Source organism: Papaver somniferum, chromosome 7 (assembly GCF_003573695.1).
Source record: "Papaver somniferum cultivar HN1 chromosome 7, ASM357369v1, whole genome shotgun sequence".
NCBI lineage: Eukaryota > Viridiplantae > Streptophyta > Magnoliopsida > Ranunculales > Papaveraceae > Papaver > Papaver somniferum.
In genome coordinates, this window is record NC_039364.1 from 4,884,010 (window position 1) to 4,946,005 (window position 61,996).

Here is a 61,996-nt window from a genome sequence, read left to right on the forward strand (position 1 = left end):
GAGAAAAGATTCCACCACCGACGATGTGAACCACGCCATTACAAGAACCATACAACATAGTAACATAGTTTGAAGTATTGAATGGGTAATCTATTATATCAATGATGCGTCAACTTTATATTCTGTTGATGCTAATGAACTATAACTTATGCAGTTAACAAACCAATCATTCATATCACCTTATGTTGTGTAAGTGACAAACATGAGCTTGGAGTTCTTCTTTTCCATAGTAATTTGCAATTTAACAAAATAGTGATTAGAAATAATCAAAAACCAAGCCTTTCAAACACACTTGCATACAAGTAACGATTTCACTGGTAACCTTGAAATGATTTCAAGAGATGCATCCTCTGTAACAGATCAGAAATAATCGAAAACCTAGCCTTGCAAACACACTTACATACAAGTAACGATTTCACCGGTAACCTTGAAAGGATTTCAAGATATGCATCCTCTGTAACACTTGACATTGTTATTGTCTAGTATTTTCTCTGTTTTGAGTTTATTGAGATAACGACGCAAGCATGAATAATATAGGGTTTTACTTGGATGAATAATATAGGCTTCCCTTTGAAATCCGATGGAACATCTGGAAGAAGAGGAATTCTAGACTCTACAACAACAAGAAGAGAAGCCTAGATCAACTTATTGTCTCTGGTAAATGCACTTTGTATAATTGGTTTGTGCACAAAAAATTATTTGAGGGATATGCTCTCATTACTTTGATTTGTAACTGGAATGTTCTGGTTTACAGCTAATTCCTTTGTTTTCTTCAAGCTTTTTTCATCTCTCTGATGAACCAAGCTTCTTTTAATCAAATTTTCCCTTTTCTTGTCAAAAAAAAGGCAAAAAAAAATGCCCACTACGTATCTTATTCCGGTAAATCTCGGAGATGTACACGGGCCTGGCTGAGATGCCTGGGAAGGCCTGGCGGTCAGTCAACGGGCTTTAAGTGATCTGAGGATTATATAATTAAGTTAAAGGAAAAATCAGAGAAATCCTCTGTTAGTGTTATTAGGGTTTGCAAGTTCGGGTACTATGGAGAAGAACGTGTTGTAATGGATTCATATTATGATACTCTAGGTTGGAGTAAGCTTCATATTCCTGCATCTTGTTATGATTCTGGTGTTACAACCAGTGTCAATGTTGACAAGTTCTTAACAGTTGCTAAAGAAGAATCTTATAAACACGAAACAGAAGAAGATGCCATCTCTGTCAGTAGTATAGACTATTCTTACCCAGAAGAAGGTGATACAAGTACGGATGTTGATTCAGATGATGAGTACGACGGATATGAAGAAGATGAATATAAATATGAAGAAAAAGAAGATGAAGTAGTCAATTCAATAGATAACAAGGATGAATGGGTGGCTTCATGGAAAGAATTATATCAGCCACAAGGTTGGACTTGGATTTATGTGTATGCTTATTACAATAAGGATAAAGGCTGCGGAGGTTATGGAGTTATTATACGCAATGCGGTCCCAAAGCCAATCGTTGCTTCGTCCAAGTTCTCAGAAGACGGAAAATATTTTTATTATCAGGTATTGCTTGGAATAAATGCTGGTGTGGCACTTGCTGAGAATTCTGATATCCGTGTACGTTGTGATTCGATTAAATTTCCATAACTGTGTAATCATATAGTCTCTGCCGTGTGTAAAAACCCTTAAATTATCAAAGGGAAATGAGGAGACTAATCATAGTACACAATACAATTATCTAGAGAACTCTATCTCTTTCTGGGAGGAATTCTTCCTTTTATAGGCAAATCGCGACATGTAAGTATCGTACACATGTACCTTAATAGTTTTCTTAGTAAGTCTTCTATTATTAGTCGTACACATGTACTATTATAGTTGGGGATATTTAGGATCCCACTGATTATCTCCTTCGGGGCACCCTATCTTTGGGACAACCTATTTGCATAGCAACATTGTCCATAGTGACCCCGACTCTGTTGATGGTGACCCAAACTCTGCTGATGGTGACCCCGGCTCTACTAATGGTGGCTTCGGTCAATACCTAAATCCCCATTTGTGTCCTCGGCTCATAGTCAGATTCCCCTGTTTACATTACCCCCTTACTGTTTTGTCAAGGCTTACAGACTTGGCAAGCAGTCATGTTTCGCTTTAGAGATCCCTGGTTGTTCTTCCCTTTTCTTAGAAGCCCCCTGTCTTAATTATGATTTCGGATCTATATTTCCCTTTTCTTAGAACCCTTTGTTAGTTTCAATCTTTCTCGGAGCTCCTTCCTGGAATCTTCTTCCCGTCCTTCGGTTTTTACCCACCGGTTTCCTGATGAAGTGACATGACTTCCTTGAACCCTTCTATTTCCCACCGACAAGTTGACACGCGTACCCCAAAATGAACCGACTCTCCGTCTCCGCGCTGCTCCTTCATATAAAATTCGTCCTTCCTTCTTCTTTTTCTTATTGTTTCTTCTTTTGGCATTTTCTTTCTCTTCTCTCCTCTCTTTCCTCTTTTCTTCTTCATCTTTCTTCCTTTTACTTCCGTCGGTAATAAATATGACCTCGGGTTCTTAGAATGGAGAGGCCGACTTTTAGAACAGGTAAGTCTTTATCGGCAAAAGATTATGCCGATATGAGGAAAATCCGTTTGTTCGGGCCAGAAGCCAAAACTGCCGATAATTCCGGATCCCTCTTCCAGGATATATTTATTGTTAAGCTAGAGACATAGGGTTTCATTCTATTGATAATAGTACAAATCTAATGGTCCCCGAAGTTACTCCTGCACTTCCACTCCCTCTTGAGAACTTTCCTCGGCTATGTATTGAGCGTGGGGACTATTGGGATTGTTCCACAAAGTTCGCTTCCACGACTCTTGTCAGTTACGAGTGGGCCACAGAGAAACATTACATCATGTCGAAATCTCAGCATGCTGCTCGTATCTGAGAACTCAACATAGAACAAGCCTTGGAGATTTCCGCTCACCGTAATATATTTCGGTCCAATAAAGGTCTCCCCTATGCCTGTTTTCGGTGGGTCGCTGGTGTGCATACTTTAGTTTTCGCGTGGGGGAGGCTTCACTTACATTGGAAGACGTTTTTGCCCTGACGGGGTTCCCTATTCATAGTTCTCACAATTTTGAAGAAGCTAACCCCGAAACCATGAGTGACTCAGATTCGAAACTGTATGATGAGTTAGTGAAAGTTCGAAAGATGATTGCACGCAAGGTGAATGACGGTGCATTTTATGGTTCTTCTTGGGAAGATATGCGTGCCTCCCTCTCGGGTTGGATGAGCTATTGGGCATCTGTTGTTACCGAGACAACCAGCAAGAAAGATCTTCCTTTCGTTATAAGGTCTTATATCCCCACGACACATGGTCGCATCTAGGGCTACACAAAATCGACTCAACCCACTAACCCAACCCACATCCACCTGAAATTACCTGTATCCGATCCAATCCGCCTAGGAGGGGGTCGATTATGGGTCACGACATCAAAACCCATTGTATGGTGGATCAACTGTGGGTTACATCTTTCCTCACCCGACCCAACCCCCGGCCTAAATATTTCTAAGTTAATTCTTACCCTTAGATTACCTATCCTAGATGAACCACATCCATTATTCTAACCCTTAGATTATCTTTTGAGATTTGAACAGTTGAACTCATTTCTTGTTATTGTTAGCTTTATCACTTGCATGTAGTTTGAAATTTTGCACCAACTTCTTACTTCTCTGAATTTTTATTTTTGGAAACGCCTTTATATAACTTCTTTTGATGTTAATTAATTGTCTACACTTGACTTGGCGTCAGCTTTTTGATAAAAGCTATTACATCCGATCTGTAAGAGTCTTAGTTATTTGTATACAGGTAAGTTTAACACCAAGACTGTAAGTCTGTAACTGTAATATAATGTTCATTGTACGATGTCTCGGATACTAATTTCCTTCTTGTTGGTGGAATACTTTGGTTTATTGATGTTTTATACGATGTTCCGTGTTATGATTGCCTTGATTATCGTGCATAGCTGCAAAGAAAGGTACAAATATGTGCTCAAGTACCCAGTGCTATTTTTTATTGTTTTTTGGTGATTATTGTGTGGGCTGTGAAGCATATGGAGATGTTATCCTGTGCGAGGTTGATTTTAGAGAAGTCGACGTTGACTCGTTTCATAAATGTATTAGAATTGGCCATTGGGCATTTTAAGTTAGTTTTGGCCGAGGACCAGGAATTGATTACAGCTGCGGAAAAAGGCATGTCAAAGATTCTTCGGAGAAAGACGTTAACAGATTTAAAACTTGATAAATATCGCCTTGTGCTTAAGGCGAAACGATTACAGTTTTTCTTCCTTGTTCAAGATTCTGAAACTGCTTTGCACCATGCGAAGGATGCTTTGTCTCAAGTTTGTAATGAGTTGGCTAGTAGAGTCTAACTTGTAAACGAATGGGCACACTTTGTAATTTGTTTGTTTGTTTTCTCGTTGTTTTAAGGCATCAAGATTATCTGATGTGGATTTGGAATGGCTTATTTTGTTTTCCTTTTGTCGTGTTTAGTTTCGTTGGTCCGATGTTTGTTAGAGTTTCCCTTTACCGGGGGAGGTAATATTGGCCTCGATCCATATCGAAGTTTAAGTCATAGCCGACATTTCATATGTCTGTCGTAAGGATGTTGGTATGAAGCGGAAGTAGTGGTCGCGTTTAACTGTTTAGTTGATTGGATTATGCAGGATATAGGAATCCATATGGTGGTTGCATTACACTCTTTGGATGATTCTTGTCACCCTTCTGAAAGAGGTAAAGGATAAAGAGAAAATAAAATAAAATTTTAGAGTGAAGCCTATTATTTAATTGGCATTGTTGCTTATATGAGTTGACATCACTATGGACTCATTCTTTTACAAGCACCATGCATAGTCCCCCCCTTTTTCCTAACAAGGGGTCTTATTGAAGGCTGTCTAATTAACGTTTGTAGACGTGTCCTCCGTCTGGGCGAGTTGTCTTCCGAAACTGTCATCTTTGTGGACTTGCGTTCGTTTGGCGAGACTGTCGTCGGTTGTGTTGGAATACGTGGTCATCCAATCAGGTATCGGAATTGAGTAGATATGCGTGACTACTTCACTTAGTTCGCTTAGACCATTGTAAAAGGCCGCCTCTGCTAGGTGGGCTTCCTCGGTTGTGAAAGGATCAGTCGAGGAAGGGACCCTTTTCTGTTTTCCTTTCAAAATGAACTTGATACACTGGTGATAAGTAGAGGGCACGATTTCGTGCTTATGTAGCCACGGTCTTCCTAAGAGTAGATGATAGGCTGGGTGTACATCCATGACGTAAAGGGGTTCATTGGCCTGAATAGGTCATACTTGAATCTTCAACATGATGGTCCCTATTGTTTGTTGTTTTATCCCACCGAATCCTTGAATTCCAGTGGAAAACTTGTTGACGTCTTATTCCTTAACTCCAATACTCTCGGCGATGTGTAAGGGGATCAAATTCAGTGATGCTCCCGTGTCAATAAAAGCTCTTTTGAATCTATGCTTTCAGATTCCCACTGTTGGATACAAAGGCCTTGTATGGTCACAGTCCACTGTTCTGTGTTTCTCGGAAAAGGTGATGATATCAGTAGGTAGCGGGTATTTTCGATCCAAATATTGACTTACTTCATCATTTGCTGCTATCTTGGTCAATATTACTGCGGAAATTTGACGTTGTTCCTCCGTGAAATTCAGTGTGTCGAAAAATGCTGCGAAAAGTGGCTTCTTTGCTACAGTGGCCCCGATGTACTCATAGTTATCTGCTTCAGACACAACACATACCTCATCTAATTCCATCTCGGGTCCTTCATACGTGATCATGCAGGCTTGTCGGGGTAGCGGGTATTTCTAAATATGTGTCTCCGGGCCAAAGTCAACTTCTCCACTCCTCTGTCTGTTATGAATTTTCCATTTGAAAGTCCTACAATTCTTCGTTGCATGGTCTACCTTCTGATGGAAATGGCAGTATCTCGGATGACGCTTGTCTTGTTCTGTTGGTTCTTTCACATGAGATGGGAGAGTCTTGTCTCCATCTTTACGCCATTCTTCTAGGAGTTCTATGGCGACTTCTAGCGGACAAGGGAAGTCTGGGGGTTCTACCACCTCATTTTCCTCATTGTTCCTTTTGTAACCTTTCCCGTCTCTGAAGTTAGCTTGTATTTTCCCCTGTCCATTAGTGCCTTCGTGTTTGGAGTATGCTACCGAATGTCCCCATTGCTTGGCTTCAGCTGCTTTGAACTCTGCTGCATCGTCTGCCCGAGAGCATGCGTCTTCGAAGTCTACAAAAGTCTCTAGTCTAACAGCTTCTAGGATAAAATTGAGTTCAGCTGGTAGTCGACTGATGCCTATCTTGAAAAAATCCCTCTCGAGAATTTTCACACTGTTGCGTGGACACTCTCCCCGGAAACTTTTCGCAAAGTCTAAATACTTTCCCCCGGGCATGAACATATGGTTACAAATATCTGAGATAGTGAGTTGCTTCTATCGGGAGTAGAACTTTTCCATTAATTGGTTTCGCATCTCATTCCAGGACGAAATATTATTTTCCTCTAACCCTACAAACGATGTGAAAGCTGCTCCAGAGAGTGACTTTCCGAACTCCCTTAGACAAATAGAGTCATTTGTGGCGTACTCGTTTAAACTTATGAGCAAGCGGAACACATGCTCTGTCGCATTCCCAGATCCATCAAACAGCTAGAACTTAGGTTGCTTATAGGTTACCGGCATTGACTTGTCTAGAAGGCCTTGGGTGAAAATAAATTGCATAGTAAAGTTAGTTGTGGGTGGCGTTAAACCATAGTGCTCTTCTAAGTATTTAGAAATGTGTTCTTCCGTTACAGTGACATGATCTATTTCTTTGTTGGGCTGTCCTTCTGAGTTCCGAGACCCCTCTTTTGGCATCTGGATGGACCATGAGGTCTTGTTTCGTTGGGGGTTTTTGTCTAATAGATGAGAGTCGCCTCCTGAATGAGTGTCTCTGGGCCCGACTCTGCAGCAGAAGAGGGTGTTGAGGAGCCCCGAAGGGATCTAGGTCTTCTTCTCCACCTTCGGGTTGTAACTCAGACAATCTTTCCATAAGGACCAACCTTCTTTTATCCGAGTTAGCTAGCTCTTGACGCATTTGTTGTATTTCAAGCTGGTGTGAGTCAGGAGGGAGTTGTTCGCGTGTCGGTGTATCTACTCTATCTACCTCGGTCTGTGCTTGTTGGATTTCCTCAACATGCCTGGGTGTGGCCCCAGGTGCGTTCGATGGATTTACTCTTATTAGTAGGCTCGGGTTTTGTCCCCCTGATTCTTCCATCAGTGGTATTCTGAATTCAGGATTCATTGGTTGGTTTAATCTTTCATTAACTGTCACTGCTGCCATCGGTCCTCCTACCTCTTTAGTGGGGAGTTCCGATCTTGGGTTATTTTGACTACTTGTAGCCGAGGACTCCATAAAGGTTGTATTGGTTCCGAGGACTAGTCTCCAGTGAAGTCGTCAAATGTAAACACCCGTAAATTATCACAAGGTAATGACGAGACTAATCCCAGTACACAATACAATCATCTAGAGAACTCTGTATCTTTCTGGGAGGAATACCTCTTTTTATAGGCAAACCCTGACATGTAAGTACCGTACACGTGTATCTTAATGCTTTTCTTAGTAAGTCTTCTATTATTAGCCGTACACATGTACTACAATTGGGGGTATTTAGGCACCCACTGGTTATCTCCTTCGGGGCGCCCTATCTTTGGGGCAACATATTTGCATAGCACCATCGTCAATAGTGACCCCGGCTCTGCTGATGATGACCCCGGCTCTGCTAATGGTGGCTTCGGTCAATACCTGAAACCCCCATTCATGTCTTCGGCTCATGGTCAGATTCCCTGTTTACACCGTGTATGCACAAACACGCATGATCCCAACAATATTTGCAAGGGGTGCAAGACTTATATTGCGGAGTCCGAGGGTTGTGATATGAGGTTGTTGCCTCTTGCCCTAGAACTTACAGGCAAAAAACTAGTAGATTTGTTATATAGATCGAATGCAGCTGCGCATTATTTAGCAAAATGGGAAAAAGGAATAAGAGACTTGAAGTTGAGGAAAAGGAAGAAAGGAGTGCTCCTGATGAGGATGATGATGAGCTAGGTGATGAGATTGAACCAGATGATTTTCCATAAAAGCTACAAGATATTCTTTGGAGAGATGCTTTTGGCATGTCATTCATTTATTACATATAGGTAAATGTCTTGAGAATGTGCATATTACCTGCGTGCTAAGGACAACATAATTGGAAATTCAAGTACATAATAATTTAAAAGGATTAATCTTAAATTATTACCACAGGTAAGTGAAACTAAGCTACGGAAGTATCTTTAGATTGTACAAGGATCCTTAGTTTTCAAACACTTTCATGTTCGGGTAACATACTATTAATCTTCCACAAGAAATCGGCACTAGAAACTCACTGTTCTTGAAAGATATAACGTAGTCCAAGGCTCTTCAACTGCGTATTCCTGAATCACCTGAGCTTCAAATCGAACCCAATAATCAACACATACACTAAGGGATTCTTCCCAAACCACTATGGTGATCCCGCTGTGCATATTCTCCAAAAGTTCATTTGGTTGATGAAATTCTTCGAATTTCTGATCCCTGATATCCAGCAGGATTATTTTATCCCGTGTATTTTTTAACCAGTGTTAAGCTCCGTACCCCACATTTAGTAGTAGCCAATTAGGATTATGATACCAGAGATTTTGGTCATGTTTGGTATTCTGGATATTGTTGGGTGCAATAATCAAAAACAAAGAAAAATCAAATAAGCAAAAGTTATTGATACTTAGCTCTTTTATAATGGAAGTGATTGCTTTGACGAAACGAACAAGCTCCCCGTATCTCCGCAACAGCAACAAGGCAAAACTTTGGAAAATAGAGTGAGTCACGTGTTCAACACGCTGTCCTTAAGACATTAGCGCCCGGCTACACTCAAAAGTGATGCTATAGCCCTCACAGGACGGATATCTCCAGGATAAAACACCCTAATACACCTACTACTAGCATACGTAGTAGATGCTCAACTTGAGCTTGGCAACTCCGAAAAAACCGTTAAGGAAAATCGCGAATGCTTAAAAACCGCTATAAAATATTTTCCCTTAGGGTCCCTCTAAAATATAGAGCAACCCCTTTCCCATAGATTTTACAAAAGTAGTGAATTTCTTTATATAATTGACAAATACAACTTAAGAAGAAAAACTCCCCGATGTGGGACTAAAAGCTTTATATAGTTTCTTAAAACTACTAAAAATTGGAAACTCCACGATGTGGGACTAAAAAGTTTCATTCACAAAATAAAACAATAAATTATAATTTTTTATTAAAACTTTAAAAAATTATTTTTTTATTAATCGTTTTCCAACAATCCCCCACATGAATGAAAACTCAATAAAACATGAAAACACAGATAGATCTTGGTAAATAAACATCCCAACCTCACGATCCAAACAGACTGATCGTGCAAGTGTTGAAATCATACTAGTCATTTCTACGTCCTCTCCCTCACACAAAAGTGTGTTGACCCCAAGGTCATACTATGGATTGCATAAATCATAATAGTATTGAGAGCTTTCATCTTTAATTCTCACATGGTGAGACTATAGGTATCTTTCACCAAAGTGAAAAAGCATGAACTAGTGAACCCTTAGTGACCTTTAGGTCCTAAGTTCCAGTAATACCAAAACCATCAAAATGAAAATCACATAAAAAACGCAGGAAATACCATTTTAGGCAGAGGTGTCCATGAGGTCTTGAACCTTTGGTTAGTGAGATATTACCAGAATTACTTGCTAGAGACAGTGAACTATGTCTTGAACTGCTAGCATTTGATGTAATTCGTGATAACAACCACGGGTGATATCTCCAAGATTGCTGCCAAGCTCGTGCCGTTTTGTCCGTTTTGGCCCTGGACGTATCCTGTTTCTCAGAATGCTCTAGAGAATCAACTCATATTCTCACAGGAAGCGACCCACTTCCTCATTCAGATAGGTGAGTTTCCATAAAGAGTGTTACTGCTACACCCCACTTCAATCTTAAATTGAAACTATAGAACTCATTAAGACTTATTAAAAAGTCATCCTCCACATGCAGTCACACTATCACGTCTACACCATAGGGAAGGGACAGAGAATGAAAATCTCTGATAGTGTTTACCTTTACCCACCACAAATTAGTTGTCTCATTCGAAACCTTGATCATGGGATCTCCAGTCAGCAAGGTTGAGTATCCTTCATGGCAAGTTTAATATATGAGCTTAAGCCCCAACCCCCTCGATGCATTTTTAACTATCTCTTTGTACAAACCTTTCGTCAAAGATTGCGCGATATTCTCCTTGGACTTTATCCAATCAATGGAAATAACGCCGATTGAGATTAGTTATTTCTTAGCTTTAACTATTATAGCTTGGCTAACACAATGTATAGATATAGCTGGCACAGGCCTATGCCAAAGAGGAATGTCTTCTAAAAAGCATCTTAGGCACTCGGCCCCCTCTCATGCTTTATCTAACGCAATACTCTCAGATTCCATAATGAATTGAGCGATATGTTTGTTTGGAAATCTTCCAACAACAAACCCACATGTTAGAGTGAAACCATATCCACTCGTAGACTTAGACTCCTCTGAGTCAACTATCCAGTTTGCATCATAAAGTCCCAAGGACAACAAGATACCTTTCATAAATCAAAAGAGTATTTTAGGTACCATAATACTCTACTCAGTGCATCTGAATTCTCTTGCTCTGGACTACAATTATATCCACTTAACTTACTCACAATATAGGCAATGTCTGGACTCTTACAGTTCATTAAATTCATCAGACATCCTATAACTTTTGAGTATTCAAGTTAAGATACTCCACTACCCTTATTTTTCTTGAGACTACAAGAATAATCGTACGAAGTACAAGCAGGTTTACAATCAGACTGATTGTATCTCTTAAGCACAACTCAACATAATGAGAACGACTAAGACTTATAAATGTTTGATTATCTTCTAATCCTCATCCCTAAGATTACATCAAAAGGGCCCAAGTCTTTCAAGTCAATGTTCTCATTCAGTGCATGTTTTTAGTGGAATTGATCACATCTATGTTTGTATCAAGCATATCATCAACATACAAGCATACAATTACACAGACATCCTTAACAAGTTACTTGTAGACATACTTGTCAGATTCATTAATTTAAATCCACTATCCATTATCACATGATTAAATTTTCCATGTCACTGTTTACGTGCTTATTTGAAAACCATACAAAGATTTTTCAAATTACAAACTTTGTATTCACAACCTTTCACTACAAAGTCTTCAGGTTGATCTATGTAAATTTCTTTACCTAATTCACGGTTTTAGAAAAAGCTGTCTTAACATCCATCTGATGTATCTCTACGTTCTTTATGGCAGCAATAACAATTAGTATCTCAACGGAAGTAATTTCCGTCACAATTGAATTAGAATCAAGGAAATCTACACCTTCTTTTAGTTTATAGCCTTTAGCTACCAACTTAGCTTAATATTTTTCCACAGTTTCATCTACCTATCGTTTCCTCTTAAAGACTCATTACATCCCATGGTCTTACAACCTGGAGGTAAACTACAAGCTCCCAAGTCTGGTTCCAACGGACTGAGTCCATTTCACTAAATGAAGCTTCTTACCAGAATGGGGTTTCAGTAGATATTAAGGCTTCTTTACAAGTCTGTGGCTCAGACTAAGCTAGGCATGTTATGAAGTCGGTTTCATAAGAAGTCTCAAGTCTAATTATTTTACTTCTCTTAGGCTCAACATCAACTTCATCTTCCTTTAAAATAAGTTCTGACTATTTGAAGATAAATCTAGGGGATCAACAACACATCTCTAATGAGGTACAGGTTTAGAATAAACATGTTCAAAGAACTCAGCATCCCTAGATTCCGTAATAATATTCACACCAATGTCAGAAAAAATCAGAACACACAACCAAAAATCTATTTGTAGAAGTATACTCAATATACCCTATACGAAAACACAATCAACATTTTTGGTTTCAATCTAGTTCTTTTAGGAAGAGGAATTACAATCTTAGTCAAACGCCCCCACACTTTGACACATTCATAAGAAGGTCATCTACCGTTCCATAAACCATATGGAGTTTCATCTGATTCTTAAAAGGGTACTTTATTCAGGATATACTAGTTAAGAGGACTGCCTCCCCCCACAAGGCCGCAGGTAATCCTGAACTAATCAACATGGAAATTATCATCTCCTTAAGGATACGGTTGTTATGTTCAAGGCTTCTAATTGGTTTCCAACTTCAAGTTTATACATCTTAAGGCTTCTAAGGCGTCATCCTTATCCTAAGCAAGTATACAAGATAGTACCTCGTACAATCATCTACGGAAGTTATAACCATCTTTTACCACAGTGGTTTTGGGTTGAACTCATGTCAACTAGGCCTAACTGAATTAATTCTAAAGGCTTAGAATTACTCTGAACATTTGTGCTAAAAGATTTTATAGCATATTTTGATTCTTCACAGATTTCACTTTTGTGTTCAAAATCCAAACTAAATTTGGGTACGAAGCCTATGCTAGCCAGTTAAGCATTGACTTATAAGTTTACGGTTCCAAGTCTACCACGTAAAACAATCAATCACACAAAGATATCACAAGAATCAACTACGTTCACATCATCAGTTTTTCCGTTAAGCTTATATAGACCCAAAGTCCTATAACTCTTGCTTAAAAAATCACTGCCTAGTTACAACAAGTTTTCCAGATTCAATTAAGATCTTAAATATTTTTCCATCTACAACAGAACAAGATACAAGATTTTCGCATATGCTCGGAACATGAAAACTTCATTCAATGTGAGAATATTACAGATATGAGCTTCTGCTCGACCTTTTCCTTTTATGCAACCTCTATTGCATATGAGTTACTCAATAAGAGTTTCTCGACATCCCCTATCCTATGATAGGAGGTGAACAGGTCTCTGTTTCAACAAACATTCTTGGTGGCTCCAGAGTCCACCTACTGGTCTCTCACATTGGTTATTAAAATAACTTCCGACATCATGCCACCAAACTCGTTCTAGTTTGTTTCAACTAAATTAGCATTAACTTTCTACTTATTAAGGTTTTTATGTTGTCTACAATTTACTGCCGCGTGGCCAGGAATTTTACAAACATAACACTCACCCTTAACTAAAGTAATTCCGGATTCAGGTTTACGAAATATACCTTTATCATGAAGACCATGCTTAGAGTTGCGTTCGATGTTCTCACCTTTGCCATCTTTGGAAGATTTGTTTCCAACCACATGCGGCTATTAGCCATGTCCCTCGGAGATGACACCTTTATTCACAAATCACAATTCCAAATCAGAAAGTAAAATATGAGTTTTGAAGATAACATCTATATATACAAACTTCGTTTGAATCAGCGTTTCAAAAAACTCATGGTTACCCCACAAAAATTAATTTAGTTAACAACAATTTTCTGCTCGTCAGAATTTTTCAGAAACGTTTTTCTGTTTTGTAAAATATCAAAAAAATACTTTTACAACTCCAAAAATTCTGAAATTTTACGCGGGTAACTATCAGGATGTCTACGTTGTGTCAAAAGGGTTCATCGAAATTCCTTCTATATTAAAAGATAAAATTGAAACTCTACAGCTGACCAGAAATTCGTTTTTGTTTTTTCACTCCACAATTAACATCCATGATTCACAAACCAATCAATCGTTTTCGATTATTACAAACTAATGTCTTAAGATTGTTGGGTGCAATAATCAAAAACAAAGAAAAATCAAATAAGCAAAAGTTATTGATACTTAGCTCCTTTATAATGGAAGTGATTGCTTTGACGAAACGAACAAGCTCCCCGTATCTCTGCAACAGCAACAAGGAAAAACTTTGGAAAATAGAGTGAGTCACGTGTTCAACACGCTGTCCTTAAGACATTAGCGCCCGGCTACACTCAAAAGTGATGCTATAGCCCTCACAGGACGGATATCTCCAGGATAAAACACCCTAATACACCTACTACTAGCATATGTAGTAGATGCTCAACTTCAGCTTGGCAACTCCGAAAAAACCGTTAAAAATCGCGAATGCTTAAAAACCGCTATAAAATATTTTCCTTTAGGGTCCCTCTAAAATATAGAGCAACCCCTTTCCCATAGATTTTACAAAAGTAGTGAATTTCTTTATATAATTGACAAATACAACTTAAGAAGAAAAACTCCCCGATGTGGGACTAAAAGTTTTATATAGTTTCTTAAAACTACTAAAAATTGGAAACTCCACGATGTGGGACTAAAAAGTTTCATTCACAAAATAAAACAATAAATTATAATTTTTTATTAAAACTTTAAAAAATTATTTTTTTATTAATCGTTTTCCAACAGATATTCCATCCTAGATTGGATTATCCAGTAAAAAACTGTTCAAATGTGTTTGTCTCACTGCAATTCCAATCCTGGATAAGGATTACTAAACTTTCCTTGATTTTAGGAAGCTAAAAAAGTGAGTTTAAGGTATTCTTCCAAATACCTTAGTTAGACAGTTTTTTTTTTTTTAAATAAATATTTGGCTAAGAAATAATTATATATATTAACCTAGCCCAAGATATGGTAGAATTTTAGACAATCACCATTAAAACTAACCATTAACAAAGTTATCATAAATTAAATTAAGATAAACTTTTCAGTGATATATTATCCAGTTTCCAAGCTCCCAATTAGTTCCAAAAAAAAACATGTTTTAGTTTCACGTAATTCTAACAAAAGCACGCGTAGCTGTACCATACGCCGTGTATTTTTCTGGTGGATGGGTACGTCGTGTATTTTTCTGGTGGATGGGTTCCAAAGATATAAACGTTTTCTTGTATAACTCCAAAAGCAAACCCCATTACAAGAACCCAACGGTTCAATATGAAGACATATAGTGTTCTATTTAACATGAGATTCAGGTTATTCTTGTGTGTAGTAAGATTAGGATGCAATTTAACGAAACTTGGAGAAATTAATTCAAACCAGGACTTCCGTTTCTTATTCTGGTTTATGGTTTATCTCGGGGGTGTAATACTGGCTAGGCCTAGATGCCTAGCGCATTTACTTGTGAGGCAGGGCAGGTCAGGCCTAATCATGGAGTATTGAAGTTAAACTGAAGACCAATAACTAAGTGTAAGATCGATCTCTGCTGTAGAAGTTAATTATAGTGTCTGCAAATAAGGTTAAAAAGATTGAATAGAAACTTGATGAAAAAAGAATGTTAAACTAATTGTATGAAAACTTGAAGTACAAAATAATTTAAAACGGATTAATCTTAAACTTAATCTTCTTCTTCCGGCCTACATAAGTAGAAGAATTTAGTGAAACTAAGCTCTCAAAATAATTCACTGCATTCCCATCAAGGTTTTATGTAAGTATTGTAAGGCATTCTTAGTTCGCTAGTACTTGAATGTTTTATTGGGTCATACACTACCAGTTTATCATCGGCAACAGTATTAGATACTCACCGTTCTTCAAAGAACACATAAGCCTTATAGAGGAGCTATTCCTAATTTTCCGATCGTTAATGAAGTATCGTTTAGTCCATGATCCGGCGACTCCATATTCTTGCATCACCCAGACTTCAAATGCAACCTCAAAATCAACAACTAAAGCAAGGCAGCCTTCAAAATCTCCCATTGTTACTGAGGAATGATTTTTCTCCGAAAGTTCTTTTGGCAGTTGCAATTCTCCGAATTTCTCATCGCTGATATCCAACGAGATTATTTTGTTCAGTTTTGTGTTCAACCAGTGCAAAGCTCCAGCACCAAGCACCTCGTTAAAAAGCTTAACATGGGATCCATCAAGCACCGTTTTACTACATCTCCATGAATTTGTTCCTAGAGTATAAACGCGCACAAAACAGTTGCCCTTAGTTCATTTCAACATTTATTATCTTAGTAATCACCACTCTTCTTGCAGTCATAACCGAACGCACATATGCGTGGAAAGGACCCAAATTCGGGTTTTTTTTTTGTACTCTTTAGTGGCTGGGTTCCATACACAAAAACTGTTTCTTTTAGGATTCTAAAAGCAGATCAGACCATTACAAGAACCCACCAAATCAACATCGTGAACATATGTCGGACGAAAAATTTTCAACGGGGGTTCTATTTTGACAACAACTAATTCACTCAGGCGGGCAAAAAAAGATGCGCATATTATTCGGGTTTATAATTTATCTCGGCCATGTACTATGATGGCCTTGATTGAGATGCCTAGCTTGTCAGGCAGGGGAGGTTAGGCCTAATCATGATTATTTTCGGCACAGGCAGGTTGGATAATATTGCGTAATCCGATACACTTTTTCCTACCATAGCCCGTTAAAATATATAGGGCGGGCTAGGCTGATCGGGCCATAATATCAAGGCGGGTCGGGCCGGTAAAAGTACAGCCACAAAATCATAGGACAAACAAGAGATGAGAAAAATATGATAACAGATGTAAATCAATCAAAGCCTCAATAAAATTGTATTAATAGATAAATCGATAAATGCACTCTAAACTTAAACATGGATCAACGACATGAGAAACCTAAGCACCAAAATATATACAGAACCGTATGCACCCGTACAACAAGCTGCAATGATTTACAAAAACAAAGTCTGAAGGGAACTAAAACAGTCTCAGTCTCACCTGATAGAATGGACAACTATTAGTTCTCAGCACCCTTGTGTTCTCCGTGCATAGCTTGACCTGATTGAACTAAAAATTGTTTGGTATAAACACGGTGACGTCTTTCTCTAGCGTAGATAACCCAGAAGATCAAGGAAAGCATCACTGCAGATGAAACCAAAACCAACCCAACATAGATCCATTGGCTATATCGTCGTAACCCAGGACAATAATCTGTACCAATTGTTGAGAATGTGTCCCTCACAAATGTGCAGTCTTCAAGGTTAACTAGGAATGGACCATAAGCATAAAGCGCATAGCTCACATCAACTGCTGCACTCATCTGGGTGTAAAACTTAGGGGTTATGCGGCCGACTGTCGTACAAATATCTGTTGATGAAACGTCGCAGACATAACTCTGCCACTCCTGTATGAGATGATGCATCAAAGGAAAAACATGTTACTTGCTTTTAAGATGGTGTTCATGGTAACATTTCGTTAACATTTTTGAATTTCAGATTTCGACAGTAACATTTTGCTGACCTACTTAGACTTTAGAAGTGCAGGTCAACACGAATATACCGGGTGAGGGATGGCGATAAAAACAGTGCTAAAAAGAACCAGTTCCACTGCTGCTGACCATTTTAAGCCATCCACTCGAATGGAAGGGTAAAACCAAGTGTATCTAACTAAAGAGATAGATTAAATTCAAGTTTACCTTTGTTGCATTTTTTAAATCTACTTCACCGGGCGAACATCCCCGATCAGTAAAATCAGCATTAAAGGGGTTGCATAGAACAGGAACCTTTGGACCAGATTGGTTGAAGTAAAGTGGAACGAAGCTTGGTGCAAAGTTGTTGTTAGAGACGTTGGTGATGACTTGGTTCACCACGCCGACCAATTCACTTGTAGCTTCTTTGGTTCGTAACAAGGTCTCAGCTGCAGTAGCATTATCCACACACGGCAAGATATCATCAAGAGCTGTATGAGCAGTCGGGTGTTGAACCCATTCATTCATTGCTATACACGTGTCTGCAGTAACACTAATCATATGACAGAAAATGCATGAGATACTTCATAATGAACTTCCACAACAGAATGGAAAAAAATACTGGACATGTTCCGGAAAAGACATCACAAGAATGTGTTCCAGGAATCATAAGCACGTAATAGTGTTCATTAAATGCAAGAAACTTATGATTTTATTTTTTTTACATACTTGTGAAGAAGGAGAAATACTCCACAAAGGATAAATGTGCCAGCAACAAGAATCCATCCAATGATAACCAAGCTGCAGCGTTTATTACCAAAAAGCAAAGTTAGAACAGATACAAATTCAAGCGAACATATGTTCAAACTCAATAAGCCAAAATTGATTCAAACAAACATATTTTACAACACAATAAGCCAACATAGTATGGGAAGGTAAGTTATCTCATGTACTCACATGGACACAATAAATTTCTTCCCAAGAATAGAGAACACTGCATATAAACACAATAGAAAGAATCAAACGTCAAAGAAAGGAAAGTATTCAGAAGAGTTGATGCAGGAGAATTTTGAAAATGTGTCAGAAATTTAGTAAGGTTCTGGTCGATCTATACAAGGAGCTCAGAACATGTAACCAAAGAGTTTAGATTATTTACAAAATTATGCTTCCAAACAAATTCAATCTCTTATTAATGTTTCTATGGTTTTCTCTATTCTTAAGATTATTCTACGCATAAAGAATGCACCATACGAAACTTGAATAAAGTTAGGAAATCAATGTACTTACAAAATCCGAGAAATGCCAAAAAGAGCATTACAGCAGATACGATGATAAGAACAATTCTCCTGCATGAAAATAACAAATAAATTTCATTAAGAACAAATCATGTACTTATCCATGGAATAAGATATGGAAGATTTCAAGTTTGTGCTTACACAGTGTCCAAGGCATCTTGTATCTTATCCTTATTATTATCCGTACGAGTTGCAAGACTGTTGGCTGAAGAGTTAATTTTTGTCTGAATGTTGTCAATCTTAGTCTGCATATCAGAAGGTAAGAAAACCCTGTCTATCGTGATATTTTGAGCTGAATCAAGATACTCGGAAATGTTTCTAAGGTTGTTCACCACAACATTCCCCTTCTCCAAAATAAATCCGAATGTACGTGTTGTACTTCCATAAAATTTGCCTTGACCAGTGTACAGGACAACACATCCAATGCTGAAACAAGAAAGAAACGTGTGAGTTTGGCGGAATCAGAAAATGGCATATGCCCCTTCTTCTCATGAGCAAGATATCGGTCAGTGAATGAATCCATATAGGCAAGGCAATAGTAGGTGTTCAGCTTGGGTATAGAACATCAAACAAGATAATGTCTAACATTAAGTTAAAATCCTAGCGACTAAAAACCGTGGAAAAGTTTTCATTTCTATGACCAACCTTCTAGAGCTGGACTAGAAATGGCAATACACCACCCACGTCCCATTGTGAACCAAAGATTAACAAAAAGAGAATACTAAAAATGTAAAAATACTTACATTGCCATAATGGTGAAGAGTATCAGAAAAATAAGTGAGAGAGCATATGCAAGTCTAGAATAGCCATATGGTTCCCTCGGACAGCAGCAATAACAGGTACAGATGAAACACAATGTAATTCCAAAAAGAACAAACCAGATTGCAGCAATAACAAATAGTGGAACAGCTGTAAATCCTACAGACTGCACATGTTAGAGGGGAAAAAAACACAAATTAACAAATATTAAAAGAAAACAAGAGAATGTCGAATACTAAAAACAGAACAATGTTAACATTAAGGCATTAACATAAACAAAATGTAAAAAATTCCAATCCTAATAGCTGGACCACAGTCATGTTCGTTTAACATTCTACAAGAACTTGTTTATACTAAAATCATATGGCTTAATTTGATGCCTCTTGGCGGCAATTGGCCGAAAGTTGACCTTCGCCGACCTAGCCTCAAGGCCGGCAGAATTAGATAAATCAAGATTGAACCCAGATGAGATAACAAACTCAACTAATACATTCATAAGTTATACCAACAACAAATTAAACAATTTTAGATATGCTAAAACAAGAATGCCTAAAATTAAACAAACAAAAATTTTAAATTGAAAACAATAGCAGCAAAAATTGACAAACCCACAGAGCAAAAGTGAACTTAAATTAAGGAAATGAACAACACTTACAGCCCAATAATGCTTTTCACTGATATTCCAACCACCTCTATACCTCTTCATATTATCAAGAGGATCTTTCCTGAATGTCCTCCTTTCAGCTAGAATCAATGTTGAATTATCTACCAACACTTCATTTCCATCAATTGTCTGTAACAATTCTCTACCCACCACCATTTCTGCAGAATTTCAAACAGTGCAAGAAAAATTCAATTCAATTTTTTTATTTTTATTTTAAACTTTTTTGAGAACCCATTCCTAGAAAATAGAAGAAAAATCAGTACCTTGGTGATTAGAAGACTGAGAAACTCCATAAGAGACACAGCAGGATATAATCAGAAAAAGAGTTGGTAGTAACAGGAAACTGGTATGTAATCTAAAGGATAACATTTTAGGAAAAAAAACTGATCAGAACCCAGAATTTTTTTTGACTACTGGATGAAGTATTTGAGAGGAAAGGAGGGTTTTTGGTTGAAAATGGGATTAAAGGGGTTAATACAAACGATTTTATGGTTTTAATGGAATGATTTTCAGTTTTTGTGGAAACTTAAAAAGAGAAAGCAGTCTCTCTCTCTGTCTTCAATTTCAGAAAAAGGAAACGATAAAATATAAATGCGTTTCCGAAATTACCCCTAATTGACGAAAGTACAGTTACACCCATATGAAACTCTGCCCAGTACCTTTGCACCACAAATTGCCATTACACAAAATTGGTTAAAACGACCAAAATCAATAATTCCTGGGTGAAAAAGACATCTAGATTTTGATACTGTTTAAATGGACAAAATGTTAAAATAGTCAGGATATACACAGTTTCATCCTACCCATTTTCAAATACTTTTTCTTATTTTTAATTTATATCATGATGCATCCAGTTTCATCCTTGTTATTTTTAATTTTAAGTCAGGATGAATCCAGTTTCATCCTTGCTATCTTTTTTTTGTCCATTTCACCCAAACTAATTTTTACTTGTCCATTTGAACCGTGTTTTAAAAATATTTGGACAAATGACTCATTTTCCGGTTTTAAAATAGTTGGACAAATGACCTATTTTTCGTTGCAATTACCGGTTTGCATTAGTGGCTATTTAATTATTTATTTTTTTCTGTGTGGATGATACGAAGAAAATCTGCATAATCTTATGATTCGGCTATGTGGCGGAATCTGTATGTTTTTTTTTTTGTTATTGATCAAAAAGTTTATACCAAAGAATTTGAAATCTGCATAATCTTATGATTCCGTTGATTCCATGGGATTTCATCCCCAGTGGATCGCATTACTGGTCTTGCTCTCTTGCCAGAGCCAAACGAAAGATGCCATAATTGCATCCATTTGGTGTTCCATTTTGAACCACTCATTAGGGATAATTTTGGACCAGTTTATGATATTTATTTTAGAGTTATGTAAGGTGTCCCTTCCCTTTAGCTTTAATTCGAAACAATCAACAACAGATGGGACACAAAGTACAAAAGTGAGGGTATTTTGGTCTGATAAAAAAGATATCGATAGCTGGAATATTTTGCAGACGAAAGAAATGCTTTGGAAATCTTCTTTCTCTTCATTTTGAAAACTGCCGCGTTCTTGTTGGTAGGGCCTACAACCATTTAACAGCTATGCTATCATAATCATATATTCTTTGTCCGAATCACCTTTTTCTTCTTTTGATTTTTCAATATTCGCCAAAATTATAGTGGACACGTTGCGAGAACCAACACACGTGGCAGAGGCACTGTTTTTTAATATTTGAAATTTGAAATTATAATTGGGACGTTTGGAGGGTGCTTATTAGCCTCGCTTGATTGCGATATGCCCATAGTATCCTCAATTTTAAAGGGACTCTTTTTAAGAGCTAAGGGATGTCCTAATGGGTAAAGTTAAAAAATTATCTTTATCCTTTATAATTCCTATTGTCCTAAATTAGTTTTATTATTGTCGTTGTCATTATAGCACAATGGTAAAGTTATTGGGTGATGATACCAGTGACCTGAGTTGGAAACTCGCCAGCACCAACTCTTTACCGATCAAAAAAAATAGTTTTATTATTTTCATTTCATCTTTCTTCTTCTCTTCTTCTCCTCCATAACCATACCGGCTCTCCATCCTCCCACCATCAAAACTCGTCGATTAATTCGTCGTAATCGTCGATTCAAAAATTTCGATTAATCTTCAAACATGGATCTGCCATGACCTAGGGCTAGTCGTTTGAAAGACGCTAATCAAAAACCCAATGAGTATAACCCTGGAATTGCAAGTTTGGTTCAAAAGAAAGTGAAGAAAAAACGGTTGAAGAAGAAGAAATTGAAGTCGCTCAAACGGAAGAAATGGTGCGATTAAGAAAGTAAGGGCCTACTTAAACTCACTCTAGTACTTCAAGTTCATGTTTGCATATCAAATTAGGTCAGAAAAATCGAATGTTTGAATTTGCAGTTATTTTCCCGGCAAGGTGTTTGTTCCGCGAGCTTGCCGATATTTTATGTTTAGGGTTTGCCGACAAGCTCTTAGGTTAAAGATTTTGCCGGCTAATTAGTTTTTGTAACTGCTTTTACAGAGTCGGCAAGTTGTTCAACTTATAAGCTTGCCGGCGTTAGTTTTTTTTTTTTTGCGCCGGTGGGTTATAATTCAAATACCTTTTCGGCTATGTTTCAAATTTATAGTGTCTCCTGATGCCTAAAAATTAAAAACGTCGGAATGGTATTTAAAAACTACCCTTTCGGCGTTATGTTTGCCGGTATTGTTTTGTTTATAGAGCCTGGCGAATAATGAAGATGGAAATCATGCATCTACTGTGTTCATAGTTGTTAAAAGCCGGAAAGTTATTTAAATAAGACCCTTCCGGCTATTCCTTCGCCGACATGTAGTTTAAATATTGACCCTTCCGACCATTGTTCCGCCGGAGTGGTTATATATGTCGACCCTGCCGACTTATGTATTTCTCTTAATTGTTCTTGTTCATGTTATAAAAGGAAAAGAAGAAATTTGTTACTCCTCCTTAAAAACCTCCTCGTGTTGGTGAGAAACTCTTGAATGCAACACATCGAGGGGCATTCGTTGTGCCGGGAACGCTCAAGATCCGTTTACGAAATGATTCTCAACAACCACCGGAACCAAATGATTTAGATGAAACTCCAGATGAAGACCAAGGAGTTTATCTGGTAGAAGAGGTAATGATGTTGAAAGAACTATGGTTGCTGGAGGAGGTAACAATGATGATGATGATGGTGATCAAGACATTCCACCTGTTGGAGGAGGTAATGATGATGATGATGATGATGATGGTAATGTAGATAAAGATAAGGATATAGAAGATGAAATTGTTGAAGCGGAAGAGGAAGAATATTGAGAAAAACTCAAGCTAATGATCAACAAACCCAAGCTTCAACTTCAACCGGAACCAAAAGACCAAAGCGGGTTATCACCAAACCAGCTGATTCCTACATGCCTCCCCCTTACTTGAAGGTTAAACTGAAACCAGGTGAGCCTCTAAAGGGGACCCCAGAAGATGGTGGAGATTTTCTTTTTGGATACAAAGAATCGTGGGCATATGAAATCCAAAATATTGTCGTAAGTAATCTCAATCAGTCTTTATTTTTTATTTAAGTGTATATATCTTAAATTTGCTTCAAAAGTTTGTATTTATTTTCATTTTGTATTTTTGATATTTAGGATCACAAGCATGCAACCCATCTCTTGAGGCGCCAAACTTCATGTTCAGTGACTAAAAATTGGTCACTTGACGACGAATGTGACGAGGTGCAAGTGATTGTGAAGAACTCCGGGTTGTGCCTGCGGTGGAGAGTTCGAATATTGGGTATGATAGAGTTACCGTATCTGCTTTCTGTGAGAGGTTCTATGAAGAGACTGATACTATGTTATTCTCATTCGGTGAGGTGGCGGTAACTCCTGATGATGTTCATCAAATTCTCGGTTTCGAGGTTGAGAGAAAAGCAGTCACTGACGGTTTAATAGTAAAATTTATTGGGAGAAGATCTTTGAATTGTCTAGAGATTTGTTTGGTTGGAATCAGATTCAGACGGAGTCTGTACTTGAGCTGAAGAGTGGTCATCTAGCCAAGAAGTTTAATATGAGTAAGTTAAAGAAAGCATTATCTGGGACCAAGAAAATCTATGAGAATGAAGGAAGGATGGACTTGGTGCGAATCAATGCTACCGAAACAGGTTATTTGTTATACGTCCTAGGCAAATGTATCTTCCCCGACAGTTCCGGAAGCTCGGTCGACGCCAGGTATGTTCAACTATTGCATCCCTTAAACGAGATGCATGAGTATTCTTTGGGTACTACGGTGGTCTCCTTCTTGAACAATGAGTTGACAAAGGCTTCAAGGGCACTCACTGCGCAAGTCAACGAAAATATATGTATCTTCCAGGTAATTTTATTGTGTAAATCGTTTATATACCTATAATGATTTTAAGATAAGATCCTTACTAACATTATGTTTGCACAGGTTTGGAGATGTGAGCACTTCCCTTCTTTGGTGAAACCTAACTCCTACGTCAAAGTGAATGAGAATGTAGCGATTAATAGGCCAAGAGGACAGAGACACAGTTTTAAGGGTGGTCAAGATAAGGAAATGCGGCAACAGCTTATCAAACTCCAAATCGCCATTGACAAATTGATTGCGGATGAGGTAGCATTCGATCCTTATCGAGCTGCTAGAAATAAAGGTTTAACCCAAAGGAGAGATGATGTTGCATTATACTACAGTCCCTTGTTGATCACCCATGTATATTCAATGTACGATCCATATCGGGTAATGCGATAATTGGGTTACGTCCAAGAAGAACCCCATCTCGATGATGAGCCGGACTTTAAAATTGTAAGGAATGACTGCATCACGTCCCAAAAAAGTATTATCGCCTCTTACGATCCAACGCCAGTTAAAGAACATTGGGATGGAAGACGTCACCGTAAAGTCGATACAAGTATTTTGGACGAGGTGACAGAAGGTCATGAAGCTCATGAGAGATACATGTCGTGGTACTTGAGTTGGGGTCGTCCTACTGTGATTAGAGAAATGACTGTTGAACAATTAGCTCGTAAGAGGAAGATGACAACAAAGACCCAGCAACAAGTCTTAAGTTCTTTGTAAGTATTTTAGAGTTGCTCTTACTGTTTTAAGATTAAACTATCGAATCATCCTGTTAATTGTTTGTTGTTAAATTAAAAATAGAAGGAGCATTTGAAGAGCCTTGTGAAGGTGATGTGTTGCGCGAGAGAAAGAGAAGAGCCTTTGTTGATTAAAGAGAAAACTAAGCACATTGATCTTGTTAGCAATGTTGACAATGAGGATGCCACCGAATTTTTCAAGCAAGCTGACGCTAAAGTAAAGAGGGAAGCACAAGCCAGGAGGGAAGCACAAGCCAAGATGAATGCTGACAAAAAGAGGGGTCTTTCCCGTGGTGGTGAATGTAGTAGTAGTGGTGGTGTTCCTAAACGGGGTCGTGGCCATGGTCGTGGTCGTGGTCGTGAATGAATTCATTCCTAGTTTATTTCTTTATGTTGTGGTTGGACAAATGTTTTTTAAGGTTTATGGGACATGTTTTCGTGTTTTGGACAAAAAATGTTGGATTTGTAGTTGTAGAATGAATGGTTTGTTTTGCTAGGTAAAGTTTCAATAGTTTCGCCGGCATGCTTTTGTTAAGATACATTACCGACTAAACCAGGCCGGCAACGTTGTGAACTGTCAAACTGTCGGCTATGACAACATAAATGGTTTTGTTACCAGGGTCCGCAAGGTTGTGAACTGTCAGACTGCCGTCTCTGACAACATAAATGGTGTAGTTTCCAGGGTCGGCAAGGTAAGAAAATTACAACCTTGACGGATATTTTACCGCCGGTAAGGTATTAAATTATCGACCATGCCGACTATATATTGTAAAAAATACTTTCTCCTGATGCCTTTAAAGAATAAGGTCGGTAGGGTTATAAAATTACGACCTTGCCGATTATAATCAAGCCGGCACGATAATGATCAAATACCATTGCGACGGTTAAACGGAAGAAAATGAACTCCTGATACCTAAAATCATAATAAGATCGGCGGAGTAAGAAAATTAAGACTCTCCCGGCCAAACTTAGTCGACATATTGTGGAAACAAAAACCGCGTCGGGAATTAAAAATTCAAATTTTTTCAAGTACAATTGCATTGATTGACTTGTACTTGGGCACTATAACGACCAAATTTGGGAACCATCCTATAAATACACTAGTTCCCTCTACAAAACACCACACACCTATTTGCATATACTATGCAAAGCTCATATCATCATACACTCCATCTAACTCTCCCAATACCTCTACATACAACAATGGCATCATTTGATTCAAATGAAGATTTGGCAATCAACAAAGCGTGGTATGCGGAAACTAGAGTTAGACATGCGTCCTCCGTAAAGGTGGATGTCATAACCTTTTGAGCTAGGGTACATAGCAAATTTAGGCAAGATTTTCGGAATCCTAATAGAAGAAGTGTTCAACAAGTCCATGATAGGCACTTAGTAATGCGATACTTGCTTTTTTAGCTCTCCAATCTCGGATTTTTAACGCTTCCCACTTCAACTTGTCCATCGTACAATTTTTAATTATCCTAGATTTTGTGACATTTCAATTTCGGGAGAGTGCAACGGATATACACGTTGCAACATGGAGCAACGCCAATATCCTTTGCACACCAGAAAATACGTTGCACAAAATAAATAGCATTGATTTATTAAAATGAAATTATTGGAGCAACCTATTTGAAATTACTAAAACGTTGGGCTATCATGAGATTTACGTAATATCAGGCATTTTGAGGGACTTTTAGTAATCTGGTTTCAGTCTTCAGATATTTTTATTTTCTTTCACACGTTTATTTTCAGACCTCATTTTTCATCTCCTCTCTCTTTCTTTCCGAGAAATCTCGAAACCCAGAAATTTCTTTTATTCTCCGAGAAATCTCACGAATCAAAACCTTTTAATCAAAATCTTCACTCGTATTGTAAGAAAGAGAGACAGAGCAGAAGTGGCGATTTGAATAAAAAAGGGGAAAACGAGATTTTGGAAAATCTCATCTGATGTCGGATTATGCCGAAGGGAGTTTCCATTAGAAAAATCTGCTTCGTCTTCATCTTCTTCTTCTTCATCAATTAAGGCATGTTTGGTAAGTAACTCAGAAACCCTAAGAAATTATCGATTAGAAATAGGAGTAGATCTGGTTTGATGTCGGATTATTGAGTAGGGAGGTTCGGTATGAAAATCTACTATTCTTCTTCTCGATCTCCGAAATCAATTATCAATAAAGCTATGTTTGGTAAGTATATGTATCCGACTATTTGTTAATAAGCCTGAATCGTACTTTTCTAAAAGGAGTCCCATCATAATCTGACGTAGAAATACAAACCGAAAACTCTATGTTTACTTATACATCTGGGGTGATACTCATGATTAATCGAAAAAACCCTAATTATTATTTTTTAGGTAAACCCCCTTTTTGATGATTTTCTTTTGTATTATGTAATTTTAATTCAAGGGGTCTGTTTTGATTTCAGTTTTGAAGTCGTTTTGGTTTTTGAAGTTAGGGTTTTACTTTAGGGTGTGTTTCAATTTTAGTTTCTATTTTGATTTTGAAGTTGTATAGATTTTGGTGATTTCAGTTTAATGTTGGTTATTTTGGTGATTTTGTTGAAGTTGTATAGATTTGGTGACTTCAATTTAATATTAAAAGTCCTTCAAAAGTGAATGATTTGCATACAGAGTTGGGTTTATGGCTTTGAATCACCCTCGTCTGCTAGAGATGTTGCTGATGCTGATCTAGCCAAATCTATGGATTTGAGGAAGAAAGGTGACGTACCTCATGTCAACGACCAAGGTGGTTGTGGTATGTATCAATCATCTCTCTCTCAGCTCACTCATTCTCTAGAAGGACCATTATTTGATCATTTTATTATATTATGTTGGGAGTCGCTGGGCATTTTTTACCGTTAGCATACACAGACTTACTATAGTTGATAACTAGTACATCGAAATCGGAAATAATTGAGTATATATTATTAACTATGAGACTGAATTTGTCGTGTAGAGGGTATTTAACGGAGCTCGTGGTACATAATTAGATCATGGAGTGACTGCTGTTGGATATGGATCAGATAAGAGAGGGTTATACTACATCATCCTGAAGAACTCTTGGGGGACCAAAATCGTGTCTTTGGTGCTCTTAAGGTAACATCATCTCCTGCAGTTGTGTTTCCTAGAGTTGTCTGTTTTTGCCATTATTCATTGTTCTTTTTTCATGTAGATCCTATCTTCTCTTAGTTACCATGGTTAAAATCTAATCGTTACTTTACAATTGTAGGGAGCATTAGATGGAGGACTTGACATTCCTCGCAATGACAAAAGGGTTGCTGGTTTAGTAAACCAATTGTGTACAAACAAGGCGGTCTCATTCCTAGAAACTTTTTCTTTCTTTTTTTTTAGCTTAAATTTTCCGGTTCTGTCTATTTAGGATTTCCTATCCAAGTATGTTTAGGCACTGTTACCCGAGTTTCTATCCAAGTATGTTAAGGAATTATTACCCGAGCCGGAGTTTTGTAATTCCCTTGCCTATATAAGGACGCCTATTATTGTAGAGAACACAATTCTACACATTCAACTTTCTTAGGCATCTTTTCGGGATATCCCGAAATCAAGTTTTCCTAGCTTTGAGTTGGTATTATCTTTGTACTTCTAGGTTATTGACATTCATCTAGACTAGTAGTTTTCTGTATCACTTAATAATGAAGGAGGTCAACAAGCGCATCAAGACGGCACTAAGGGTGGTTCTATACATTGCATTCATTGCCTAATTTAATGCTCCTGATTATACAGGAGAGATCCTTCGCTCCGGCAAGGGTTTGAATCATATATGGGTGGAAATTTAACTCGAGTACATGATTCATAAGGTGTTATAACTGATCCTACATTGCTAAAGAATGCCGAAGCAGTCATAAGCTTATTTGAAAGTCCGCCTGCACTACGTTCTAACTTAACAGCTTTTGTTGATTATGTGAAAGCTTTAGTTAAAGTTCATAGGCTAAAAGAAGGTGAACTTCTCAGCGCATTGAAAACAGGTAATTATTAGTTGTTTTAATAATGGTTCACGAGTAATGGTAATCTCCGGATTCTTAATCATGTCCTGTAATATATTGACTGTTCCATATTGTATTGAAACTGTAAGGGCTTCCTGCAGGTGCACCCAGATACCCCATTCTTTCAATCTTTTAGATATATATATATATATATATATATATATCTTAAAACTGATTAGAAACCTAATATGTTTTGCACCAATCTTTGCCTGGCATAAATTTTGGTTTTCTTTTTGGTTTTTGTATCAATTTTTGCTGAGAATCGGGTCTAACTTGCCAACTGGACAATATCTACGCTTCTTGTTATAATCACTAATTTCAAGTTTTATCCGGGACTTGCAACAGTTTTTGTTAACAAAGCGATGTTTTCAGGTTTGTCCAATGCCGGTGTTCTTGGAACTGCTAGCGCTCCTATTCACATGGTGACAGTAGAACAAGGGGATTTCAAGACGAAGTTATGGCATTGCCAGCACCAACAGCTGCACTACAGTGAGTTTGTTGGCTGTAATAATTTTCTTAACTAGCAGGTACTTCACTCTCATTCAATTATGTACTCTTTGCTTCAGAATCGGTAATGCTGGTGCTTTGAGGATGAAGTTGAATGACTTTTATGTTTTAATATATATACAAGTAACCTAGCTTATGTCCATTTATTTTATTTTACTTTCATGATGGAGGAAACTGATCTATACACACTTGTCGGCCTTGTGCACCGATTCAAACCCTCCCAGAAGATTCGCCATTCAGGAAATCCATACTATTAGTTATCTTGCGTTGATTTTCATTCAACAATAGAAACTTGATTACTTTGTCTTCATAACTGAAACTAATCAGATCATATTTTGTCTGATTTCAGCCATTACCTGTTGTGAACCCACCTATTTCCAGATGAAACCCTGGGAGTCCAAGAACTTAGAGGAGGAGAGAATATGAAACACAACCCAGAAGACATAAAAAGTGTACGTGGCACCTGTGGCATACAAGGGCATAACAAGACTACTAGTCAGGCTGGGAAACAACTAAGGCAAGAAGAGGTTTTCAAGTTGCAAGCGCAATTGGTGGGTCTAATAGTGATCTTTGCAGAGGTTCAACTGGATCAGATGCTACTTCTACTATCACAGCTGTGTCGAGAGGAGCTCGTGGCAAAGCTACACTAACAACCGAAGGTATTCTTATGAACTAACTTTCATATTGTCAAATTCAGAAACTTGGATTCTTCACCAAAGTTGGTATTTATCTTTGAATCAACCAAATAATTGTATGGTTTATTATATTTCATCTGTTACAAGCTGATATATATGAATATATCTTGATGGATTGTGATGATGAATAATGAGGTGTTTATGAGATTCTTTCGGTATGAAAAGTTGGGTCTTTTAGTTGATCTACAATGGTATATGAAGGTGTAGAAATCCGTCGGAATTATCGTCGGATTTTTTTTTACCTGAAATTAATTATCGTCCTAATTTTCCTTTTACCTGTAAATTAGTTTGCAACGTATATAATTGTTTCTCAAATTAGAGTAATACGTTGCCTAAATTATTGTAAGTGTTGCATAAATTAAAGAATCCGTTGCTCAAAAACGTTGGTAAAGCGGGTGACCAACGTTTTTATGCGTTACACAAAATTAATTAAACAACGGATATAAGCGTTGCACTCAAATTTGCTACGCCATATTTCCAACGGATATATGCGTTGGAAATATAATTAAACTAAATGAATCAAGAAACATGTGCTTCAAGAACAGCCATTCGAGATATGGTCTGAGAAAGGCGTTCAATCATGAGTCTCTCATTTTCCACGTCTGCTTCTTCTTTGGCCTCTGCCTCCTGCATATCAATTAGTATATGTAAGCCCATAACAGAGACCTAGAATGATACTTGCATATAAGGCCTCCAGCAATAATCCAAAAACTTATATTACCTGGAGCCGAGAGTTAAGGGATCGCTCCACTCCAGCCCAAGCTTCTTCCCCTCTAGCAGTTGTCTCCTGAAAGCATACATTAAATATACAAAGCTCAAATCTCATCCTCCTCTCACCATAATTTAAGCGGGTATACAAATCCTTATTAATGAATTTCATGACTACGGTATCACATGGACAGAAGAAAAAGAACCCGCATAGCTTCTATCTGCCCCAGGAGTGGCCTCGCAGACTCATGAATTTGTTTAACCAGCTCCTCACACCGATGCTCACTTTCCTAAAAACAAAATGTAAAATAAAGCATGGCATCAATAAAGATGACTGTAAACAGCATTAACATAAGAAGCCAGTACAAAGTCAGGAGGTATTAGGGTTTGCCTACAATTTCGCCTCTTTTTCTCCACAGGGTAATCGAAAACACCTTCTTGAAAGTGATGAAACGAAATAATAGTAATTGAAATGCTTAGACGGAATTTAAGCACCTTCTTCAAATTATCCATTACTAAAATAACAACAATTACAGACAAAAAAAAAGAGTAATGGAAATTTAATGAAACCAACCATGAGTAACACTGGAACGGGCAGATGATTTACAATAACCACATGAACTCTTTCTTCTACCAACGAAATTTTTGATCTACAATTAAACTACAATTAACCACCAGAAGAGATTAACAAAGAAAATAAAGTTAGGGTTATGTATAATCAACGAAAAGCAGACAAGGAATTGTTACAAACCTGGATAAGGATAATTGAGAGATTCGGAAATTGCTGTCTCGAGTAAGATTCTTTTTTTCCCAAATTTGTGACCCTAAATTTCACAATCAAACTAAAATTGGACTCATTAAGATTAATATAACTTCTACTCAAACAATACCCATCTAAGATTTTATCAATTATACCCGATCAATCGAAGTTATTAATAAACCATAATTTCAATTATCTGGATGAGCTCTTCTGGTTGATATAATTTTCTCTCTTGCTCTTGGCCATCATCAATCATCAGATTTCATCTTCAATGTCACGTCAATTCTCTAATAAACTTCAGAAACCCTAACTCTGATTTCTTTTCTTCAATCTTATTTTCTAATTCACTTCAATCCCAACTATAATATTTCCCTTAAACCCCGATTTCATCTTCCAAAGCTTTTCTAAATTCTTCCTACGAAACCCTAGTTTCTAAAACTTGTTCACCCTATCTTCTTTTTCCTTTGATTCGAGACTACTACATCCACCAATTATCCATGTCACTCAACTTTTCTCACTGATTCCTCTATTTCATCTACCAAACCCTAGTTTTCTTCTCCAAGACCAATAACAGCATCACCGGAGTTGTTCTTTATCAATTCTAGTTACAACTGAACTCCAGTCCAATCCCTTATTTGTTACATCAGCTCGTGTTCATCACAATCTCACATAACATAATCGACTATAGAATTAACGCATGCGGAGAACAGGTGGAGAACTGAAGTTCTTCAGAGATGCAGATCCAGAATAAAAGAACGGAAAATTTTTGTGGTTGAGAAATGAGATAATGAAAGACAAGCCCGTCCACTTCTTGACTCTTAAGGGTGGAAACAAAAACTAGATAACTTGACCAAACTTTGACTTGGGTGTATTTGCTGCCCCTAGTATTCCCGACCACATGCGTACTTCGCATGCTTGATCACCAAACAGTTGTTATTCGCAACTTCCTGCTCGCCGTTGCGAAATTAGCAACGCCAGTCTGCTGTTCCGAATATGAGTTGCAAATTCCTTAAAATGGTGTAGTGTTAATTAATACTCGATTATTTAATAAACTCTCTTAAATAATATTTTTGGCAGGTCCCGAGTCGGGGACAACCTGCCAAATTAATAATTCACTAAAATTATAAGATAATGCTTTTTTAATTACCCATGTAGGACCCATATGAAATATAAATTAATAATGCATTATCTATATATATATATATATTCAATACATTAATGATTTACGAAGAATTTTTGAAAAATAATTTAATTGTCTTCTGTTTTTTTGCTAAAATCAATATCGCATTGAATTTCATCTCTAATTTTTTTTATCATCTCCTGAAAAAGAAAAATAATAAACCTTAGAACTTCTTCCTTCTTCTTGCTCAGATCTAGTCCTTTTGGGCTAGATCTGAGCAAGGATTTTTAGTTCTTATGAATAAGAATAAATCAATTTGCATTTTTAGGTTTTATTTTCGTTGTCTTTGGTGTCTATGGACACATTTCTTTGTTGTTTGGGTGATTTTTTCTTCGTCTTTTTGACCATTTTTTCTTCGCTTTAATAGCGATTCTTTCAAATTTCCATGGTGTTTCTTGGCTTGCTATTCTCGATTCATGAAGAACATCAATGATTATGCTTGGCGTCGCTTTGGATTCATCTTCAACAAAAGGAATTTAGGGAACCCGGATTCATTTGGATCTACAAGATTTTTGGCAAAATACTCCATTTTGTTTGGAGCATCTCTTATTGAAGATGATAATCATTTTAAATGGTTCGGAGTTGTTTCCGGTTCACACCATCATTCATCACTACTACGTCTACAAAAATTGGATGTCTTTGCGGTTCATGGCTCTTTCTCTTCGCGATGTACTTGCAATTGGTGTTATCATTTGTATTTGGGTTTTCATTATCTTGTATTTTGGTGTTTTTGATAATCTTATAAGCATTCATGTAATCATCATTTTGGTTTGAATGAATTGAAATGTGATTTTATCAAAAAAAAAAAAGTAAGAATTTTTGGTGTTCTTGGATTATCATTGTTGTGCTTGCATAATGCTTTACGAATTTCATCGGTCATTGTTGATTTTTTAACACCTTTAAGATGAGAAGCCATATTGTGTCTATGATTTGTTTGTGTTAGTAGTATGATTACATATTGTATTTATATAAAATATTTTTTTATTTGTTAGTAGTATGATTTCATATTGTATTTTTATATGATTATTTTTTTTTGATGATAAATAAAAATTTATATATAAAAAATATGATTTGATATTGTGTTTATAAAAATATATGATTTGATATTGTGTTCATATAAGAAATAAAAAATATAATTGGATATTAAGTTTATAAAAATATGATTTGATATATTGATATCCTATTTATATAGGAAATATAAAAAATATGATATGGTATTTTGCTTGTACAGAAACTAATTATTTGATATAAAATTTATCTATAAATTAATAATTAATAATTTATCGGTTAATTAATATCGTGCTTAGTTAATAAATTTTGATGATCCTGAGAACATTAATTTATAGAGTTTCTACTGTATATCACTTCAATTGATATGGAGAGTATTAAAAGATAGTCTTATGATGGAGGCCGGCAGGTAATAGGGGCCAAGAAGCAAAGATTGTCGATGTCGATAACAAACAACGAATACAATGAAAAAGTTGGAAATACACATTTCTGCATCAGAATCTGAATAAAACTAAAGGGATGTATCAATTTTATTTTTTTTGTTTCCAGAAAGAATTACAGACCATGAACTTGGAGAATACAAAAAATATAAAGTTACTAAGAAACTGGCACTATTGAAAAGATGTACCTGCAAGACCATGGTGCAATAGATTATGAGCAATATTATCCCGCGCTTGCACTGAACTTGTTGATCTAATTAAACTACTTGGAGCAATCATTTCATCATCAAAAAGCTCGAATCTCAGTTCCGAATCCATTTCTTCGTTTCTCATTTCACAAATATTATGCAAAACACAACACGCTCCAAGAACAGCAGGCAAATCTTGTAGCTTGACCTCGGTTCGTTTGCGCAAACAAGTCCATCTCCCTTTTAATCTTGTAAATGCTTCTTTAGAAACTCGTTGTACTTCATGAATTTTCTCATTAAACGCGTGTTGTGTCCAAGTTAAATGTTGCTGAGTGTAGGGAACTAGAACCCAATCTGTTAACCGATAACCAGTAGTCCCAGCAATCCAAACATCTTTTAGTAATCCTCCGTTAGCTCTTTGATACAAAGCTGATTTTGCGAGAATTTGATCATCCGACATTGACCCAGGCCAACCAATGCAACAATCAGTAAAAACACCTTTATGATCTACAACACCTTGAACTGTAATCGAATACGATGTCTTCTGATTCCTTTCCGTATGTCGTCTATTGAAATAAGCGGACACGCTAATTTTCGGCGCGATAATCGGTATATGAGTAGTATACATTGAACCAACAACATTTGGTATACCAGAAATCTTTTCAAAATTTTCCTTGACATTATCTAATGCTTCAGCACTAGACCATTGCAAATACTTTGGCATCAAAACAGTTTTAATAGCCGAACACACTTCAAGAACAAGTTTATGACAAGTAGAAATACCTAAACCAAATTTTTTAGAAACAAGTCTAAGTGGTTCACCTGTTGCTAATCTCCAAATGCAAACAGCAACCCTTTGTTGAACTGGTATTGCAGCTCTTAGCATTGTATCTTCTTTCGCAACAACCGAACTCAGCTGTTCGCAGATCATATCAAATGTCGATCTACTCATTCTGAACGCTTTCCGGAATTCCGCTTCGGGGAAATCAGGATGATTACAACTATCCCACCATGCTGTCGACCTATCTTTGACCCATAGTCTTCTGTGACCGCCAGTAGAACCTGACAAAGTATTCGGCCCGGCGGATACAATGAGCTTAGGCGGAGTTGCCGTAATTCGTGGACGTTTCCGATTACCTTCCGGCTCTTCTTTTATTTTCAACTCATCATGTTCTTGCATATTAGAATGGATATCAAGCATGGTTTCTGATTTTTCTTTCTCTTGTTCTAGATTGTGTATGTTTCCCTTCTTTTTTCTTGTTGCTGTTGAGATTTTCTTCTTGTTTTGCATGTCTCTTATTTGGGTAACAAATTTTTCTTGGAACATACTCTAATCTCTTCTTGGGTTTTGAAGAAATTTGATTTTAAGGTTGAGATGTGTGAACACAGATGGGATATGGGGAAGAGAGGAAAAACAAATATAAAGATGGAGTGAACATAAAGAGAGAAATGAGAAGACCAAATTGTGGAAACGTGGGTGATGTGTGAACACAGCTACGATTTTTGGTTTTTATATTAGGTTGATGTTATTTTCAATCCCAATGCGGCTAAGGGATGTGTTTGACTTTCTAAATAGAGTAATACTTTTCATCATTTGCGTAAAAAAAATCCTCTCTGTCAGCTAGTACCAAGTGCGGAACCAAGGGTTGATTAACCCGGTTCTAGCCTCCCTAAATTCGTAAAAATAGTACAGAAATCTTTATTTTATTGTGTTTTTTGTATTTAGTCCACCCTAGTATTTAGTCCACTATAAGTCCCTTATTTTTACAAATTTATTTTAATCTTTCCTAGAATTTTTTTTCTGGCTCCGCTCGCCACTAGCTAGTAGGAGGTAAATGAAAAGGTTCACTTGTCTTTACGTTATGTAGAAATGAAAATATAAATTTTCATATCCTAAAAGATAAATATCATTCAAGAAATGGTCACAAGTTTACAATTTCAGCTAAACTGTAGCCAAAAGATTATAGTACGGAAAGTTTAAAAATCATTGATCTACTATTTTTGGTTCACTTGGTTTTATTGAGCTTTTGTAATGCAATCAACCCTGAGACTTTACACACCTCTCAGTTAATACTCCCTTGCCAATAGGAGTAGTGACAAGCGAAAGGTTCCAGACTAACCCCATAACAGATTGACCACTGTGAATATCACAGCCTGTTTTAATAAAGGAACTAGTTAGATGGGAAATCGGAAATAACGCGGTTGCTTTCTTGTCGATGTGTTTAGACTTTTTTTTCTTTTTTAATTGAAACTAAGCAAGTTGTCGTCGAAACTCAAAGACCACACAGGGAAAGAAGATGATGACTCGATGGATATCTTATTCAGTTATTCTTTTCGTTAGTGGTGGTGAGAACATGAATTTTGAAATTGAAAAAGAAAGCGAAAGAAAAGTGGTTTTTGATAAATTTCAATGGTTTCATACCAGTTGGAAAATGTTGCAAACACAAAACACAACAAAGTCAATGAACAGGTTCAGGTTAGGTAATAGTAGTGTAAGTTTGTGTTGGATTAACTTCAACATAGAGTCACTAACAAGCTGGTTAGGACAAGATTAGGAAATTGATGTAATCTTAAGAGAATTAGAAGTCATCTAATTCTAAGAAAAGGAAAGACATGTAATAAGGTAATAGGATTAGGAAAAGGAATTCATAGTTCTATATATATATGATCACCAAAGTTGTGGTTGATCATATGAGCAAGATTAGAGCTTGTGTTTAGTTTTGAGAGATTTTCTAAACATCAATAAAGAGAGTTGTCTTTATATAAGCTAAGTTTCATCTTGCAGTTGCCATTAATTGGTATCAGACCTTGTTTCTGAGCCATGGAAAACGAAACCACCATTGTGGATGCAAAACAGTTCACGCCACCATCAATACAAGTTTCAATCCTCAACGCCACAAACTACACAGTATGGGCCTTGAGAATGAAGGTACTGATGAAAATCTACAAGGTGTGGGATACAATTGAACCAGGAATAGATGATGCAGATAAGAACAACATCGCTATAGGATTACTCTTTCAAGCAATACCAGAATATCTTGTTCTACAAGTTGGTGAACAGGAAACTTCAAAGAAAATTGGGGATGCAATAAAGGCACGTAATCTCGGAGCTGATCGAGTTAAAGAAGCCCGTCTGCAAACCTTAATGTCTGAATTTGAAAGAGTGAAGATGAAAGACACTGATACTATTGATAGCTTTGCAGGAAAGCTATCAGAGATAGCCTCAAAAGCTGCGTCACTTGGACAATTCATTGATGAAGATAAACTGGTAAATAAGTTTCTCAATAGTTTACCAAGATCCAAGTATATTCATATCATATCTTCTCTCGAACAAGTCTTAGATATAAAGAAGACTAGCTATGAAGATATAATTGGAAGATTGAAAGCATATGAAGAGATAATCCTTGATGAAGAAAACAATGGAGAAACTCAAGGAAAACTCTTGTACACAAACTCTTACCAACAAAACTCTGCGACAAGAGGAAGAGGTCGTGGAAGAGGTGGTAGAGTAAACAGAGGCCGATGAAGGGGAGGAAGGTTTAACTCACAAGATAGAACAACAAGTCAGAATGATCAAAACCAAGGGAAAGAAAAGAAGGATAGATCAAAAATTATTTGTGTACAAGAGTTTTCCTGCACGAAGTTGTATGCCCTGAAAGAATACAAAAGATGGAAGAAACAAACAAGAATGAAACAAGGGAAGCAGATACAACTCTTTTCATGCACGAAGTTGTATTCTTAAACGAAGGGAAACTAATACCAAAGAACTACGAATCAAAGGATGGTGAAGAAGGAATCTGGTATTTAGATAATGGAGCGAGCAATCACATAACTGGTAAGAGACACTACTTTTCTGAACTCAATGAGAAAATCAAAGGACAAGTGAAGTTTGGGGATGGATCTTCTGTAGAAATTGAAGGGAAATGATCAATTCTATTTCAGAGCAAGACCGGAGAACATAATCTTGTCACAAACATCTACTTCATCCCAAACTTACAAAGCAACATTCTAAGTTTAGGACAAGCTACAGAAGTTGGATGTGATGTTAGAATGCGACAAGATTATCTAACAGTTCATGACCCAAGTGGAAGACTTTTAGTTAGAGTCTCACGCTCACAGAATAGACTCTACAAGATAAGTCTCATGATTGGAAGGCCATTGTGTCTGAATATGAGACTGGAAGATCAGACATGGAAATGGCATGCAAGATTATGACACATAAGCTTTAGAACTTTAAAGGCAATGTCTCAGAACAAGATGGTTCGAGGACTACCACAGATAAACGATGAATCAAGGATATGTGAATCATATTTAGTTGGGAAACAAACGCGTCAAGGTTTTCCAAAAGCAACAACATTCAGAGCCTCAAAGCCATTAGAGCTTCTTCATGATGATTTATGTGGTCCTATTACACCACAAACCCTTGCAAATAACAAATACATATTTGTTATTATAGATGACTTCTCAAGATATATGTGGTTTATTCTTATGAAAGAAAAGAGTGAAGCATTTGACAGATTCAAAGCTTTCAGAAATCTGATAGAAAAAGAGTTAAAAGAGGAGGTCAAAATGCTTAGAACTGATAGAGGAGGAGAGTTCACTTCCTTAGAGTTAAACAAGTTCTGTGAGTCAAATGGAATCAAAAGGCAACTCACAACACCATATACACCACAACAAAACGGAGTGGTATAGAGGAGAAACATGACTCTAATGGAGATGACAAGAAATTCTTTAAAGGCTATGCAAGTTCCTAATTATCTATGGGGAGAAGCTGTACGACACTCCACATACCTAATAAACATGATACCTATGAAAGATCTGAAAGACATGACTCCATATGAAAGTTTGCGAAAGAGAAAACCAAACATAGATCATTTAAGTGTTTGGTTGCAAAGCATACGCAAAAGTTGATTCTGCAACTCTTAAGAACTGGATGATCGATATCAGACTCTTCTGCATCTAGGAATTGAGCATGGATCCAAAGCTTACAGATTATTCAATCCAACAACGAAAAGAGTAATAGTGAGTCGAGATGTGGTATTCGATGAAAAAGCAAACTGGAACTGGAAAGAAACTAATGATGGACTAAGTAGGGATCCAGGAATGTTTCACATGAGACGGGGTCAAGTAATTGATGAAGGCGAAAGACCCATAATCATCAATACCAATGGAAACAATGATGTTAATCAAGAAGAAGAAGAGAATAATGAAAACACTGAGAATAAAGAAGAAGAAGAAGAAGAAGAAGAAGAAGAAGAGGAGATCGATGAAATAACTCAACCCATTCCACTGCGAAAATCAACAAGACAGACATAAAAGCCACAATATCTGGAGGATTATGTTCTTCAAGATGCAGAAGAATGTGAGATTATGCTACTTTCTGTTAATGATGAACCAAGGAATTTTCATGCAGAATCCACGCAAGTCTCATGGTGATGTAATAAAGCAGATATTGAGATATCTAAGAGGAACAATCAGCTGTGGATTGAAGTATGGTCGAGGAGGATCAAAAGGAATTGTTGGATATAGTGACAACAATCATAATATTGACCAAGATGATGGAAAAGGTACAACTGGTCATATATTTTATCTAGGAGAAGCACCTATTACATGGTGTTCACAGAAGAAAGACAATGTTGCCCTCTTATCTTGTGAAGCTGAGTTTATGGCTGCAATAGAAGTAGCTAAACAATCAATATGGCTTCAAGAATTATTGGGTGAAATCAAAGGAAGAGAACCTGAAAAAGTTCTCATCAAGATTGATAATAGGTCTGCAATTGCAGTCACTAAAAATCCAGTGTTTCATGAAGACGAAACACATTCACAAAAGGTATCATTTCATACGAGAATGTATCGAGAAGGAGATCATCAACGTTGAACACATACCAGGAACTGAGCAGAAAGCAGATATATTAACAAAGGCATTAGCTCGGATCAAGTTTGAAGAAATGAGGAAATTAATAGGAGTACAAGATTTTTCACAAGCACAGTTGAAGCTTAAGGGGGAGAATGTTGGATTAACTTCAACATAGAAGTCATTAACAAGCTGGTTAGGACAAGATTAGGAAATTGATGTAATCCTAAGGGAATTAGAAGTCATCTAGTTCTAAGAAAAGGAAAGACATGTAATAAGGTAATAGGACTAGGAAAAGGAATTCATAGTTTTATATATATATGATCACCAAAATTGTGGTTGATCATATGAGCAAGATTAGAGCTTGTGTTTAGTTTTGAGAGATTTTCTAAACATCAATAAAAAGAGTTGTCTTTATATAAACTAAGTTTCATCTTACAGTTGTCATTAGTTTGGCACTATTAGCATCATTTTTAGTCAAACCCCCTTTCTCTTTTAAACCTTTAGACTGCTCCAGGGTCCATCCACCGAAAAAGAAAAAAAAAATAGAGAAAAAATAGACTATCAAGATCCAGACTTAAGTTAATTGAGTGTATGGAGTAAATTGGAAGTCAAGCTACTGTACCAAGTCTAAGATTTTATCAAATCGGTATGTAATTTTCAAAATGAGATGGGCTGTGATATTAGTAACTACTGCAGATGTGAGAATTATTTCATTCTTATGATGATCACGATTGGAAACAGAGATTATTATTGAAATGAAATGAAAAGTATCCAGACGTATTTATAGCAGTCGGGTAACACGGCCGGCTACACAAAACTAATTAAACTGACTACATAACGGACAAATTACAAGACTAAGGTCAATAAAATTTGACTGTTATACTTATTAGCCCCTTCAAGCTGATCGGGGCAACCACTACTCAGTTTATTGGGAAAGTTTGAATGGGCTATAAAAAAAAGTCCAAATAGTTTCAACTGATATCCGAGAACAAACAAGAATTGAAAACTACAGACAAACCCATTTTTTAAATTTTTCCAGTGTGAAACTCATACACAAAAATACTCAGACGTGCACCCATTTTCTGATATTCTATTTTTCTCATCTCTTCTTTGTCTCGTTTTCTACTGTTTTTCTTGTCTTTCTGTGGACCTCAATTCAAAGGAATTGGTCTTGATATTGTGTGAGTAATCTCTAGAAAAGTTTAGTATCTTGATGAATCGAGGGAGAAGGTGATGGTGCTGAAGTCGATTGAGCCCTGGAAGAAGAAGAAAAGGATAATCTAATTCAAGGTTTCGTTAATGATTGATATATTGTGTGAAATCGATTTAAATCGATCAATTGTCGATGGGTTTATTGTTAATTGGAGTAAAAATGGTTGTGAGAGGTTTAATTTTGGTTCTTTTAGGAAGTTGAATTTCACAGATAGGGTTTCAATGAATGGAAGATGAAGATTAGGGTTCCATGTGTATCGCACCTATATCTAACAGAAAGGTCTGTTCAACCTGTTCATACATTCCCAAAAAGAAAACTTAATTGTGAAGAAAAAACAATCCAGAGTACTGAAACTGTATGGCTGTGTTTGATAACATTTTAACTCATTCTTTGCATTGGATATTGCTAACAAAGCAGTTTAATTACAGTGTCTAAATTCAGCTCTAAAGAAGTCATCAAGGAACAGCATCAATTTGCGTCAAGGAAGAAATTGCAAACCTTAGCTGCATATTTTCTTACAGCTTCATTGTCCAGTTACACCTTCTATGTCTTCATGGAATTCTTGTTTGGTATATCTATCTCAAGTTGCTTGTGGTTTAGCTGATAAACCAAACAAGGATTCATTCTAGACATGGATGGAGGAGAAATGTTGATAATCAGTTGGCAGTGCGTCTACGATTTATACAAATATTACAATCTTGCAGAGGTAATTCTCTTTAATTGTAGCTCAATTTTCACCTCATATAAACCATACATTTTCTTAAAATAACTGTGTCTAATTTTAAGATCACATCATGCACAAGTCAAGCCTAATTCACGATATACGGGGATTCACGGCACCACATCAATGAAAACCATATGATGGTTCTTGTAGACTGGTTGATTAAGGTCCACAGGAAATTTGAACTCGCCCCTGAAACCCTTTGGCTTACCATCCATATTGTTGATTGATTGGTACCTTTCCACGCCCATTGTTGTAAAATAGGAGTTGCAGTAGTGTAGAGACCGACCATGAGCAGTTAATAAGCATCAGTTATTTGGTAGAAGTTCCATTTGAAATAATGATGAAATTGCTTACATACTAATGCAGGATTGGAGTGACCTCGTGCAGAACTTATACCAGAGAACTTTTGCGACTAAGATTCTCTTTATGTTTTTGACTAGTCTGAATTATTAACTCTTGTCTTGTATCTTGACTCTTCAGTACATTGAATGAGCACATTGAATATTCGTCGGAAACTTTTCATCAATTGAACGTCGTCCACATTTACCAGCCATCAGTAAACCCACTTGTCAGGCACAAAATATCTCTAGTCATTATCTTGTAGTTTGTCCCTCAGGTGTGAATGCATTATCAACCATAAAACTAGAAAAAATAAAGAAGATATTACGTGACCAGCATTTATGTATATGCACTAAGTGGGCATGAAGAACCTGTGATGTGATCAGAATTTATGCGGTCTGTGGTGGTGAGGTTGTTATGACTGCATAGTCTGTCATGAAATTAAGAAAATGTCTGCATAACATGTTGTGTAGTTGTTAAAATGGATGCATAACCTGTTATGCATCTAAAAATGTTGTTGCATAACTTGTTATGAAATCCAGAAAACAGTTTCGTAACACGTTATGCAACAACTTTTTTGTTACTATTGAAACCGACAAAAACAAAGACTGCATAACTTGTCATGCACCTAGAATAATATCTGCATAACATGTTATGCATTCGTGAAAATGGATGCATAACCTGTTATGCATCCGAAAATATGGCTGCATAATGCATTATGCATCGATAAAATTGTTACACAATCTTTTATGCATCGATAAAATTGTTACACAATCTTTTATGCATCGAGAAAATAGATGCATAACCTGACATGCATCCATAAATATGGATACATAATGCATTATGCATCAATTTTTTATGTATGCACTAAAATCAACCAAAACAATGGCTACATAACTTGTTATAGATGCATAACTTTGTTATGCAAATGCATAATTTGTTATGTAGTCGAGAAAATGGTTGCATAATTGGTTATGCGTCTGCAGAATGTGTTATGCATCTTATTTGGTGGCTACATAATGGTTATGCATCAAGTTTTCGAAAATTTTGCCTAAAATGATGATCACCTCCGATTTTTTCGTGAAAAACTAAAATTTGATATTGTTGTTTGTACTCGTTGCGTAGCTCTTTTAAAAAGATTTCTAACGATATAAAATTTGCAAAATTCTAAGGCGCGGTTTTTTAGATATGTTATATCCACGTTGTGTTGTCAATTATATCCCTGAAAAAATATTATGCATAACGAGTTATCCCTGAAAATATAGTATGCATCACGAGTTATGTATTCATTCTTAATAATTTCGAATAATTTTGGGTGTCACGATACCTAAAATTAATTGTGGGCTTGACAATGAGAATATTATTTCATTTGGGCCTGCATCTAATTTTCCCGGAAGGAAAACCGTCTCCAACTCTCCCAGTCTCCCTGATATCTCTTGCTTGACCTGTTATATTTTTAATAAGAAAACTCTAGTTAAGTTTCTCCTTTTATACGAAAGAAGATTATGTTTTTAACTTGCTTCGTTTTATATGAAAGAAGATTATCTCTCTGATATCTCAAACACTTTCATTCTTCCCAAACGCTTTAACTTGCTTCGTACCAAAAGTTGATAACATTAAGCCCTTCAAACCCGAATGCTAAATAACATCCATCAATGCATATTTGAATATTTGATATTTCAGATCCTTCGTACGTGAATACTTGAAAACAAAAATCTCCCACTTGTAACTTTGATCCTCTCTACCTTTACCATATCACTTATAAGGGAAATCGAACTCGAATTAGCTCGCATGACACCAGACTTTCCGATCGACGTAGAATGAAAGACGAAGTACAAAAGAAGCAAACGCAAAAGATGGAATAAGTAAAGCAAACAAAGAATTAACGTGATTCAAAAATATACAAAACATGTGTATATTGTCGACATCCGCCAAACGTTTACGAGTTCTTCTTCGTTGTTGTGGATCCCCATAATATTAGACACTTGAAAGGTAGGTAAGCCAAACTAACTTAGGACCACTTAGATCAAACCATAATTTCTCCAAAACTCATTTACATATTTTTTTTTTTTTTGAGGTTAACTTCATGTTCTTGGAAACGGCGTTTCTTATCGTCTCTTAACCGCCGCTCCACCACGGCCGAAGATATGGGTCAGCCAATACCAGGTATACCCATAAACCCGAGTATAAATGTGCTACTAATAGCCCATAAATAGTCCAGAGTAAAGGGGGCAGATTAGCACTCTCGGTCTCGGTGATATCCCTGGTTTGGATTTTTATTTTGTCAAACAGAAAACCCTAGTTAAGTTTTTCCTCTTATACGAAAGAAGAGGAAACATCAATGTCGAGCATTCCAGAGGATGTCTATCTTGATATCTTCTCAAGCTTATCAGTTAAACAATTACATAAATGTAAGTTTGCTTGCAAGTCTTGGTTCAAAATAATATCTAATCCTAGTTTTGTTAACCTGCACTGTAATCGTATCCAAAAGAACAATCCCAGTATCATGTTTTCTAACAAAGATTCGGAAAATAAGTGTTGGGAAATCAAGACCGTAGGTTATGATTCATTATGTTCCTCGTTAGAATTTGATCATGTTGTTGTTAAAACCAAGTTTCCATTTGAAACTTCATCCAGTGATTTTTTTTGAATTTTTTGGTCATTGTAATGGTCTGCTTTACTTTTGGAGTAATTATAGGACACGTTTTTGTCTTTGGAACCCAGCCACCAATGAGTACAAGATAATACCCAATCCTCAAAATAATATGTACGATATCCTAGTTTGTGGTTTTTGTTATGATTGCAAGATTGATGATTACAAGTTGATAATCTTTTGGAAATTATATGAAACCAGTGAGACCAACAGGTGTTTAGTGGATGTCTATACTCTAGGAAAGAATTTGTGGAGAAGTTGTCAAACTGAGATTGATATGTTGTATCCATATAGCAAAGAAGTTGTCAAACTAAGATTATCTCATCGTTATTTCATTTTGACCTATAATTTACGGGAAACAATTCATTTTTTTAGGGTTCATGTATAAGTTTTGATTGATCTCTCAATCTGTTTTTCCGATCTTAAAATATGATTTCATATTCATAATCAGCGAATCTGAATCTTCATTACTCATCAACTAATTTTGAAATGAAATACTTTCAAACACGGGATAATTTAGAAGTTTTCCCCGAGGACTTGAAAACAAGCATATGGGCTTAATTTAAGGTTCTTCATATGCACTTCATGTATGTGTTTCCATATTTGATATTTTTGATATGCCTCCACATGTATCGCGTTAAATTTGTAGATGACGCACATTGGTGGATATTTTTGATACATAACTATCTCTTAATTGGTCAAGTGTTTCAAAATCTATTAACATTGATTTGTTTCTTACTATTCCATCCTAGAATGAAAAATAGAACTAAGGGGAATGATGGTAACGGCTTGAAATTTTTTTCTTGCAATAGGAACAACACATGCTTGATAAGAAATGAAAATTTCTTTCACTTATTCGTTAATTTGTTTGAATGCTTTAATAGTTCCAATTAAATTCCCTGTGTGTTGTTAACTAACAAGAGCTTTAGTTGACTTTGTTGATTATGAAACTTTTGTTTATTGTTGATTAATGCAAGCTTTTTATTCTTTAAATTGTATATTTAGTTGTCAATAATGAAAACTCTAATTGGTATTATCATGGTATGGATTCTCCATTCTCTGTTAAGCTATGGGCTTTGTTAGTTTATATTTTTTTTCTCTTTTTTTTCTGTTAGAAGCTCATTTTCTTTGGACCAATTTTGGTACATAAATTCCCGATGGTTGTGAGTTTCGTTAGTAACATAGATTCACTACAACTTTTGCATGTTTAGGATTATGGTGATTTCGATTCGCTTACATAAAACAGTCACTTGTTATACTTGCATCCCCTTTGTATTTATATATGTTTGAAAATTATTTTTTAGAATTTTAGTAATATTTCATGATGGATGGGTAAATCATTTTTACAATCGTCATTCAATGAAAATGAGATGGCCATTGTTTTATAGGCAGCGAGGAAAAAATAACATTTTTAGTTAGTTTATTTTTTAAACATTACATAATTATATGAAAGAAATCCGGTTTGTACATCATTAGGATTATCACTTTCCTATTTTACTCAAACTATAAGTTGTCGAGTGTGTTGTATATGTGTATATAGTTGTACCCATGTTGTATATTAATGTGTACATAGTTGTACACCTGGTTATTGTTAATGTGTACATAATTGTACACCTGCAACTTCAATATGTAGAGTGGTGCACTTCTCAACACCTGAATCCATGTGTTATGTAGGTTATAAACAAAGTATGTGTTGCAGGTGATGGAGTTGCAGCAAAGAAAATATGACATTATATTTGATTTCTCTTGCAAGATTACTAGAACTATGTACTCGCAAGATCTCTGAAGCATTCAAAGGCTGACGAAGTTGATTGTTTTTACCCTGAAACACATTACTTCATCTGTTGATTCCGTGGTCCAGATTTATTTGGCTTGTAAGTTATCTCTAACTTTTGGTTTTCTGAGTTTTAAACACCTTTACTTTCTTTTCGTCACCGTCATACAATATAACTGCCACATTAAATGAAATGTCTCTATGAAATATTTAATCGGAATCTTTATCTTATTAGGTGTTGGTTGAGTCCAAACACTTAACTTTATTACTCGAAACCTGGGAAACATAACTAGTGTACAAGAAGATACACCGCAACATCAGGAAACATTTTGTTCACCTAAGTCAGTTCCTTCATCGTGGGAAGAAAACTGAATTTCCTCTTGAATCTGTTTGAAAATTTGAGTTATATATATGATTTGTGGGCATTTTGAAATGGTTTTAGTTATACTCATGACAAACATGGTTTTCCTCACGATGAAATGGGTGTGTAACGATCTTTATGACTTATATTAGATATGTTACCTCATGTTATTATGTGTTTGCATTAATGAGTTGGATAAATAAGGTTAGTTTTTTTTATTCATGTTTTTCCTAGCTAACCATTTTTGACAAAATCAAAACCACATATTTTTTCTTCGATGACTTGTACCTAACGGTGTCTATAACCTTTTTATCTATAGAAAATCCAAATCTAGTAAAGGCAATGACCAAGTTTAGTGACCACCTGTAGATTCAACAACAGATCCTAGATGTAACATTTTTATGTGTACATAATTTTGCCTTTGTAGTAATTGGTTGCATCTAAATGGTATTTCTTTTCCCACCTTATTTGGTTTGCTATTACAAATTCTTCAGAAGAATTATCTTTGATATTTCTTGGATGACTTCCTAGAAGTTAGGTGTTATACATATTTCTTCTTATGCGTATCCCTCTTTTTGTAATAATGAATTTTATGATCGTGACAAATAGGCTTGGTAAATGATTTTAGATAGGTCTGTTGAAAACTAGCTGTTAAGATCGCAAAAATACTTTGAGGAAATACCAACTAATGGACTTAGAAATGCATCTGATTAGAAGATTTCAATTAGGCCTTACTTTTATTGTGGTTCATTCATTCATAAATGATCATAAAAAATGTAGCATTTTCTTTATGGATGGTCTCAAATCAAACCCATAAACACCTCTACTTTATAGCTGCAGTAATAATGTTTTAAACAAGTTACACAAAATTAGATTTTGTTTATGAATGAATCAGGTCTCATGTAAAATTTGACTTTCAGTTGTTTTTATATTGAATTGTTAATGTGTACATAGTTGTACATATGTTGATTCTTAATGTGTACATAATTGTACACATTGACTTTTTATGTGCATATTGTTGTACACCTATTAGTTAATGTGTAGATAATTGTACACATGCTGATCGTTATTGTGCACATCATTGCACACAAGTTGATTTTTAATTTGCAAATAGTCGTACATCTGTATTGGTCCATAGTATGTATCAATCTGATTTGCAACATGTGACGGATTTGTTAGGAAGGGAAACTATGATTTTTATTTCTTGCTTGAATTTGTTTAACTAATTATTTCACAATTTTGCTTGATTTATCCTAGTAGTTTTCATTGTTATGCATGTAGTTGTGTTTATGTTGTTATTATAAGATATTTGTTCACCCATGGATGATTGAGCCTTGTTTTTATGTTTGTCTTTCAATTATCTTATATGTTAAACCTTTTGATGTAGATTGGATCAATTGATTGTGTAGGCATTAGATCATTAGTAAAATATATGTCTTTAATTCTGAACCTTTTTCTTTCTTTCAATTGTAAGGGGAATGAAGGTGAAAGATGATAAAGATGGGTTCTCGTTTCATGCTGCTATGCTTGCAACCCAAGATGTTGCAACACGATGAAAGGTATTTGGTCTAATTGTATACTTGTTCCCTTTTTGATGCCCACCTTAATGATGGTCTCAGTTGATAATAGGATTTTGTGCATTAGGATATCTTATCTGAAAAATTATTGGTGCACCCGTAAAATTCCCAAATAAAAGTAGATTTGTGTGTGGTTATGAATGATCGTTTTTATGCATGTTTTGTAGTGATGTACATATCGGTGGACCCATGTATTTTCCATGAAAAATTAGGTTTGTGGGCGGTTATGAGTGACTGTTTTGTGCATGTTTAGAAGGGGTGTACATATTGATGCACCTGTGTATTTTGCATGAAAAAGTAGGTTTCCCATCTTTTACAACGGTGTACATATTGGTGCATGGCAGGTCCGGAAGAGTGTATAAAAATGATGCGATAAAAACGGGCCTACAGTAATACCGCAAGTGCACGGTCGTCAGTTGTAGCTCATGCAAGTACGGGTCGATCCACAGAGATCGGGTGTGTTTCGGAAGTGTTTTAGCTAATTGGGTTTCTAGTTTGCTTTGGACTTAGAAGCCTTTTGGCTTAGATTGGGCTTTGAGTACTAATGGGTTTGAATGCCCTTTGAATGAATTGGGCTTAGTGGGTTTGTTAAAGATAAAATGAACTGAGCTTGGGCTCAGTTATCTTTGAAGTGCAAATGGGCTTTGGTTCTAGAAACTGGATTGAGCTTTGGGCTCAACAGTTCAACTATGACTTGGGCTTAACAGTTCACTTGTGAGTTGGGCTTAACAGTCCACTTGTGAGTTGGGCTTAGTAGTGAACTGGGCTTTGGAAGTGAACTGAACTTTGGGCTCAGTTGGTTAGGCCTTTAGCCTTTGGTTTCACTGAATTGGACTTGGGCTCAGGAGTGAAGTGAGCCTTGGAGAGCAAAGCAAGCAGCAGCAATGCAACAGCCACAGAAGTGGATTGGCAGCAGCAGCTGCAGAGGCTCAGATGCAGGAGGCAACAGCAGCTACAGGGCAAGGAGTGGCAGCAGCAGCTGCAGAAAGGCAGCAGCAGCAGAGGAAGCTACAGCAGCAACAGAAGAAGTGGCAGCAGCAAGGGAAAGCACAGCAGCACAAGTGCTGCAGCAGCAATTGCAACAGTAGAAGAAATGCAACAGAAGTGGCAGGGGGGGAAGCAAGTAGTAAAGAAAATGCAAAACAGAAAATGCAGGTAAAACAAACAAGTGAAAGAAAACAAGACTAACAGTTGAAGATGGATTTATGGATGACAGGGAAGGTTGATTATGGATGGGAACTAGGGGTTGAATTCACTCTAACTTTTACTATGTATTCTCCTATAGAAAGTTAAACACAACTATGGTATTATTTCCAAAGCACTAATTGTCTTTCTACAGCACAACTAGTCAAGGGATTATGAATTCAGCTTGAGTTGCAGCTTATCAGCAGCTCATGAACCTAACTACAAAGTATACTTGGCATACATTGTGAAAGTGAGGTGATGATGAGCTAAGTTCAAGTTTTTCCTAAACCTGCTTAGCCTTCTAAAGCAATGTGATCAATGTACTATACAATAAGACATTAGAGATTCATCAAGTCCCTAGCATGATAGTTTAGAACATGACAAACAGCATAACAGTGAGTAACAGTGAGTAACTAGGCAAACTAACATTGAGCATAACAGTGATTAACAGTGAGTAAACTAACATAACATTGCAAACTAACATAACAACAAATGCAATTAAGAGTGAAAATGCAACTAACAGGGGCAATGAAAGTTAACAGGAGCATCACACATTAAAAACTAACAGTGCAATTTAACATTGGAATTAACCTAACCCAAATTGGGTGGAAACTTGGCTAGTCCAAGAACAAGTTTTAACAGTGATACCCAACCCTCAATTTATACCCAGACAATAAAATTAGGGTTTCCCCCAAATTACAAATTAGGGTTTTCTTAAATTAAACAAAATTTAACTTACAAACTCCCAAAATCTGCTCGACCCATGCCTCCTCTAGTCCTTGATGCTCTTCCTCTGCTCCTATTGTCCCCTAATTTCGAGTTATTTTACTCACCCCAAAACCTAGGGTTTCAGAGGTTGTGAGATGAAGAAAATAACTAGGCTAGGGATATGGGGGTGTTGTCGGTGAAGAGATAGTAGTGGCAGTGATGGAACTGGTGGTGGTGACGGAAGTGACAGCGGCAGAGAGGGGAGGTGGTGGAGTTGCAGAGCTCTGCAACTGTCGGGTGAAGGAGATGAAGTTTTGGGGCGATGGGTTGTTTGGGTGGATAATAGGATTCGGTGCTAGGGTGTGAAGCGGGAGCATCTGGTTCGATGTTTGGCGAGCTGAGCCGCTGGATATGGAGATGGTAGGTAGATCGGACGGCTAATAGAGAAGCAGTTTGTAGCGACCGTTGGATGTGGAACACAACGAAGTCAACGGTGCTAGATTAGGTTAGGTGTTGTAGTGTTGGGCGGAATCATCGGGATTTGATGCACAGTGATGAGGTGACCGTTGGATGACAAGATGGATCCAATCTGACGGCTCTCATGGAAATGGGTATGGATAAAGGAAATGGATTTGGGTAAGGGTTTTGGGCCTTGGGTATGCCAAGCCCATATCTTCTTTAAGAACAATTCTTCCTTCTTGAGCCCATTCCTAGCTTTTTGGTCTTGTGCGCAACATTCTTCGCGGCTTCCTTGCGTAATTCCTCCCGGCTTTTCACTACTTTTCTGCTCTTTTCGCTCCGCGACTCATCCGAACTTTATTTATTACCTAAAAATGCAAAATTAATTAATAAAAATATTTATTCTTGAAAACAATGAAAATACAGAATATGGGATAAAATGTAGAATTACTGCACAAAAGATGAGTTAAATGCCAACAAAAAGGGATAAATATATACAATATTTGGCACTCATCAAATACCCCCAAACCTGAATTTTACTTGTCCTCAAGTAAAACAAAACTAAGGAAATCCTAACTATACCACTGTCGCTGGTCTCTCGAATGCATTTAGCGTATGCACTAAGCCTTTTAAACCACTAAGTGTCCCTAGTGGACGAGTGAAGTCTCGTGAAGGTTTGCTTAGAACGTACCTACAAAGTTCTAGGTCAAAATATAAGCTCAGATTCCATCAAATGTGACATGTGCAAAACAGTTAAAGCTCACAGCAAAATGGAGATGTCAATCTAGCTATCAAAGGCACAATCCTAGCACTGATAACAAATAAGGACATGTGATAAGAGTGTAAAGTGTATCTACACATGTGTAAAGAAAGATCTGAAGTCATGACTACTAATCACCAAGAGATAGTTTCTCAGGCTAAGAACTGAGGTCGAAATCTAGCTAGCTGTCCGGACTTTACGAGAATTGTGAATGAGTTGGAGGTATTTCACAATTACTCGCGTTGTACATCAATGGCATACACCCTCCTTGCTTATTACAATGAAACAACAAAAGATGACTATTTACATGACTCTTATTTACATTGACTATTCTCTTTTTATTTTTGGAACAAGAGATGATGGAATTGATAAATACTTGATTTTTTTTTTATTTTTTATTTTTTTTTTTTTTTGACAAATGATACTGATTTTTACATAAGGTAGCACTTTTGATACATAACAAAAAGAAACAAAAAATTACATGACACTTTGCAAGAGGTAGCCCTTTTTGATGCACCCAGTTAAATTCGATGGTTGTTTTTCTTAATGTAACCTCCATCTTCTATCCCAACCAACCAAAGAACAAGCTAGTCAAGTTTCGTTCAGTATTCTAAAGTGATTGGCAATCGTAACTTCCTATCAAACACCTTGAAGATCGAGGCCATACATGTATTAGTAGATCGTGCGCGTGCAAATTTCTTATCACTATGTGAATTGTGCTAGAATCAGGGTGCCTAAATATCTAGACTAAGACTCCTAATAAAAATACATATTTGCACAAGAGTCAACATTTCAAGGTAAATGAGCTCCATTTTTATGATTTTTTTCATTTTTTAATTAATTTTTTTTGAATTTTGATTTTTTAATTTTTTTTTGAAATTTTTCAATTTTTTCAAAAAGAAGAAGGAGTTCGTTTTCAATTATAGCATATTATCGTGGCATCTACTCTATACCCCCAAACCTAAACTAAACATTGTCCTCAATGTTTCAAAATATGGAAAGAATTAAAATGCATCATATGGAAAGGGACATGCTGAGTAGAGTAAAAGGAGAGAGAATACCCGATTTCGGCGAAAGCAGAATTAAAACTCCGTTATTCAAGGCAAAAATCCAACATATTTCAGCCGAGATCATATTGGATTAGCAAAATATATACAAAAGGAACAAAAGGTTTTTTTAAAATTTTATCTACTGGATTATATACAAAAAAATTCACCATACACTAACAATCTAAAGAGTTGAGGATCAACCCAAAAGACAAAGTGTAAAGGTTTCAACAGCTTCACACAATAATAACAGGAAAGAAACACAAGTGAAACTGTGAAACAAAATGAGCTACCCCCAAACCTGGATTTTACAGAAGATATAGTTTTGAAAACAAAATCGCGCAGTTTCGGGGGTTCATCATGCAAAAGGTCTAGCTCGAAATGAACTGTGCTAGGGACGGGCAAACATGCAATTTCCAACTGTGGTTCCTCAAATGTATTATATTTGGAAGCAAAATAGTCCAAGAGGACTTGGGAAGCACACAGTTCCAAACCTAGATTAGGAATTTTCAGAAAAATTGGTTTTACAATATTGGTACAAACCAAATCTAGGTTGGGTGGAAGGCCAACAGATTGTGACTCATGTAGGAGAATAGGTGCGTCATTATTAATCAAATCAAAATCTTCTAACTCATCTACACATGTCACATCATGCTCACAATCATCAATCACATTGGCAAGTTCACAATCAGAATTATCAACATCATCAACAGATTGATTTTCATGCATCGGCAAATCAGGGGAAACATCACATGGAATACTAGAAGAAATATCATGCATTAAGGTCTGGGCAGAGAAGCCTAATGTATTTGAACCCAAAGGTTCCATAACATTTTCAGTATAGACATTTTCTTCTAACATAACATCATAATCATCATCATCATCATGATAGGAATTTTGCAATCTAGGATAATTTTCAATCCTAAGGTCGGAGCTATTACAAGAATAAAACTCTAATTCATGAGGGTGATTCATATCATGTGGTGTTGTTCCTGTTTCCCTAACGGGTTCCCATTGATGGGTTTTCTCTGCAATCTCGGCTAAAAAATTCCATGCATCATCTACAGATTTATCAATAAACTCACCATTACACATAGACTCAACCATGGTTCGAGATTTAAAGTCTAGTCCCTCATAGAGGATGACGACAAGTCTCCACTTCTCAATTCCATGGTGCGGACATTCACTCAACAAATCATTAAAACGTTCAAAATAGTGAAAAACAGTTTCCTCATCCAATTGGACAAAACAATTGATACTTTGACGAATAGCGATGGTCCTATGGTGTGGAAAGAATCTTTGGAAAAATTGATTTGTGAGTTGGTCCCAAGTGTTGATTGATTGTGGTCTCAAACCGTAAAACCATGTTTTGGCCCTTTCCTTTAAAGAAAATGTAAACAAACGCAATTTCAGAGAGTCTTCGGACATATGATCAGGTTGCATAGTCCGACAAATTTGTTCAAACTCTCTTACATGAGTATAAGGGTTCTCAGAATCGAACCCTCGAAATATAGGAAGTATTTGTATCATGCTTGCATTTATTTTAAAAGGGTTATTGGTTTGAGGTAATACAATACATGATAATGGAATTTTTATTGACGGATACATGTATTCATGGAGAGCATTAGATTGGCCCATTTTGAAAAAGACAAAGCCCACTATTTGGTTTTAATGGGTTTTCAAAAATTTGGTTTTTGATGGGTTTGGATTTTTGGGAAAAATTTGGTTTTTGTGGGATATAAAAGAAATTTGGTTTAAAATTGGGAGCAAAAGAAAATTTTGGTTTTTTTTTTTTTTTGGTTTTTTTTTTTTTTTAAATAAAATGAAGAAAATAAAATTTGGTTTTTGAAATGGGAGCAAGCCCACTGTGCAAGCCTCTAATGAAATGGAAGCTGCGGCCTACGAAAATTCAAGTTTTAATTTTGAAAGTTTAATTTGGCCCAGTTGGTTAAGGCCCGACGTTTGTTTTTAAAACTTTGGTTTCGAGGTTCACTTACAAGTCCACAATCAGTTATAAGCTCAGCTGGGTTTAAACCCAGAGTCTAAAATACAAGTCCAATGAAAGAATTTAAACAAGCCCACACAAAATAAATACAAGCCCACAAATTAAACAACAAGCCCACAAATTAAACAAACAAGCCCAAAAATAATTAATTACAAACCCAAAATAGAAAAATAAAAAGCCCAAAGAATTGGGTTAATTATTACAAGCCCACAATTAAAAAATTTGGAAGCCCACAGGTTGGGTTCTCTCAATTGAATGGGTTTAGGCTTACCTTTTTAGCACAGCCCAGCTGCTCTGATATTGTTGCAAAAACCCAGTTGGGTTTTGGTTCTTTTCCTTGGTGGCGTCCCAGCAGAGGAAAAACAGGTTCAGAACAGCAGGTCCAACAGCAAATGAAGTGAAGCAGATGCAAATGCAAATGCTATGCAGTGAAATGCAAAAATAGCTAAGAAAAACACAGATAAAACACAGCACCAATCCCCGGCAGCGGCGCCAAAAACTTGGCAGGTCCGGAAGAGTGTATAAAAATGATGCGATAAAAACGGGCCTACAGTAATACCGCAAGTGCACGGTCGTCAGTTGTAGCTCATGCAAGTACGGGTCGATCCACAGAGATCGGGTGTGTTTCGGAAGTGTTTTAGCTAATTGGGTTTCTAGTTTGCTTTGGACTTAGAAGCCTTTTGGCTTAGATTGGGCTTTGAGTACTAATGGGTTTGAATGCCCTTTGAATGAATTGGGCTTAGTGGGTTTGTTAAAGATAAAATGAACTGAGCTTGGGCTCAGTTATCTTTGAAGTGCAAATGGGCTTTGGTTCTAGAAACTGGATTGAGCTTTGGGCTCAACAGTTCAACTATGACTTGGGCTTAACAGTTCACTTGTGAGTTGGGCTTAACAGTCCACTTGTGAGTTGGGCTTAGTAGTGAACTGGGCTTTGGAAGTGAACTGAACTTTGGGCTCAGTTGGTTAGGCCTTTAGCCTTTGGTTTCACTGAATTGGACTTGGGCTCAGGAGTGAAGTGAGCCTTGGAGAGCAAAGCAAGCAGCAGCAATGCAACAGCCACAGAAGTGGATTGGCAGCAGCAGCTGCAGAGGCTCAGATGCAGGAGGCAACAGCAGCTACAGGGCAAGGAGTGGCAGCAGCAGCTGCAGAAAGGCAGCAGCAGCAGAGGAAGCTACAGCAGCAACAGAAGAAGTGGCAGCAGCAAGGGAAAGCACAGCAGCACAAGTGCTGCAGCACAATTGCAACAGTAGAAGAAATGCAACAGAAGTGGCAGGAGGGGAAGCAAGTAGTAAAGAAAATGCAAAACAGAAAATGCAGGTAAAACAAACAAGTGAAAGAAAACAAGACTAACAGTTGAAGATGGATTTATGGATGACAGGGAAGGTTGATTATGGATGGGAACTAGGGGTTGAATTCACTCTAACTTTTACTATGTATTCTCCTATAGAAAGTTAAACACAACTATGGTATTATTTCCAAAGCACTAATTGTCTTTCTACAGCACAACTAGTCAAGGGATTATGAATTCAGCTTGAGTTGCAGCTTATCAGCAGCTCATGAACCTAACTACAAAGTATACTTGGCATACATTGTGAAAGTGAGGTGATGATGAGCTAAGTTCAAGTTTTTCCTAAACCTGCTTAGCCTTCTAAAGCAATGTGATCAATGTACTATACAATAAGACATTAGAGATTCATCAAGTCCCTAGCATGATAGTTTAGAACATGACAAACAGCATAACAGTGAGTAACAGTGAGTAACTAGGCAAACTAACATTGAGCATAACAGTGATTAACAGTGAGTAAACTAACATAACATTGCAAACTAACATAACAACAAATGCAATTAAGAGTGAAAATGCAACTAACAGGGGCAATGAAAGTTAACAGGAGCATCACACATTAAAAACTAACAGTGCAATTTAACATTGGAATTAACCTAACCCAAATTGGGTGGAAACTTGGCTAGTCCAAGAACAAGTTTTAACAGTGATACCCAACCCTCAATTTATACCCAGACAATAAAATTAGGGTTTCCCCCAAATTACAAATTAGGGTTTTCTTAAATTAAACAAAATTTAACTTACAAACTCCCAAAATCTGCTCGACCCATGCCTCCTCTAGTCCTTGATGCTCTTCCTCTGCTCCTATTGTCCCCTAATTTCGAGTTATTTTACTCACCCCAAAACCTAGGGTTTCAGAGGTTGTGAGATGAAGAAAATAACTAGGCTAGGGATATGGGGGTGTTGTCGGTGAAGAGATAGTAGTGGCAGTGATGGAACTGGTGGTGGTGACGGAAGTGACAGCGGCAGAGAGGGGAGGTGGTGGAGTTGCAGAGCTCTGCAACTGTCGGGTGAAGGAGATGAAGTTTTGGGGCGATGGGTTGTTTGGGTGGATAATAGGATTCGGTGCTAGGGTGTGAAGCGGGAGCATCTGGTTCGATGTTTGGCGAGCTGAGCCGCTGGATATGGAGATGGTAGGTAGATCGGACGGCTAAGAGAGAAGCAGTTTGTAGTGACCGTTGGATGTGGAACACAACGAAGTCAACGGTGCTAGATTAGGTTAGGTGCTGTAGTGTTGGGCGGAATCATCGGGATTTGATGCACAATGATGAGGTGACCGTTGGATGACAAGATGGATCCAATCTGACGGCTCTCATGGAAATGGGTATGGATAAAGGAAATGGATTTGGGTAAGGGTTTTGGGCCTTGGGTATGCCAAGCCCATATCTTCTTTAAGAACAATTCTTCCTTCTTGAGCCCATTCCTAGCTTTTTGGTCTTGTGCGCAACATTCTTCGCGGCTTCCTTGCGTAATTCCTCCCGGCTTTTCACTACTTTTCTGCTCTTTTTGCTCCGCACTTCATCCAGATTTTATTTGTTACCTAAAAATGCAAAATTAAGTAAGAAAAATATTTATTCTTGAAAACAATGAAAATACAGAATATGGGATAAAATGTAGAATTAATGCACAAAAGATGAGTTAAATGCCAACAAAAATATATATAAATATGCACTATTTAGCACTCATCAGTGCACCTGTATAATTCTATGGTTCTTTTTTTTCGTTGATATTATATTTTTTGTGTTTTGGAAGTTCTATTGTACCCTAGAATATTTCACTTTGGTTTGCAGCATGTCACTGATTTGTAAGAAAGGAAAACTTTGGTTCGTGTTTGCTGATATGAATTTTTGTTAGCATACTATTTCACAATTTTTCTTCATATACCTATTAGTTTAGGGATATAAGCATGTAGTAGTGTTTATGTTGCTATTATTGGTGCTTAAGGTACAAGATTCTAGTTGTGTGTGTACAAATTGGTGCATCTTGTCTTGTCTCACGAATTCTAATGATTCGTTAACATTAGTGATTGATACATAGAAAGTGGAAACATGTTCATTTAATAATCTCATTTTCGTTAAAGTGCAATAAGTCATTGTATTGGGATCGTATGAGGCCATATTAATTTTTTTTGCAGTTAGGTCCAAGTGGATTGTGTCTCTTTAAGTTAATAATCGTCTAACTTTTTTATTTTGATCGTTTTCTTTCCTTTGTTTCTTATGTGGTTTTTGGTGAAAGGATATCACTTCTTTTTCAAGTTGTAGAAATTAAAGGTTAGTCCCAGATCTGTTGGGATTTGGACGCTTTAGTCCTCTCATCAAAAGCCTGGTACTAGTTAGTCCAAATATCCCCCGGCTCGACAGTTTAGTCGAAAATTCGGACGAGTCAGTCCAAATTTCAGCCGATCTAGAAAATATCTATTTTTCTCACTACCTCAATTACCCTTTCCAGGTTTTCGTATTCATTTCATAAACTTTTGGAGAGAAACAGTACCAAAGGCCATTTTCAGATTGGAGAGTAATGAAACAAAATGAAATCTCTTAAACCTTCAATGGTGGTAGTAGAAGCAGAAGGGAAGAAGGTAGAAATAAGTGGATGAGAATCATCATTTTTTGATGCAGTGAAGTTAAAGAATATCACGACTGCTACGCGTAACTCAAGAGAAGGTCTTGGAAAATAATATTACATTCAACATCTTCACGATCTCCAACTTCAAGTTCGGCCGAAATCTCATTATTTAAATCGTCTTGAAGTTCAGCATATTTATCTCAATTCTAGAGGTAATAATCGAATCGACTTCTCTTTTTAACATCACTACCTAAATGGCTAAAGCTAAATTCAATTTTTCGTCAAATTAGAGTTCATTTTGCTTAATTTTTGTGGTTTTGTGTTAGGTTTAGGTGATTTTACTTCTTCTACACTAAATTCAACGTGGACTCCTTTTTTTTTTATCTTCAATTTTTTGCTGAACTACGGTTTTGATAATTTATTATCTTATGGGTTTTGATTTTATTAACAGAAGAGAGATCTTAGAATTTCATGAGTAGGGTGGGGTTTTAGTGTATTTGGAATGAAATTTGCTCTTATGATGTGTGTAGCTACGACAGTGTCACAGTGAGGATGCTCATAGAATAATTATGGTTCCTTCAGGAGCCTGGATCTTATGTCGGAGAAGGGGTGAAAGTTATGAGGAAATTGAAGGTGTTAAGGTAAGTTAATGAGTTTAGATTTTTTATGTTCTAGTTTGATTTGGCGATGTTATGAAAGTATGTCAGTAGGGTTGATGCACTACTAGGATAGCTAGTAATAATCAATATTTAAAGAAAGGGATTATATTGGAAGATGAGAAGAATACACAATGATTTAGTTTGCTTTAAATTTAGTACATTGCAAGCCTTGCAAAAGACAATCAATAAAGGATAGATTTCCATCCCAAGAATAATTATTAATTTGTTTACTACCATAACAGTGTACATTATTGGACAATCAAAGCGGATATTATGCGTGTAAGCGTGTATCTCTGGACAAACTGATCGTATGGGTGTACATTATTTACTACCACTTTTCCTTTGTTGCAACATTAACAAATGAAGAGTATCTCATTTTAGGTACTCATTTTTGTTTATGCATACAAACTACTTCATTTTAAAATTTACATCCCAAAACTTCAAATACCCGTGTAACTCTCTTCATTCTTTTTATGGATTTTGACCTCTACCAAATTTAGATCTTGTCTACTTCAATTGTACCATCAACATACGCATCTCTGAGACCCTCCATTCAGGATCTAGAATGACCAGATGATCTCGATTCTTGACCTACTTTTCAACTAGGGAGCCATGTTCTGAGTTATTTTCTAATTTCGGTGAATTATACTCATCTCACGAATCGTATCACCATAGTTCTTTGTGCATGAAAATCTAGCTTTAGTGTATTGTCTTTCTCTTATTAGTACATAGCTAGTTAGCTGGGTTCTTTGTTTGTTTTGCCTGTAGTTTAGTACATTGCAAGCCTTGGAAATGCATTAGCTTACTGCCATGAGAAGAATATTTCATAGAGATATTAAGCACGAGAATTTGTTGCTTGATCATGAGGTAAATGTTGATACCTTCTAAGTTCCTACTCATATAGCTTATACTGTTATTAGTAGAATTCTTTGTTGGGGATTATGAAGGATCGAGGGTTTATAATTTAGTTCAAGCATGGGTTGGTAATAGCCAATAGGTGTTGTACATGTGGAACTGTTTTTATTTAGATATCTGTAGTATCATATTGCTTCGATGAAATTTTCATTAATTTTCTTTAGATAATTGACTAATACGCTTATCATGTTAACATAAACTCATTAGCAGGAAAAAGTTGCTCCTGGTTATTGAAGCTCTTGAAAAATCGGTTGTGCAGATGAGGATGTCTATGGCTCTGGTAAGTATGAAGTGTTAGTTATTAAAGAACTCTTCCGTGTTTGTAGTGATGAATACACTGCTTTTATACTTATGAAAAGTAATATAGTATCGCAGATAGTCAATGTAATCAGTAAGACAATTACTCTTGAACACCTATTTAAGCTTCAAAAATTGGCATTACTGGACAAAAAATGACATATTCAACTAACAGTAGTATGGTATCGTTACGTAGGTCATAAAATTTCAGTATTGGTAGTCCGCACATTAGATTTCTCTATTTTGGAAGAAATGTTATTTACTGATCTTTGGTTTTAGGGATTGTTGTAGCAACTATTAATCTTAGTATTCCATAGATTAGTAGACGCTCTTTCGTACCTGTGTTCGATTTTATCTTCTATTACAAGTATAATAGTCTGACAAAAAGAATTCGGGTTTTGAACAGGCATAACATATATTATTTGGAAGTAGATTTTCACTCAGACAACCACAAATACCTTGCATTCTTCAAGAAAGTAAGTGTATCTCTCATCATAATAACTTTGGTCAATTTTTTGTGTATGTTTTGATACTACTTCTATGTGAACCTTATATTGTTGGAGTTTGGGGAGAGTAGTAAGCCAGCATTCCCAAATAACTAGGATGTGCTGATGTTGTAGATTAGCATCTATTAAATTGTACATGTGTACATATTGGTACACCTATAATATAGGTGTACATTGTTGTACATATGTGACATATTGGTACACCTATAATATAGGTGTACATAGTTGTACACCTGTTGATTTAATGTGGACATGGTTGTACACCTATTGATCGTTAATGTGCACATGATTGTACACCCGTTTATTGTTAATGAGTGCACATGTTGATTCTTTGATTATATATGTTATCTTGATTCTTAGTCGTATGTTTAACTTTACTGGTTTTGAATTACTGACTGACGCATAAACATTGCGGTTCTGGTATCAATATTATGGACTTCAAATACTCAGCAACCAAGCTGTTGAAAAATTATTTTATAAACAAAACGAGCTAGTATGTGTTAGAAAAGGTGGGAGTTGTTGCGAAAAATTATCATGCATGGTCCCACCGACAGGTATGCAGTTCCCATCGCAGGTA

The 61,996-nt window shown here is 36.6% G+C and overlaps 2 protein-coding genes across 2 annotated transcripts; both read right to left on the reverse strand.

Moving 5' to 3' along the window:
• Positions 1-16,507: 16,507 nt before the first annotated feature.
• Positions 16,508-20,431, reverse strand: LOC113294771. The gene is made up of 9 exons (XM_026543148.1): positions 20,150-20,431; positions 19,878-20,044; positions 19,207-19,388; positions 18,605-18,889; positions 18,456-18,514; positions 18,126-18,162; positions 17,898-17,969; positions 17,397-17,721; positions 16,508-17,105 (listed from the first exon to the last, which is right to left on the reverse strand). Exons 1-9 carry the CDS (start codon positions 20,253-20,255, stop codon positions 16,719-16,721), a joined length of 1,620 nt encoding a protein of 539 aa, XP_026398933.1. The 5' UTR covers positions 20,256-20,431; the 3' UTR covers positions 16,508-16,718.
• Positions 20,432-34,352: 13,921 nt separating this feature from the next.
• Positions 34,353-35,864, reverse strand: LOC113300480 (protein ALP1-like). Its single transcript, XM_026549684.1, has one exon. The coding sequence runs from the start codon at positions 35,799-35,801 to the stop codon at positions 34,458-34,460; it is 1,344 nt and encodes a 447-aa protein (XP_026405469.1). The 5' UTR covers positions 35,802-35,864; the 3' UTR covers positions 34,353-34,457.
• Between the last annotated feature and the right edge of the window lie 26,132 nt (positions 35,865-61,996).

What these genes read in the sequence shown, in the direction of transcription:
- LOC113294771 (XM_026543148.1), bottom strand. Translation starts at nt 20,255, where the DNA reads ATGTTATCCTTTAGATTACATACCAGTTTCCTGTTACTACCAACTCTT. An exon ending in TTTGGCATTTCTCGGATTTT is followed by an intron (nt 18,163 to 18,455) that starts GTAAGTACATTG and finishes GTTTATATGCAG; the next exon opens with TGTTCTCTATTCTTGGGAAG. An exon ending in ATTTAAAAAATGCAACAAAG is followed by an intron (nt 17,106 to 17,396) that starts GTAAACTTGAAT and finishes CATCTCATACAG; the next exon opens with GAGTGGCAGAGTTATGTCTG.
- LOC113300480 (XM_026549684.1), bottom strand. Translation starts at nt 35,801, where the DNA reads ATGTTCCAAGAAAAATTTGTTACCCAAATAAGAGACATGCAAAACAAG.